The sequence below is a fragment of the Gorilla gorilla genome, chromosome X (genome assembly GCF_029281585.2).
Source record: "Gorilla gorilla gorilla isolate KB3781 chromosome X, NHGRI_mGorGor1-v2.1_pri, whole genome shotgun sequence".
NCBI lineage: Eukaryota > Metazoa > Chordata > Mammalia > Primates > Hominidae > Gorilla > Gorilla gorilla.
The window spans coordinates 167,849,594-167,921,682 of NC_073247.2; the positions used below are offsets into that span (position 1 = coordinate 167,849,594).

Sequence of the window (72,089 nt, forward strand, 5' to 3'; positions counted from 1 at the left end):
TATCCTACCTTCTTCACAAGGTGGTTGTGTGGGGAAGAAAATAATAGCTGTAAAAACACTTTTTAAAACATAAAGTGCTGGTCAGATATCAGGGGATAGCACCATTCCCCTTGTTCTCTTGTCATAATGGGCTGGGCACACATGCCAGTCTCTTTGGGGGGTCCTAGTAGGGAGAATGTCAAATTAAATCCTTCCCAGCTGGTTGCTCAGGAAAAGGTTCTCCTGTTTAGCAGTTAAGCACACACAAAAAAGTCATGCAACGGCCTTCCCTATAGTGGTGAGATCACATTAGCTACTTCAAGTGTCACTAAAGCATTATAACTGCTCTTAAGTGTATGTAGAATGAGATTACTTTAGAAAAACATTTTGAAAAATCATATGTTTTTCCCATATGTTCAGTATTTAATGTTGTTGGACAATGACTGCCTAAAACTTCATATGCAGCAAAAAAAAAAAAAAAAAAAAAAAAAAAAATCTAACAACGAACATTTAAGTTTAGTTCCCATAAGTCTTAGAATTTCATGCCCTCGATTTTTTCCCTATCATACACATTTTTAAAAGACTAATCTAGTGGATAAGGATATGCTATCAAAACCTGAAACTCATGAATCGGAAATCATCTTGCACATTAACTTGTAATCTTATAACAATTTTTGTCTCTGCACACATAAAATGTAAATTCTGCACACATAAAATGTAAAAAATCTCAAACAGTTTAGTGTTTTGTATATTTAAATCATTATGTTCTATAACAAACAATAATTTAGGTATTGTCAGTAAGATGGAATTAGCAACATTTCTATTTCTCCCAAGTAAAAATATAGAATGATATAAAGAACTGGATGCCTTGATGAAAGTACCTGTATTACAGCAAATTATAGCAAAAGACAGAAGTAGAAAGGAAAAACAAAAATTGATATACTGAATATAGAGGTGGGAAATGATTGCAAACTATAATTCTTATTAGTGAAATAAAGCACTAAATGATACAATATGTAAAGGGAAAAAATAAAATTTCAACTAAAAAATATTCTAGTGTTTAACATATTAAATGACAACCAACTTGTAAGCTCTTGGACCCAACAGAGATAAATTAGTTTAAGAAAGGCAAATTTTGCTGGGTTCAGTGGCTCAGGCTTATAATCCCAGCACTTTGAGAGGCCAAGTAGGAGAATCACTTGAGGCCAGGAGTTCAAGACGAGCCTGAGCAACGTAGCGAGAGCCTGTCACTACAAAAAAGTAAAAGTAAAAAAATTAGCCAGGCATGGGTGCAAGCCTGTAGTCCCAGCTACTCAGGAGGCTGAGATGGGAGGATCACTTGAGTCCAGGAGTTCACGACTGCAGAGAGCCATGATAGCCACTGCATTCCAGCCCAGGTGTCAGAGTGAGACTCTGTCTCAATAAAATAAAATAATTAAATAAATATGAAAAAAAGAAAAGGCCAAGTGTGGTGGCTCACGCCTATAATCCCATTACTTTGGGAGGCTGAGGTGGGCAGATCACTTAAGCCCAGGAGTTTAAGATCAGCTTTGGCAACATGGCAAAACCTCATCTTCTACCAAAATAAAAAATTAGCCATCTAGAAGATGAAGGATTCCGTGACACAGCTCAGCTCTCACCTGCAAAAGTTCTATGGTCCAAAGTACTTTTTTTTTCTCCTGAAATAGTCCTAAAGTCTGGGACACCACTGGCTTTCTCCACAGCTGGTGCTCATCTCCATAAGATCTTCAGTCCAGAACCCAGGCAATCAGCAGCTTCACGTGTGGCAGTGCGGGGGAGTAAAGAGAGAAGAAAATGAGACAAGATTTGCACCTGGTGCATGGAAGAGGCGCGTGTAACTTCTGTTTACATTTCATTGGCTAATTCAAGTCAGGTGGTGGAACCTGGCATTAAAGAGGCAACCTAGCGTGTGGTCAAACTAGAGTGAAGGGGTGTGGATGCAAAAATTAACAAATCTTTCCATGACTGTGGAGCAGCTCTATCATGACTGAGAATTCAGCGCCAGTAGCAGCAGGGATCTTCCTGTGTAATGACGGGTCATCAAAGCCAGGTAGACCTTTGTAAGATTTTTTTACACTAATATTCATACTGGATCTTTATATTCTTTAGGAAAATAGCAGAATAACAGAATTTTAAGGTCAACTAGAATGAGTACAATAAATTTGTTTGTGGAATATATTAATATCTAAAAATAACTTTGCCGTATAAAGTAATGCCAATGTAATTTTTTCTTTTCATTACTGCAATTTAAATCAAAACAAATTTGGCACGTTAAGCAGTATAGGAAACAACTTGAATTTAGCAAAGAAACTTGTAGCCAGTTCAAGTAAGCAAAACACTGTATCACAGCAATCTAGCCTAATTTATTCTCATTGGTTCCTCTTATTGTCACATATTGTTCCATTCATTCCATGATAAATTGTACCTCTCTGGGTCAGAAAAAAAGTATTCGAATAGAAATAATTTCAGCAATTTTCTGATGTCACACTCTGTTTTTTCTTCCACATTTTGAATTATTTTATTGGGACGCATACCCCTATGAGCTCAAGTCTTATCACCAAAGCAGGTTGCTAACTAACTGGAGTTTCATATTATGCTGTTGTCATCATCTTCTTAGATGTTGTATCTTTAAGACAGTTTCTATTTGGCTAATGGCATTCTTTATCTCTTGTAGTTTAGGCTTACCTTAAGTGAACCAATATTGAATGTATTATCCTATTTTCACTATTTCCAATAAAGAAATAAAGACATGGTCTCAATCATAGATATATTAGGCTTCTTTTAGCAGAGCTAGTGCAAGTATAAATGTAGAAAGAGAAAAACTACTTGGCGAACAGCTTAGTGAATTTTTGCATTGTTTACTTGAAAATGAATCTTGTTTTTGGTAGCCATTTCTCAGTAAACTTTACTATCACATGTTTTTATGTCCTAATTATTCAATTCAAGTTTCTTTAGTTATAAAATCAGCAAAGAGGTCTGTTTCTATTTATTTTCACATAGCTAAGACTTATAAAATTGTGAATTTAGAAATTGCTAGATGGGAATTAATTTCATCTTATAAACCCAGCATACTCATTTAATAATAAAATCAAGATAAACAATTATAGGATAGATGAAAAAAATAGAAATTGAACTAGAACATTGAACAGAGTGCTAACTACAAGTTCTAACATTTTTGTTTTTGTTTTACATGTTCAAATATTCATGCATGCATAAAGTATTATGTGGAATTTAAATAATTTCTTTAAAATGGAAATATGTTGTATTTAATGGACACTAATTTGTTTTAAAACTACAGAATGAATCCAGGAAAGAGGTGCATGATTTAGTAGTTGCCTAAATTGTACCTTCTACAGATGTTCTGAGTTTATTAAAATTAGTTATTATTAATTACTTGCTTAAATATTAGCATATCAAACTAAAACCAAAGGATCAAAACTCAAAATGTTAGGTAGATAAAAACTCTCATGGTTTTTTGTTACTTCAGGGATTTATAAGAACTTTCAGTCTTTTGCAGTGCTATTGTGAAACCAACAACTGGTTGTTATTTTGAATCTCAAAAAGGAATTCGAATTTGGGGTCCTAACAGGAAATGACATTTACCCAAAGGAATTCAAATAAGGAAATATTTGAAAAAGTAACAGGAGGATATATTCAAAGCAATATCTTTTTCTCTTTTGGAATATGGAACGCAGCTAATGATAGGTGTAGTTGCATTTCCTGACATTAATTTGGTGTTACAGGTGAGGAGCCAGTTAAGAATGGTCTAGTCTGGGTGTTAATTATGCACAGAAATCCACTGGCTTTGTTTTGAAGATAGCTGGGAATTTGGGATAGGATTAGAGGGGTTATAATTGCGAAGGAAAGCCCTTGCTTTGACGTCTCTGACTTAGGTATCTAAATATTGCAAAATAATTAAAATAGGTGTAACTTGAACATTGGCTTTAGGCATAGTATGATTTTAGAGATGAGGAAAAGTTGTCCATATATGAATATCTGCCAACATTTCCCCCATCATCTCAGTGTTAACTTTCTTTTCTGAGAAATGAATTCATTCATTCTTTCTACAACCAGAAGTGAGGATGATTCATCAGTTTTAGGTGGAGTAGAGAGGAAGATTCAGGTGAATTTCTTTTGGACCGGTGAGAAGTTTCTAAAGCAGGGCCTCAAATTGGAACTTGTGTATGTTGCTGTGCAGGGAGGTGTAAGCAAGGTGGGTGGTCAGCCTGGGAAAGTCAGATCTTTTGTTGCATCACAATTTATAGCCCTGACTTTGGGATATGTGTAATAATTTCAGAAATATTTTCAGTCTCTTGGGCACAGTGGCTCTAAATGAAAGCGTGAAGAAGGTAGTTACATCAGCATACTCCCACCTGCTTTAAAATATTTTCTCCTTTCCCCACTTTGGCAAATGGCCTAAAGGTGCTGCTAGTTTCCATGTCCCACCTGGTATCCTGAAACTTTTCACCAGCTCTCTTTGATCTACGTTCCTCAGTGTCTTTTGAAGCCTGCTTTAAATCCTGGTATTCAATACTAATTCATTGACTATGGTATGGTCAATACCATACCAAAGATCTGATAAAATAATACACAATTATATACCAGTAGGTAAAAATGTCTTTCTTTCTAGGATATTTTGCATTTTAATGTAGAGCACTCATGATTAACTTTAAAAGACCTAATGTGGTGGAATCTGAGGAACAAGGGTAGTCCACTTAGAGAGACGGCTGGAAAAGAGTAGGTTCCAGGAACTCCCAAATAGTTGTTTAGTTAGCTTTCATTTAATGTGGGCTCTATATTTGGGAATATAAGAGAAACCAAAATGTAAAAATAAAATATTCCCGTTATGAGGACATTAGGAGATGGGCATTAGGACGGTTAACATGCTTCAAAAATAGAGGCTTAAATATGCTTTGACTTATTTTCACCACCAATGCCAGGAGCATTACATGATGATTGTTTCAAAATTGTGAATTGAAGCAAAGGCAATGCAAATTATATTTAAAGAGCTGGATACAGGTTTTCTCAAATAGATGTCCCAGCTAAAAGTAGGGATTTAGACACTTTACCTAGAACTTTGCAATTTATCTGTAGTTTAAGGTTTACCAGTATTGATATCTATTTTTTCTTTTTTAACATATTTTATTATTTTTATTTTTATAAAATTCAATTTTTATTTTAGATATGGGGGTACATGTTTAGGTTTGTCACATGGGTATATTGCACCCAGGTAGTGAGCATAATACCCAAATCATTTTGTCAACCCATGTCCCCCTCTCTCCCTCCCCTCTCTAGTAATCTGAAGTGTCTGTTGTTCCCATGTTTCTGTCCTTGTGTGCTCCATATTTAGCTCCCACTTGTAAGTGAAAACATGCCATATTTAGGTTTCTGTTTCTGTGATAATTCACTTAGGATTATGACCTCCAGCTCCATTCATGTTGCTGCAAAGGACAGGATTTCATTCTTTTCTATGGCTATGTTGTAGTTCATAGTATATATATACTACATTTTAAAAATTCAGTCCACCATTGATGGGCATCTAGGTTGATTCCATGTCTTTGCTATTGTGATTGGCACAGAGATGAACATGTGAGTGCATGTGCCTTTTGGTATAATAACTTCTTTTCATTTGGGGATATACACAACAATGGGATTACTGGGTCAAATGGTAGCTCACTCTATACAGATATTAACTCAAGATGGACTTAAGATTTAAATGTAAGACCTCAAACTCTTAAACTTTTAGAAGAAAGCCTCTGAAATACCTTTCTCAGAGGCTTTCTTGGCAAAGAATTTTTGGCTAAGTCCCCAGAAGCAATTGCAACAAAACAAAAAATGACAAGTAAGACCTGATTAAACTAAAGAGCTTCTACACAGCAAAAGAAACAAACTATTGATAAACAGACAACCTACAGCATGGGGAAAAATATGTACAAACTCTGCATATAACAAAGGTCTAATATCCAGAATCTATAAGGAACTCAATTCAGCAAGCAAGAAACAAATAATTCCATTAAAAAAATAGGCAAAGGACATGGACACACACTTCTCAAAAGAAGACACAAAAGTGGCCAACAGACATGAAAACATACTCATCATCACTAATCATCAGAGAAATACAAATCAAAACTGCAGTGAGATACTATCTCACACCAGTCAGAATGTCTGTTATTAAAAAGTTAAAAAGAGAAAGAAAAGATGCTGGTAAGGCTGTTGAGGAAAGTTCATGCTTATCCACTGTTGGTGGGTATGTAAATTAGTTCAGCCACTGTGGAAAGCAGTTTGAAGATTTCTCAAATTTGTTTTTCATTCTTTATTAAAATTAAGATAATTTCAAATCAAGTTTTAAGTCAAAATTTAAAATAATTTAAACTTTAAACGTAAAACTTTTCTTCAATTTATTCTACACTTTAAAATTGTCTATCTAGTCCATTCACTTGAGACCATATTGTTAAAGGAATTAACAGTTAAATATTCCAGCAGGGTAGTCAAATGTACAATTAGATGTTTGAGGTTTCTTCCAGAATTTGGATCTTGTATATCTCAGAAGACTATTCAGTAGTCTACTTTGATTCTATTACAGCGATGTTGTCTTCTGTTTCCTGTTCATAAACCTGCTTGGAGGAGAGTTTCCAATTTATGCCAAGACTGCAAATTAGCACAAGCTGCTGCTGCTCTCCAGCAAATCAACCCGAGGGAAACTGGGGGGGAGAAGGAAAACTCCATGCAGACTCATAAAAATGTGAGAAATCTCCACTGTTGCTGGCAAGTGACAATCAGTAAGCACTTGTGGATTGAAATAATTACTGAATGCTTAATGCTTTAATTGATCAAAAACCTGCCATGGCAGAGAAAGAGAGAGATTAACAGTGAGATCCCGGATGGGAAAATGAGAAAGTTACAGTGTTTGCCATCAGACAGGCATGCAAAACGTTTCAAGAAAACAGAGGTCATCCTCAGAGTTAGAACTTAGTTTAGAGCCCCTGTATAACCAAATATTCTGTTGTGAATAGAACATAACGTCTTGAATGGAAAGGTCTCGGTTTGACTTTGCAGAAAGCCAAACTTGTGAACTTGTTACCAAGATGAACATGCTTTCAAGAAGAGTCCATATTTTTTCCCAGTTACCTATTTTGAATAACAGACATGAAGTAATCTTACAGATTCCGAAGGCTTATTATTCCTCTCGGCACATCTATATGATAAGCTTTCCAATTCCCATTTGATAGGTGAGGAAAGTCACTGAAACATTGTCTTGGATGTGGATAGATGGTTTGAAACACTCTCTGTACTATTTTTAAAAAGAATATCACCCACTCGGCTACGTGACAACTTTATTGACACTGTAGCCACATGAAATTTATGTTTTATGGTTCCCCTTTTACCTGTAAATTTACCAATCACAGAGGTTACTTGACCCAGACAGAGCCCTAAATCAATTTCACTAAGTTATTTGAACTTTACCCTGGTGGTGAAATAAATAGCAGTGTATCTACCACTGCTGTGAAGACATCTTGGTACATCAGTGTTTTGTGATAACAACTTTGGAAAAATAAAACACCACACCAATTAGAGATAACCGTATGCTGAAACACAGCTTTAATTTTTTACTATATAAGCAGCCAAAGGTTTTTTTAAAATTATTATTACTAAGTGTGTTTTGATACTATGCTATACTTCTTTTCTAAATGAAGAAATCTATACTATTGATTAAGACTTAGAGCTTCCAACTTTAGTTAATTTTGATATCTACATATGGCATTAATCTCATTTGTTCTACTTGGTGGAACTTTTATAAAATTCTTACTTATTTTAGTTGTGTTCAATGGCCCAAATGTACTTTTTCTAGTCTCTTCCTTGTTTTCTTTCAAATGTTTCTAATATATAACTGTATGCCCACAAAAAGACATGATTTTTGAGATTTATATTTTGTTGTTATCTTGGTATATTAGTTGATAGAAGGGGCTTAATTGTTTCACTGCAAGAGATCAGATTTTGAATTTGAGATTATTATATTTGAAACACAATTGTGCAATAACAAGATGTTCATACAAAGCCTTGGTCACATATCAAGTATTTTATCTCAAGAGCAAGATAATTGGTATTTAGAGCATCTACCCTAGCAGGGAAAGTCAAAGTTAGGATCTCATTGATAGGGAATATATCACAATTGTTTTCCATTCATCGTATGCTGGCTGGGTTTTTCAAGAATTTGGCTGGATTAGATAGGGTTTTGCAATCAGGAAAAAAAATGTCCTGGCACTGTAACCTGTGAGGACCCAGAAATGTCAGGGAAAAATAATGTAGTTTTTATAGTTTTTGCAAGTGAATCTTGGATTTCCAAATTGTTAAGTCCAAAGATAATGCTCTATGGAGACTGGCTTCCCTGGATTCTTTGAACCCGCTGCACGCTGATTTAATGAACTGTAAATACACTTTAAAATATACATGCATTTTAACAGTAAAGAAAAAGTCAACAGCTAATATAGTGCCTCATGTCTTCAATTTTTTTTTTTTTTTTTTTTGAGACGGAGTCTCGCTCTGTCGCCCAGGCTGGAGTGCAGTGGAGCGATCTTGGCTCGCTGCAAGCTCCGCCTCCTGGGTTCACGCCATTCTTCTGCCTCATCCTCCCGAGTAGCTGGGACTACAGGCGCCCGCCACGACGCCCGGCTAATTTTTGTATTTTTAGTACAGACAGGGTTTCACCATGTTAGCCAGGATGGTCTCGATCTCCTGACCTCGTGATCCGCCTGCCTCGGCCTCCGAAAGTGCTGGGATTACAGGCGTGAGCCACCGCGCCCGGCCTCATGTCTTCAATTTTATATCACAAACATTTAAAATGCATATGTGTATTTTATAGATTTAACCATAGTATGTATAGAGTTTGATATGCTGGTCAATTCAATTAACCTGTAATTAACATCATAATACTGTTTTTATTTTAAATGAACATTGCACCGATATTGTCTACTCTTTCTTGTATCTTTGTCACCCAAGAAAAATGTAAACTTCTCAAGCAAGAGCTTTGCTTTAATTTTCTTTCATGGTACTTAAAATCCTTTGCACAATTTATGTTTTCCACATCAATGCTGATGGAAAAATAAAATAGCAATAAGAATGCAGCAGATCTGTATTGCATGAACTCTTTGGAGCACAGTGTAGTAAATGTGGAAGGACAGGGAAAAGAGTTCAGCCTGACATTTTGGACTTTGCAATCCAAGAATAAAAAGACATAGAAATCATATTACAAAGAAGAAAGGAAAATGCTAAATGAAAGTCCAATTACATGATGTATACATGTAGAAGAAGGGCTCCCTAAAATAAAAAAAATCAAGCTGAATGTCAGCTGAATTTTTGGCAAAAATAGAGAAGAATAAAATTTCCAGAGGGGGATAAGAAAGAATGAGCTATCCAGATTGGAGGAGGAAAACATTTCTCTTTATTTTTTTTTCCAGGTTACTTTTGTTGTTATTTCTGGAACAAAATAAAAAGCTATTAATCAGTAAGAATCCGGGAGTTCATAGCATTGTCGTGTGTAGACAACAGTGTCTCTAGGTAGGAATATAGTTAAATTCTACAAGAGAAAAGGAATTAGGATTTTGAAACACACTGTGCATAAAAAGACTGTAAAAACATGTTATTACTCTGTAATTAATATTATTTATTTCCCATAATTTAAAAAAATCCAGTGAATTAGAATGCCTGAAAAGTAATTAAGTATGAAAAATTTGTTTTTTGTTGACACAGTAAAAACTAAATGGAAAATTTTTCTTAACATTCTGTCTTGCTATACTTTTTATTACTTTCAAAATACATTAACTCTGCATTTAATTTGCATTTTACTTTGTCCTTTAGAGACTTCCATAAATTTTAAGTTTTTCTTCTAATATGCTCTCCATGTTTATTGTTTAGGAATAATTTATACATGAGTTGCATAATGTATAATTCTGGTGCATATACATACATATTTTTATAAATATTGTTAGACTTATATGTGTATATGAAAAATTAAAAGTTTTATATCAGCTTTATGGCATTATAATGAAACACATTAATAATAAATATTCTAGGAACAAATTGTTGGAATAAGAAAGTATTTATTGAACAAAGAAATTTAGTAGGAAGGGAAGCAGAAAATACTATTTATTTGTTCACACTAATAAGGAAATGCCATAAGGTAAAATATATAACAAATTACAAAAGTACATATTTGAATAATTTATACACAATATATCTTAAACATTGAATAAAGGACTCAGTGGAAAATTCTTAGATCATTTACAATATTGTTCCTGAAACTTTAAAAATATTTATGTATGTCTATAAATTTGAGACTCTTTGTGCCTATAATTTTTCTTTATTTAGTCATCTATTGGTACTTTCTTTGGCCTGAAACAATTTCTTCAAATTGATCAGGTTCATACTATATCTAACTTTAGCAGTAGATGAATTGTAAATCTTTCTAATTCTGCATTTTGTGGGATTTGATGGTATAGAATGTGCTGTCATTTTCCAGTAAACAAATGTACAAAAATTTGTGTAAATACTTTCATATTTACAAAATCTAAAAATGGATATATTCATTAGTCATATGATCTCTTTCCCTCATTTATTTATATCTATATTAATTATACTGGCTGTAAGCTACCACCCATCTAAAAACAACTTTTTGAGAGAAAAAGACTTTCTAGTTTATTTGCATAGAGGTGTTTGTAGTATTCTCTGATGGTAGTTTGTATTTCTGTGGGATCGGTGGTGATATCCCCTTTATCATTTTTTATTGTGTCTATTTGATTCTTCTCTCTTTTTTTCTTTATTAGTCTTGCTAGCGGTCTATCAATTTTGTTGATCCTTTCAAAAAACCAGCTTCTGGATTCATTGATTTTTTGAAGGGTTTTTTGTGTCTCTATTTCCTTCAGTTCTGCTCTGATTTTAGTTATTTCTTGCCTTCTGCTAGCTTTTGAATGTGTTTGCTCTTGCTTTTCTAGTTCTTTTAATTGTGATGTTAGGGTGTCAATTTTGGATCTTTCCTGCTTTCTCTTGTGGGCATTTAGTGCTATAAATTTCCCTCTACACACTGCTTTGAATGCATCCCAGAGATTCTGGTATGTTGTGTCTTTGTTCTCGTTGGTTTCAAAGAACATCTTTATTTCTGCCTTCATTTCGTTATGTACCCAGTAGTCATTCAGGAGCAGGTTGTTCAGTTTCCATGTAGTTGAGCGGCTTTAGTGAGATTTTTAATCCTGAGTTCTAGTTTGATTGCACTGTGGTCTGAGAGATAGTTTGTTATAATTTCTGTTCTTTTACATTTGCTGAGGAGAGCTTTACTTCCAACTATGTGGTCAATTTTGGAATAGGTGTGGTGTGGTGATGAAAAAAATGTATATTCTGTTGATTTGGGGTGGAGAGTTCTGTAGATGTCTATTAGGTCCGCTTGGTGCAGAGCTGAGTTCAATTCCTGGGTATCCTTGTTGACTTTCTGTCTCGTTGATCTGTCTAATGTTGACAGTGGGGTGTTAAAGTCTCCCATTATTAATGTGTGGGAGTCTAAGTCTCTTTGTAGGTCACTCAGGACTTGCTTTATGAATCTGGGTGCTCCTGTATTGGGTGCATATATATTTAGGATAGTTAGCTCCTCTTGTTGAATTGATCCCTTTACCATTATGTAATGGCCTTCTTTGTCTCTTTTGATCTTTGTTGGTTTAAAGTCTGTTTTATCAGAGACTAGGATTGCAACCCCTGCCTTTTTTTGTTTTCCATTTGCTTGGTAGATCTTCCTCCATCCTTTTATTTTGAGCCTATGTGTGTCTCTGCACGTGAGATGGGTCCTACAAATATAAAAATCTTATCAATTGTAGAAACATCAATATGGGCAAGGTCTGCAGACATATGAGTATATATTTATCTACAGGGAGAGGTATGCCTGTCTTCCATAGCTAGCCTTTATTCATTCATTTAACAGAAATACTGAGTCCCTACTGTATGTATGGAAGAGACTAGGTTTCAACAATAGGAAAATAAGTTAGAAGTGGTCTATACTTGAGAATTTGCAGTCTCTTACCTGAGATACACAAATAATTTCAATAAAGTGTTGTATTATAATAGAGATGTGGCTATAATACTAAAAAGGAGCACTCATAATGTTCACTATTAATACTACTACAAGATTGCTTTGTGGAGTAGAATCCCCGTTGTTCTACTGGCATGGCTTGAGCCATTCAAATATTGAAGGGAATTCTGGGGTTTCTTTGATTTCAGCAAAGGGATACAATGCGTTGTTTTCATCATTGCATGGCCATTGCCAGAGAGTTTTACAGAGTGTTACTGTTGAGCATCCCCAGGCCAGACCTTGCTCTTATTCAGAAACTAAGCTTATGTCGGCCAGGCATGGTGGCTGACGCCTATAATCCTAGCACTTTGGGAGGCCGAGGTGGGTGGATCACCAGGTCAGGGGTTCGAGACCAGCCTGACTAAAATGATGAAACCCCGTCTCTACTAAAAATACAAAAAAATTAGCTGGGCGTGGTGGCGGGCTCCTGTAATCCCAGCTACTCAGGAGGCTAAGGCAGGAGAATTGCTTGAACCCGGGAGGTGGAGGTTGCAGTGAGCCGAGATCGCGCAACGGCACTCCAGCCTGGGTGACAGAGCAAGACTCTGTCTCAAAAAACAAAAACAAAAACAAAACAAAACAAAACAAAAACTAAGCTTATGTCATCTTATAATAGAAACGTAATGGACGAGAAGGTCCCAAACAAGGCAAACAGAGCCTTCATTAGATGCTTCTGGCTGTCAGGAATTGGAGCTTGGAGTCTGAGTTTTCTCTCACCACACCCCGTCTGCCATCTCTGCCCTCCATCTATGCCATTTCATGCAGTTGCCTCCTGCCCTAGAGGGATGAACATGTTAGATGGAGAAGTTTCTTCTGCAGGAACATTGTTCAAGAACAGATCATCAGGCACGTTTCCTTGACTTCAGATTTATGAAACTTAATCTATTCATTTTCAATCCTCTCTGGAGGCCAGGGACAGATGTATCTCTCTCCTACTTTAATATCTATTTATTATTTTGTATCTATCTGCCTATTTATCATCTATATAGCTATACACATATACATATATGTATATACATGTATGCGTGTGTATATGATTTCATAATCTTTGTTCCCTACTACTTTATTCTAGCATGTAAAATCCCTCACTTCATATTTCTTTTTGTAAATGATGTTTCAATTTTACATTAGAGAACAGCAAAATGTAACGTGCTTGTTAATAAATTGTTCCTTTGTGCTTCCCATGCCCCATGTACTCTTTCCTATTTTGCTTTAATGTCAATTGCAATATTCCCTACTGAGAATGAAATTGATGTAAAATATAAGATTCATGATTTAATTTTCATAACCCAATTGCTGAATTGGAAGACACTTGGCATTTATAATGTGCCAATTTTAAGAATGGCTAAGACATGTTTTTGTGTCACATTGATTATTCTTAATAAAAATGTATATATTTACTTAACCCCTTATTTTTGCAGAACATATTGATGCTCTGAAAGATAACCCCAGAAGAGTATGAGGAGACATACACAGTCTACACAGGCCTGTAAGGTAATTTTTAGAATTTGTGCTGGTTCAGTGCCTATGGGAAGCCAGAAATCGTAATCAGTGCATAGCAGAAAGGACATTCAGCTGGTCACAGGGAGTTACTAAGCAGATAAAGACAACGTTGCTGAAGACAGCCTTGTGACAATAGTAACAGGATCAGGCCCAGTAATTAGGCAGTTTGTGGCAGTTGATAGGAAAAGACAAAGAATTATCCGTGGTTAACCCACACACGCAGGCACTTTGGTTGCTGAAGAATCACAGATGGCACAAAAAAATTGTGGATCAGATGGGTCCCAAATTATGAGCACTGAAAATACAAGCTGATGTATTTTTCTAAAAGAAGGCCATTTTATACAATTCTTACACAAAATCACAAAGTTGTTTAGAAAAAAATCAAAAAGAACAAACGTAAATGGAAGGATATGCAATGTCATAGTAAAGGGAGAAATAGAACAGAAAAGAGTGATCAGAAGGAACTCTCCACAATTGACCTATACAAATACAAACAAAGTGATTCAGAAATTGTTCCTGTCCTCAAGGGGTTCATAGGTTAATGCAGGACGCATGTGCATGCGCACATACACACACACATATACACACACACAGATGTGTAAATATCTATAAAATAAGACAAGATGTTATAAATACTACAATAAAGTTTAAAAACATGTCTGGGTACTGAGAATTTAGTAATTCTTTTTATGTGTGAGGGTGGGAGATTTTTAAAAGGCCAAATAAAACATGTGATGTTTATGCTACCTCTTGATAATTGAGAAGAGTTTGGAGAAGTAATGTGGACACAAAGTAGGAAATGAAGAATTAGAAATTAGTGCCCAAGGTCAGAAGGGACAAGATAGGAGAATGATTCAATGTAGAGATTGTAGGCAATGCACAAGATTGTATGTTCCTTTATGTGTGTGTATGTGTGTGTGTGTCCTGCCACTAGCTTTCCTAGGGTCAGGTATGATGATAGAGCCGCAAATGGGAATGAGTGTGAACATTGATTGTTAGAAAGCATAGCTGCTAAAAATCAGAAAAGTGTGATGGTAAGAGCTGGGCAGGTCATTTAAGCTTTGCTAATTCTCAAATCAACACAAACACTTTGCAAGAGATACACACTAGTTAGGTGATCAGGGAGTACTTGTAAAAGGTCAGAAGCTTCCAATGTACTTCCAGTACTTGTCTAAATCATTCTATATAAAATAGAATATCTGATCATCAAAATATTGCAAGGAATATTATTATTTATCCTTATCTATTAGGAAAAGAAAGCTAAAAGGCAGAAATTCTCGTTATTTTCCAGGTGACTCTTTAATTTATCTAATTATGAGAAACTACACGAATCTTCAAAAAATAGCTTCTGTCTTCAGATTTACAATAAATGAACCGAAGTATTATTGACAGAATACTATAATAATTAAGATTGGTCGAAAATGGTTGAGATTAGCCAAACTCTCAGTTAAAGCAAATGAGCTAAGACTTACAGAAAAAGTAATCTGCCTTAAATGCCATTTTCTCTTTGCTTGGCCCTAAATGGCTGAATAAAAATGCTGAAGCTTCAGTCTCTTTAATACAGAAATAGACTTCAGTATCTGATGCTATCATCAGGAACTATGTATCTTGTGTGAGTGATTTTTTTTTGCTGTGAGAAGCAAGGTGTATTCATTGCCTATTTCTGTGGAACAAATAATCCCTGAACTTAGCAACTTAAAATAATAAACAGTTATTGTTTCATGATTTCTTTGGGTCAGGGATCTGTGTGTGGCTTAGTTGTGTGTTTGTGGTTCAGTGTCTCTCACAAGGCCGAAATCAAGGTTGTGGCCAGGGCCACAGTCCTTTCAAGGCTCACCTGGGAGAAGAAGGATCTGCTTTGAAGGTTATTCACCTGATCATTGTCAGGCCTCAGAGGACCCATTTCCAGGCTCACTCACATGCTTACTGTCAAACACCAGGATTTTGCTGGTTATTAACTGGAGATCTCTCTGAGTTCATTTCCTGCTGTGTGGCCTTTCCATAGGGCAGGTGAAAATATGGTAACTGGCTTCCCTCCGTAGGGCAGGTGAAAATATGGTAACTGGCTTCCCTCCAAGCAAGCAATTAAGAGAAGAAGAGAGATCATCTAAGAGAGAAGCAAAAGTCTAACCTCAGAAGTGCCATCCAATCATTTACGCTGAATCCTGCTCCTTAGACGCAAGTCACTAGGTGTAGCCCACACTCAAAGGGAGGAGGTGTGACAAAGAGGGGAATACTAGGAAGTGGGTGGGGATCACTGAGGGTCGTAATGGAAGTTATCTACTACAATCTGGCTTCACGTTTTAGTGTTTTGAAAAACCATTCACACACTCCAAAATCCCCGTTAGTGGTTTTGTAGCTCACTGCATAATCCTCCGATTTGTTCTCAAGTTTTTAGTTGTCTGTATTTATTATTATAAGCTGCAGCACTTTTATATTTAGGAAAATAAGGAAATTGAAAACACAAAGGTGTTGCAGAATATGGGAAATCTATACTTAACAAATGCATGGAAGATGATACAAAATCCCATCCACATTCCATTTCTCTTGTGAAATTTGTCACAGTGGAGGGAAAATAATGCTATGCTCAAAAGCCTATAGGTAACAGCAAACGGTCCAAGTCAAAACAGTTCTGATCTATTCTTCAGAGGGTGTCTAAACTGGAAATATAGTTGACATTTTGTATTAAATGCAATTGAATTGGTTCATGGTTTTCCTCTTTACATGAATTTACTAATACTGTTGTATTACAAACGCTATATTTTATAAGATCCATAGTTTACTTTGTTTTTATCTATCTTTGGAGAGTAATCAAGAGACATAGAAGCAGATAATCAGAAATGTGAGGAAGGGTCTTTAGGGATTACAAATATATTTGTTTCTATAAGTGGAAAGATCTTACTGAAAGGCAATAATTACTAATGGAAAGAGCTCAGTAGCTGGTTTTTAATATTTCAAAATCGCTAATGGAAAACGAACATTTAGCCATGATAAAACTGTATAGACTAAATGATTAGTTTATTTGCTTTTTTCTGTAGTTATATCACTGAAATATGAAAATTGTCACGTATCTGAAGTTCTCATTAGCATATATTTGCACAAGTGTGTATATATGTGAATATATATGTATGTATGTGTATATATATTTGTGTGTGTGTATATATATACACACACAAACATACACACACAAACACACACCTCAATAGTGGTGGTCAAATAAATTATTGTTGAGTAAATTCGGTTGGATGAGCAACACACCAATATTAGTTTTTTTAAAAATGTTGAAAACAACTACTCAACCCCTGTATTTACAAATGAGAAAAATTTGACACAGAAATAAAACTGACTTCTTGCAACACATATAGCCAGTTAGTGGCAAATTTGATATTACAACCAAAACTTCTGATTCTTTTTTTTATTTCTTCTAAAAAAAAAAGCAACAAGAACAACAGAAAACGGGATACATGTGCGGAACATGCAGGTTAGTTACATAGGTATATGTGTGCCATGGTGGTTTGCTGCACCTATTGACTCATCCTCTGAGTTCCCTGCCCTCGCCCCGTACCCCTCAACAGACCCTGGTGTGTGTTGTTCCTCTCTCTGTGTCCACGTTTTCTCATTGTTAAGCTCCCACTTATGAGTGAGAACATGAGGTATTTAGTTTTCTGTTCCTGTGTTAGTTTGTGAGGATGATGGTTTCCTGTTTCGTGCATGTCCCAGCAGAGGACATTATCTCATTCCCTTTTATGGTTGCATAGTATTGAATGGTGTATATGTACCATATTTTCTTTGTCCAGTCTATCATTGATGGGCATTTGGGTTGGTTCCATGTCTTTGCTGTTGTAAATAGTGCTGCAATAAACATATGTGTGCATGTGTCTTTATAGTAGAATGATTTATATTCCTTTGGGTATACGCCCAGTAATGGGATTGCTGGGTAAAGTGGTATTTCTGGTTCTAGATCCATGAGGAATTGCCATACGGTCTTCCACAGTGGTTGAACTAATTTACATTCCCATCAACAGGGTAAAAGCGTTCCTATTTCTTCACAGCCTCGTCAGCATCTATTGTTTCCTGACTTTACTAATTGCCATTCTAACTGGTGTGAGATGATATCTCATTGTGGCAAAACTCCTGATTTTTAACCCTCTTTTATTTTGGCTATAAACCAAGACTCTGACTTCATCTAGGTAAGGGCCAACTTTCTGAACAGGAAGAAAGAAAATAATATTTTTTAATTAGGACAAGCATGAAGACAAGAATCTAGCCTCCCTGGACAGCAGATGTCTTTCTTCTTTCTGCTCCAGGGCCTTGTCCCAAGAACCTACGTAGCTATGATGGACAAGATTAAGTAACAAACCACACAAGGGCTGAAAGCTGCTGGAGAAGTGCTCTGGTCACCTGTCCTTAGGCAGTAATTCTGGAAGGCATTTTGTATGCTTTCATTAGTTCTAGCTAAACTGAAGCCCTCTGGAGGTTCATTGTGACAGTGTTGATAATGTGCTTTTGTTTTAAATCACCATTCCTGTGGTTTGACATACATAGAAATATTCACCGATTTTATGTATATGTTTAGATGATTTGTGACATATATATCGTCAGTTAAATATCATCAGAATCAAAGATGTGGGAAATTACCATCACCCCTTAGTTTCTGCACGTCCCATTAGTCAATGTCCTACTCCCATCTCTTGCAATAATTGATGACCTTTCTTCACTATAGTTTTACTTTTTCTAGAATTTTGTATAAGTGGAATTATACAATGCAATGTCTCATGTGTCAGGCTTCTTTCACAAAAAGATATTGATATTGTGTGTATCAATATTCCCTTCCTTTTCATTGCTAAGCAGTATTACATTGTATGGATGTGTCATTTTTTTTGCTTATTCATGTGTGATAGACCAGTTGTGGTATGCCCACACCACTTTCTAGTTCTATGAACATTCACATGCATTAGGGAGCATATGTGTGTTCATTTTCCTTGGGTAAATGTCTAAAAGTGGTATTGGTAAATCATTTGACAAGTATATGTTTAACTATCCAAGGAATTAACAAAATAGTTTCCAAAGTGACTGTGCCATTTTGCATTCCCACCAGAAGTCATCCTTATCAATGTTTGCCTTGACCAGTCTTTTTAATTTTAATCATTCTGTAGCATGTGTAGTGGTATCTCACTGAGGTTTCAACTTGTATTTCAACTAATGAAGTTGAGCAGGGTTTTGTGTGATTTTTTTTTTTTTGCCATTTATATATCTTTCTTGGTTATCTCTGCTTCTTTCTGTCTCCAGTTCTTTCTTAAATTATTTGTCATGTTAATGAGTTAGAAAGAAGTCTTTATTCTGGATTAGAGCTTTTTAACAGATTATTACATATATTTTCTCTGATATATCTTTTGCTTTTTCATGTTTAGAATCTTTCAAAAGCAGGAGCTTTAAATTTTGATGGAGTGTAATTTATAATTTTTTTCTTTTATGATTAATGCTTTTTAACTTTCTAACTTAATACTTTTTTTGCCTAATAAATCTTTGCCTAAGCTGAGGACAATTCTCTTCTCCTGTGTTTTCTTATGGAAGATTTATAGTTTTAGGTTTTCTGAACAGGTCTATGATCTCTTTCAAGTTAATTTTTTGCATATCACTGCTTCCATCCTGTTCCTTTGTTCTATATGTATAGCCTTATGTCAATACTGTGCTGGCTGATATCATTGCACATATTTTGTTGCATATTTTAAGTATTTCATGTTTTTTCATGTGATTATGTTGTAATTTTAATTTAAATTGCCATTTGTTTATTATCACTATATAGAATTACAATCGATTTTTGTATATTGCTGTTATGCCCTGTTGCTCTGCTAAACTAACTTAATAGCTTCAATTGGTTTCTTTAAGCAGATTATTTAACGTATTCTACTAAGAAGATAGCATATTCATTCTATACAGACACTTTTACATCTTCCTTTTTAATTTTTATGCCTATTATTGCTTTCCCTTCTTTACTGCACAGCCTAAGACCTCAAGTAGTCTATGATCATGAAATGCAATGGTTGTAATACATAATGCATTATCCTGAAGCAGCTGGCCCCACAGAGCTCTGACACAGCCTTCTAAAAGCACAGTTAAAATGCCAGTTTAGAGGCAACACTCTGAAAGAATGGGTGTTATCCTTCTGGGTGCATTACATGCATTAAATTAAATATTTATATGGTTCATTGTCCTCAATAAAAAAGGATGTCAAGGAATGAAAAGTGATATACAATCAGTCTCTAAGACTGAGATGGTTTGTGTTATGCATTCCCACAACTCCGATTACCATTGAACTGAAGGTCGTGGTTCCCAGTGTGGCACACTCTTGCCAGAGTCAAATAAAGAATTCCACTGGGCCACAAGTTATGGCAACTGCCAGGGCTCTTTGGACTTTTTGTGACCAGGAACCAGCAGATGAGAAGAGGAGTCACCATAAATCAGAGGAACCAGCAGGTGAGAAGAGGAGTCACCATAAATCAGAGGCAATTGACTCTGGTAGACAAGAAGATGTAACACTGCTTCCAAGCAGTGAGCGCAGGGGGCTGTAGATGTGCTGAACCCAGGTGATGTACTAGGTGGCTCTGGGTACTAAATACATATAGCAATACTGGCCTGATAAGAGTGTGATTTCCAGGGCTCAGATACTGCAGAGAAAATGGTTTGGTTCACACCAGATAAGCCAGTAAGACCTGCCAAGGTGACAGCGAGGATAAGACTTTAAAATGGATAATGGAGGAGAAATAGAAGGAGTAGCAGTGTGGCCCTGAGCATAAATTTTCAAACAGGCCGGCAGTTAGTTCCACCAACTTTCCCCTTCTACATTTCCCCTCAGAGAGAGAGGGAGAGGCACTTGCACCACACAGGAGTATTGCTAGAACCTGCAGAAAGAAGGTTTGTGGGGTGGAGTGGGAAGTGGGGGCTCTAATCTCTTTCTGAGAAGGTGCAACTGACTGCAGGCCCCTGCTGCTGTCTCACATTTTCCCTGAGGCTATGTGGGTCACTGCTGTGTCTACCCGTGATGGAGCACACCAGCTGTGCTAATGCAGGCCTGTTCCCATGAGATGGGGGACTCCTTAGTGGATTACTTTGGTTTCAGGACTCCCCATCAACTCTTCTGAGTCTTTTCCATATGGTGCTGCAGTGGTCTGACATTCTTCCTACCCAATTCACTTTCCTTCCCCTTTCCTTTCCTTCACAGGTGTCAGACCAGCATTGTGGTCTAAAGATCGCCCTGCTTTCTTTGGCTCTATTTTTTTTCACAGTTGTTTCCCCAATAAATCTCTTGCATGTCTAATCTCATTTTAGCATTTGCTTTTTGGAAGGCCCAAACTATCATATAAGTCAATATAAAATGAGCGATTATTTTAGACTTTGAGTTAGCATTCTCACAAAGGAAGATACACAAATGGCCAAAAAAAAAGCATGTGAGTTATCAGAAAATGTAAATTAAAGTCATAGTTACATGTCATCTAACACCCACTAGGACTAAAATTAGAAATATTGACAACAGTAAATGTGTGAAAAGTTACAAATAGAACTCTCGATGATTGCTGGTGATTGTATAAAAGATTACTAAAACTCTGGAAGCGCTTTAGCAATTTCGTACACAGTCAATTATACACATACTTTTTGAGGTAAGAACTGCACTTCTATTAATATAAATGCATTAAATGAAAGTTTATGTCTAAAGATGGATTTCTACAAGAATATTCACGGAAGCTTTATTTGTAATAGCCAAAATTTGGTAGCAGCCCAAATGTCCATCAAAAGAATGCATAAAAATATTTTGTATATTTTAACAATAGAATAACACTAATCAATAAGAGGAAATGTAATACTGAATCAGAAAACAACATTCGTCTGTCTCAAAATCACTGAACCAGATACAAAACTTACTATATGATTTTCTTTATACACAATTCTAAAAAAATACAATTAGTCTATAGCAACAGAGAAGAGATTGGTAGTCATCCGAGATCACACCACTGTACTCCAGCCTGGGGAACAAGAGCAAAACTCCTTCTTAAAAAAAAAAAAGGTCTCCAAAACCTAGTTCATTTTGTAATGTAAAACGTCCCCTTAGGGTGTTAAATGTATGTATTGTTTTATACCATTTAAAAAAATCAAGGTCCACCTGGGCATTGATCTGTAGCTGATTACAACCCTGGTGAAACAATAATCCCAAAGCGTTTGAAAGGATTAGGAGTGTTTTGTAAGCATGTTTGGGGTAGAACATGCCTTTATAACTTTTAATCCTCGTTGAGGTACAGTGTGAGTACAGGAGCTGTGTGTGGAATATCCTCGTGTTAGAATCATTCTGCTAATATAGTGGAGAACAAACCCTCCCCCTTCATCTCCCCTCTTCCATTGTCCTGAGGTTCTAGTGTTGAAATAAGAGCAGTGAGAGCAAGCAAGAGTAAGGAAAGAAAGAACTAATATTCACTGGGTGCCCACTAAATGTTTTGTCTATTTTTTTCTCACCGTCCATAGCCCTATGAAGGATGTGTAATGACTCATGTTTTTACAGTGAAGGAACAGGGAAGAAAGCAAGCTGGGGAAACTGAGCAAGATTATCTGGCTAGTAAGAAATTGGAGTTGAAGGCCAGGCGCGGTGGCTTACACCTGTAATCCCAGCGCTTTGGGAGGCCAAGGCGGGCAGATCACCTGAGGTCAGGAGTTCGAGACCAGCCTGGCCAACATGGTGAAACCCGTCTCTACTAAAAATACAGAAATTAGCTGGGTGTGGTGGTAGGCGCCTGTAATCCCAGCTACTTGGGAGGCTGAGGCAGCAGAATCGCTTGAACCCGGGAGGCGGAGGTTGCAGTGAGCCAAGATTGCACCACTGCACTCCAGCCTGGGGGACAAGAGCGAGACTTCGCCTCAAAAAAAAAAAAAAATTTGGAGTTGAAGCCAGGTCTCTCTGACCCATGAGCCCAAACCTTCTAGGTCCACATCAGCATTTCTCAACTGCTCTCCCCAAGGGGACATTTGGCAATGTCTGGAGACATTTTTGACTGTCACATCATAGGGGTGGGGGTGGAGATGCTACTGGCATCTAGTGGATAGAGGCCAAGGATGCTGCTAACCATCCACCAGTGTGTAGGATAGCCCCCATAGACAACAAAGACTGACCCAGCCCCAAATGTCAATAGCACCGAGGCCCAGAGAGCCCAGTCTGTGTTAGGAACAGGAAGAGGACAGGCTTCCCCTGCAAGTGCAACTTGTGTTCCCTGGAGTGGCCTGTCTCATTTCCTGAGAATCTCTATAAAACCTAGTTTGAAAATATTTCATATACAAAAAAGTAATTATATTTGAAGTAATTAAACATCAACCAAGGACATGACTGTGACCTTTGTGAGAGAGAAAGAGGAAGAGGGTGGGGGGAGAGAGAGAGAGGGGAGAGAAGAGAGGGGAGAGGGGAGATCTTAAGGCTTGCAGCAAGTGAAATGATACCATTTGAGTCTGATTTCAAATAGAAAGAGTATTGGATTTGTGATTAGATATTTGCCAAAGATCAACTACCCAGTGTTTAAATGGGTATTACATAAAAGGACAATAACAAATTTGATCAATACTAAGTTCTAAATCTGTACTCTGTATGGTAAAGTTATACAGGAGAGCAAGAGAGAGCTATTGTAATAGCGACCATTAACACAACATTTTTGTGAATGTGACACCAAATCTCTACAAACAAGTGATTACATTCTTACCTTGTTTTGCAATTTCTACCTTTTATGATAATAAATCACTTCTAAGGGTTTCTCATACAAATTTTGAGGAAAAATTCAGATCTCCTGACTTGGGGCTATTGGTTTTTCTGTCCTGTTTTTAAAATACATATTTTAAACTTCCCCTTTTGGAGCCAGAGAGCCAGTTATTGGTCCTTGCAGCATGTCAGATCATTAAGCAATTTCTCAGGTTCAATAAAACAAGATATACTGTGTCCTGCCTGCCATTAAAAAAAAAACCAAAAACCCATGAATGACACTTGGAGTGTTCCAGATTGACTACTGGCTGAGCGTGTGTGTGAACAACAGCCGCACCTTCCATCTCTCTCGGGATTAGTTGCTCAGACATGAGAACTTTCACTGAAGAGCCACGGCTGGCTCCTACAGACACTGTCTCCTTACTGGCAACCTTCAGACACAGCCTTTGGGACCAAGGACATGGTTGATGTTACCTGTGCTGAAGAACAGGAGATATGGTTGCTACTGGTCTACAGTCAAGTCTGCATATGACGGGCTGGGGTGCCCATGTGTGGACGTGTGCAGCTCCGGTCCCTATCTAGGGACACAAATCGTGATCAAACTTAAATTTTTGTCAGGAGTAGCTGAAAAGCACTATACATTTCTCAAGTGTGATGACAGAAAGCAAAAGAGATTGTGCTGAGGGTCAAACGCTTTATACAAAGGAAGTGAAACAGGTTGCACTTCTGATTGATGGATTTTTAACCCAGGCAATCCTCTGAGCATTTTGGGTTCCTTCCTCGAACTTACAGAGGCGTAGCTAATTCAGAACAGCTTCTGTGGATGGCCTTCTACCTGCATAGCCCTTGAGCCCTCCCCTGGTTCCCAGCCTCTCAGGCTCACAGTGGAGGTGTGCTGCTGAGGAAACAAGGTCAAGTTGGCAACCAGCACTCATTTCGAAAGGCATCCTCCAGTCCTACAGGAGATGGTCCTTCAGGGCCCTTTGAAGGGCCTGATCTTCGGTGTAAAATGAGCATCTCCACTTAGACTTTCTCATTCAAAGATGTTGATCCTCACCAGAACTGAGGTGCTCACCTCTGCCTGTGCACCTTGCACAGGGCGGTCCTGCTGGCCTTTGGTGGTCCATCACGGTGGCTGGTTTTGTGCTTAGTTATGAGGGTCTTCACAAACATCTTTTACCCCATAACATCCCATAAGCGCAAACTCAGTAAACATTGAAAGTGCCTGTAGGAAAAGCCTCACAAATGCTATAGAAACGGGGAGGTTACGTCAAAGTGGGGACATGATGGCAAATGTTGCAGAACCTCACTGCAGCAGTGCATTTGGTGGTATGAATTATTCCAATATACAGAGAGCAAATTAGTACTGTCCTACCCTAGTGCTCTATACCCACCAGCCTGCAAAATAGCTGACCTGAGAGAGGTGGAGGGACATTTAGGGAGCATCAATTGAGATGGCTGTTGGCTTGGAGAGTGTCACAGAGGCTGGTAGCTGTGTGGACTTGCAGGCAGCCCCAAATGCTCACCTATGTGCAGAGTCAGCATGTCCTCCCTCCCCTGGTAATGTGGTCACCTGCATCTCTGTGGCCAGGGCTCTCGTTCATCATTCAGTCTGATGGCTTGAGTGCCTCTATGTTTGCTACATGCTGAGACCATATTCTAGTGCCGTATTCTGGAGGTACTGGGTGTACCTACAGATTTAAGAATGCAAATCTGGAGGTACACCCAGTGGATTCAAAGTAGTCTCATAGAACAAAGAGACTTATATAGTGACCTTTGCTGCATCCACAGTATACACCGCAGAGGTCTCTGAACTGAAAATGAATGTGGAAGCAAGGGAACAGGTGATGTTCAGCTCTCAGATCTCACATGGCATTTATTTGGCTTGAGGTGCCCCTCTCCCCCCGTCCCCTGGCTGTGGGCTCATGGATTGGCAGAGCCCGGTTATGGCTTCCGTTTTACTTGCAAATATCCAGAGGAATGTACGATCTACCAGAAAATTGTGCTCAGGCATCCCTTTGTCACATTAAAAGCATTATGGACACACGACATTTTATTAAGTATTTTGTTCTGGTATCACTTTATTAAGTAAATTATCAAAATCCTTATTTAGCCATGGACTGTCATTAAAGCATGTTCTGGAAACCTTGGCCAAGGTTAGGAGCCTGTAAAGTTTGATTCATTGCAAGAGAAAAGTGATTAGCAGTTGGAGAGTGACATTGATGGGCCCCATTAAAAGGTCATTGGATGTGGTGGTGGCAAGCGAAGGTTGGAGTTGGAGGTCAGCAGGATGCCCTGATTTAGAACCAAGCTTACCTTTGCATAACCTATAGTGACACTCTCTTCATCTCTCCAGGCCTTAGCCATGTCTCCCTGAGGTTCATACTGTTTGGAATTTCACAGGCTCATTTATCAAAAAAAAAAAAAAAAAAAAGGCTTTTAATTTGGGAGACGGCTTGATTTTTCTTTTATTAATGATGCACATTCAAAATAAACAAATGCCATCTCCTATTGGAAAGGGTATAATCTCCAAGTGTAAAATTGAACAAATTTAGCTTAATGGGAAACTCACAATGTTGACCTTTTTCTCAGTGCATTATGACTGGTGATAACCTTGGCGCAGACACATGCCAGTTCTTTTGAAAACCATAGGTCCAGCTCACATCTGCAAAGATGGAAGGTGGCGGGAAAGAGAAATATTGGGGGCAAGGAAAAGGCCCTAGAGAGAGTCAGGCGTTGAAGCAGTGGCTCAGGTAAAAACTTAGTGTCCAGAAATGTACAATTAGCAGATTAACTTTTTTTTTTTTGATAGAGATAGGATTACTTGTAATTTTTTTCCTAAGAAAAAGTCATGGAGTGTCAGATTTTTCAGAGCACTTTAAATCCTTTTTACCCTCTCCTGATGTCTACAAATGAGAAATAGCTCATCAAGTTACCCAGGCTGGTGAATGAGAGCCTGCCAGCTCTTTCTAGCAGTTTTGGGGGACTCTTGTCTCTCCCAGGGTAGTAAAAAGCATACTAGGCTTTGAGACAGAAGGTTTTTCCTCCTCAAATTTTGTAGTAAGTGTAATTTTGGCTTCCATGTAATTCTGGACATTAGAATATTATTGTTTCACATATGCATTAAAATTCTATATTATGAGTATCAGACTGCTCCTCTTTTTTTTTTTTTTTTGAGACAGGGTCTTGCTCTGTTGCCCAGGCTGGAGTGCAGTGGCACAGTCACAGCTCACTGCATGCTCAACTTCCCAGGCTCAAGCAGTCCTCCTACCTCAGCCTCCCAAGCAGCAGGGACCACAGGTGTGCACCACCATGCCCAGCTAATTTTTTATTTTTTGTAAAAATGCATCTCACTGTGTTGCGCAGGCTGGTCACAAACTCCTAGGCTCAAGCAATCCTCCCACCTCGCTTCCCAAAGTGCTGGGATTACAGGCATGAGTCATTGCACCTGGCCCTGCTCCTCTTATATCTAAATAAAGTGCTGTTAAAGAAGATGAAATGACCCATACATCTTGCTCTCCAAAAAGAAATGTGCACTCTGCTCTGGCTGCTCATCCCACTGAAGCTGACCATCGAGCACACCATTGTACCTCCTTGGATCTTGGTTTTTCATCATTAATCCAGGGGCTTGGATGACATGATCATAAATAACCCAATTCAGGCAGTGCATGGGGTCTCATTCCTGTAATCCCAGCACTTTGGGAGGCAGGAGGGATCGCTTGAGGCCAGCAGTTCGAGACCAGCCTGGGCAATATAGGGAAATACTCTGTCTCTACAAAAAATACTAAAAAGAAAGGACCCAGCACAGCGCCACAGTCTATGTTTCTCTAACCCTGTCCATTTCTTTTAGCTGAGTGTTCTAGACATTGAGAAAACTGCTGTCTTGGTAGCCTCTGAATCCTCTTTGAAATTAAGCAGCTTATTCTTTCCTTTGTCTCTTTACTTCATTTTCTTTAGTTCTGTCAGTTCTTTTAATCTAGAATTGATAATTTGGCCCTTTATAAGGTCTAATCTAGGGTTTTTTTTTGGCTTAATGATTTTTTGCTTTTAAATGATTTGCTGGCCATATGGAGATTTAAGAAATTGTTAAGGGGTTATGAACATAACTGTTTTTTTTTTATTTTTAGTGATGGGGTGTTGCTATGTTGCCCAGGCTAGACTTGAACTCCTGGGCTCAAGTGATTCTCCCACCTTAGCCTCCTGAGTAGCTGCGACTATAGGCATGCTACTGCACCTGGCTCATGAGCATACCTTTTTGTAAAGTTTTAAAAAGTACTCATTCATCTTTTAAAAGAATTATTTTGATTTTTTTAACCCAAGTTATTACAGGGAAATGTAAAAGAGTAGGATGTTTGCCCTCCTAAATAAGTTTGAGATCCTAGAGAAAACCCTGACATAGATGCAAATTCCAGGTTGCAAATTCTATTTTCAAATCAGTTGGTTAGTAATTCTTTGCTTCCAGTGACATTGAAGGAGGTACCCACTAAGTTGTTTGGTGGTAGACCATTAAAAATAATAATTCCTGGTGATGCTAGACTACGGTCTGGTTTTTGGTATATAATTTGCAAGGAGTTCAGAGAATTGAGTGACCTTGATAACAAAATTATTTCCATTCTGGCCGGGCGCAGTGGCTCACACCTGTAATCCCAGCACTTTGGGAGGCCGAGGCAGGTGGATCACGAGGTCAGGAGTTTGAGACTAGCCTGGCCTATATGGTGAAACCCCGTCTCTACTAAAGATACAAAAAACTTTTAGCTGGGTGTGGTGGCCCATGCCTGTAATCTCAGCTACTCTGGAGGCTGAGACAGGAGAATTGCTTGAACCCGGGAGACGGAGGTTGCAGTGAGCCAAGATCGTGCCTCTGCACTCCAGCCTGGGTGACAGAGTGAGACTCCATCTCAAAAAGAAAAAAAAAATTGTTTCCATTTAATCTACTTTTTTTTTTTTTTTTGGTGAGACAGAGTCTCACTCTGTCGCCCAGACTGAGTGCAGTGACGCCATCTCAGCTCACTGCAACCTCCGCTTCCCGGGTTCAAGCGATTCTCCTGTCTCAGCCTCCAGAGTAGCTGGGATTACAGGCATGGGCCACCACACCCAGCTAAATGTTTTTTTGTATTTTTAGTAGAGATGGGGTTTCACCATGTTGGCCAGGCTGATCTTGAGCTCCTGACCTCAAGTGATCCACCCGCCTCGACCTCCCAATGTGCTGGGATTACAGGCATGAGCCACCACACCCAGCCTCCATTCCATCTACTTCTATTTAAGTGAACAAATTTTCTTGGCACTTACGTCTCTAAAATGAAAAATAGAGAGTTGATACCAAACCATCTCTTCCTGGTATTAAGTGATAATCATACACACATGAAGTGTTTGAGGGAAAAGCCCAATAAAATTCTGTTTTGTCATGCTTAAAAATTATTTATCAAAATGTGTTCTGATCATTTGTATACTAATAATAATGTAATGAGAACTCAATCCAAAAGAAAAATAATTTTTACACTTAGAGTCTTAAGATTTCAGGAAAGAAAAAATCTTAAACTTCAATTTCTATACATGTTTTTACAATAGAAAGATGATAAAATAGTTAACAACAGACTTGAAAATGGATTAGGATAAAATTCAGCAGTAGGGGTTGGAAATATGAATTTAAGGAGGAAAAGGAATGATGTAAAATTTCCAACTGTTAAAATCTTATGATATTTTAAAATGGATGATGGTGGTGGTTAAATTGCTGCAGTATTCAAATATATATTGGATATATTTAAGAAATCTATGTAAGTTATATTTTAAAATCTCAATGTTTAGAATATAACAGAAATTACATCCTTTGTGAGTAAAACTTACATAAAAGTTTAGATTTCAACTTGATATGTGTGAGGAGGATATACAAGGGTTTCCAAAATTATTTTAGCAAGTACACTGGCTTCATAAATATATCACTTTATACTTACACAAACATTTCTATGGATTAATTTCTAGAAGTGACACTGATATATCTGAAGGTGTACACATTTACATTTTGTAATAGGTATTGCCAAATGGCATACAGAAAGGTTGTGCCAATTTATGTTCCTGTGGATAATAGTGTAACTACTGTTTCCAATAGAGAATTACATTATTTATCAGATCACTTTGCATAGCAAATTTGGGCCTGTAGTGAGCAATTTTTAAAGGAATGCAAATGTGGAGAGCTACTTTTCCCCACTTAGAATTGCTTGTCATCAATCCAAGTGAATCACTACCTCTCCTCGAAGCAAGACTACAGTAAGACGTGTCCCCCCTTTCTCTGATCTAAATTGGGTCCCCATGCTATCATTGCTAATTTCACCTTTTATCGTTCTTTCATAGTAACTAAGAGAATTTGTAATTATCCATGCAAAAGGCTGTCTCCCTCAGTGGGTTCTTAGCTCCATGTGGGCAGGGAATGTGGCTATTTTCCACCCCTGTATCCCCCTTTGCCTAGCCCAGTGCCTAGCTCATAGTGTATGCTCAGAAAAATAGCCACTGAATGAATGGGCTGAGCGTTTAAGTGAGGGGAAATATCAAGATGCAGGATCATAATACACAATCTTCATTGCCACTAGCCACATGTGACTATTAAAATTTAATTAAATAGCTATACTTACCCATAATCTATGCACTCTGTAGCCACGTGGGGCTAGTGGCTACGATTTGAATAGTATAGATTATAGAAGATCATCACAGCAAGTTCTACTGGACAGTGCTGATATAGGATGATTGTACATTCATTCTCAAAACTATCCCTATGCTTGGCACAAAGTAAATACTTAAGAAATGTTTGATTGAATTAATGAGCAAATAAACACTGTATCTCCCTCTCTTATTCTTGAGCTACACGTTTTGATGTAGAAGTTGCTTGTACCAAATTGCCAAACGTTCTCTTAACTTGCCTAACACATTACATTTCTTGCCACAGAGTGGCTTGAAGAAGCCAGCCCCTTTTCCTGCCCATTTGAAAACACATTTGAATAAAATAGAAAAAAAACAAGCAACGTTCTGCAGTGGAAAGAATCCCTTGGATGTGAATCTGTGTGTGGACCCTATTACTTGTTGGTAGTGACCTTGGGCATGTTTTCTAACCTCTGGCCCTCCATCTCTTTCTTTGCGGATTATAGTAATGCCCACACAGCATGGGGTTTTGTGTACATGAAATGAGGGTGTGTGCATGCGAAGCATCTAGTAATGGCATGGCTGGCACATGGAGTTCAAAACAGTAGCTCAAAACTTGTTTATAGCAAGGAATGGTGGCTCATGTCTGTAATCCTAGCACTTTGGGAAGCTGAGGCAGGAGGATTGCTTGAGGCCAGAAGTATGAGATCAGCCTGGGCAACATAGCAAGATCTCATCTCTACCAAAAAATAAGACAAAACAAAAAATAACTGGGTGTGGTAGCTAGCTAATTGGGAGGCTGAGGCAGGAGGGTTGCTTGAGCCCAGGAGCTTGAAGCTATAATACCATGAGCTATGATCACACCACTGCATGCACTCCAGCCTGGGTGACAGAACAAGACCCTGTCTCTAAAAAAAAGAAAAACCAAAACCCCCAAAAACTGATTTATTCTCAGCAGCTTGCATCCTGCAAACTTCACACCTGGATTATAAATGAAAACACAACAGCTGATCTCCTATATCCTTACACATTTTGGAGGGCTTATTTTCTGCAGAATCTAATCATTGCTAATCATTTCAGTTAGTGAGTCAGCTAACACAGGTGCTCATTTGACCCCCCCCAATATTGGGCCCATCTTGATAGTCTGCACAGATTTTCCACACTAGTCAAATGACTGAGGCATGGAGCGAGACTTCCTCCTCCCATTCAGACTACCTCATGGTGTTTCTGCAATGCGGAGAAAGTACCTGCGGCCCTGTGGGTTTAGAGTTTTCTCGTCTTAGACCTTGGAAAAAAAAAAAAGGTAGGGGAGGGGGGATTTCTAGCCTTGCTCTTAGATTCTTGTTTCCAAATCCCACAGCTCCGTTAATGGTGTATGAAAACAGAATTCTATCTGCATGATTTGAAAGGGTTTTCACATAGTCTCTCATTTACGAAAGAATAACCTTACGAAGCTGATGGCTCAGATAATTCTCTCATTTTTTTCCTGCTGGAAAATCTGAAGCCTAGAAAGGTTGTTTGTTAATGTATTTAATAATCATTTTTTGAACACTCGCTGCAAGCCAGGAGTGATCTTAAGTCCAGGGAAACAGAGAGAAAAGCCATAGCTTCTTCCCTGGCTGGTGGGGGAGGCAGAGAAGTCAACAGGAAATGTCAGTACAGGGCACTAAATGCCGAGATCACGATGATGGGTGAGTAGGGATGCACCCAACCCAGGTCTTAGGGTGCAGTCTGGCTTCTTGGAAGAGGCCTCAGTTGTGGCACTGAAGGAATTAGTCAGGAGAGGAAGCCCTGAAGGGACATACTCAGATGGGGACTGTACACCTCTCTGGTGGCAGCATCTGAATGGTAAGGGGCTTGAAGTGAGAAATCTATTAACAGTGGTTCCAGGCAAGAAATTCAGCGGCCTTAATAATCTGAGACAGGGTGTGGAGGAGAAGAGATGGCTTCCAGAGATATTGGGAGGTAGCGACATTGCCAGGTTTTAGCTGTAAGCAAACTTATATCCTAAAGCTCTGTTTAAAGTGCACAGCAACATGCTATAATGAATGCAGAGAACCATTTAGGAGCTCCCAAAGAACTCTGCTGGTGACAGCTAGCCTGACTTAGCCTTTTGACTGTTTCTCCTCTGTGCTTTCAGTGGATGTGCTTTACGTCACCTGCAGTCACTGGTACCATTGCTCCTATCCATGGAAAATGAGGCTACATTTTCTAATTGAACCAAATAGAGTGTGACTGAAGTTCATGGAAAATGAGCAACTTCATGTGCCATGAAGAGTCAAAGGCCCTTTCCAAGCCAACTCCATCGTGCCCAACATGAATTATCCCCGTATGTCTGCAGAGAGTTTGTTGTCCAAGTATCACAAAAGCAAAGGGCCTCTCGTCCTTATGAAACTAACTTCTTAAAAATACCCCAGCATTTGCCAGTTCAATAGTTTTGGACTGACTTATGGGCATTAAAACCTTTTTCTCTTAAGAGGAAAAATTCCCAGCCAGGCCGAGAAAGCTCATATCAAGTTTCAGCTTGATTCATTTCAAAACGACCATGAAAATTGGGACATTTTCTCCACACCACAATGGGTTAGTCATGGAAATTCTGCCTTAATCGCAGCTACTATGGCCACAGCCATGAAGCATGTGCTCTGTGCCTCTGAAAAGTGATGTGACAGTATTGGAGAATTTCTCCCCTTCACTGTCGGAAAGCAGAAATGCATTACAGTTCATGGTCTATGGAAAAATGCCAGGGTAACCTGAGGTTCCCTTTTCAGCAAGCAATCTGAAATTTGATACTTTTTTTTTCTGTATGGCAGTTTGGTTTGGTAGCTGTTTCCAAAAAGTGCTCTTTCCAAACTAAAACTATACAAAGTTAAACTTAGCAGAAATGTGCATTAAGCTGGGTGTAGTGGTTCACGCCTGTAATCCCAGCACTTTGGGAGGCCGAGGTGGGTGGATCACCTGAGGTCAGGAGTTTGAGACCAGCCCGGCCAACATGGTGAAACCCCGTCTCTACTAAAAATACAAAAATTAGCCAGGTGTGGTGGCGCGTGCCTGTAATCCAAGCTCCTCGGGAGGCTGAGGCAGGAGAATTGCTTGAACCCAGGAGGCAGAGGTTGCAGTGAGCCGCGATTGTATCACTGCACTGCAGACTGAGGGACAGAGCAAGACTCTGTCTCAAAAATATATATATATATTATATTATATTAATATATGATATATTAATATAATATATGATATATTAATATAATATATGATATATTAATATAATATATGATATATTAATACCATATATGATATATTAATACCACATATATGATATATTAATATCATATAAGATATATTAATACCATATATATGATATATTAATACCCTATATATGATATATTAATACCCCATATATGATGATATATTAATACCCCATATATGATGATATATTTATACCCCATATATGATGATATATTTATACCCCATATATGATGATATATTTATACCCCATATATGATGATATATTTATACCCCATATATGATGATATATTTATACCCCATATATGATGATATATTTATACCCCATATATGATGATATATTTATACCCTATATATGATGATATATTTATACCCCATATATGATGATATATTTATACCCCATATATGATGATATATTTATACCCCATATATGATGATATATTTATACCCCATATATGATGATATATTTATACCCTATATATGATGATATATTTATACCCTATATATGATGATATATTTATACCCTATATATGATGATATATTTATACCCTATATATGATGATATATTTATACCCTATATATGATGACATATTTATACCCTATATATGATGACATATTTATACCCTATATATGATATATTTATACCCTATATATGATATATTTATACCCTATATATGATATATTTATACCCTATATATGATATATTAATATAATATATATTATATAATATGTGATATATTAATATAATATATAATATAATATATGATATATTAATATATATTATATAATATATGATATATTAATATATATTATATAATATATGATATATTAATATATATTATATAATATATGATATATTAATATATATTATATAATATATGATATATTAATATATATTATATAATATATGATATATTAATATATATTATATAATATATGATATATTAATATATATTATATAATATATGATATATTAATATATATTATATAATATATGATATATTAATATATATTATATAATATATGATATATTAATATAATATATATTATATAATATATTAATATATCATATGATATATTAATATATTATGTAATATATTAATATAATATATTATATATTATATATTATATAATATATATTAATATATTATATAATATATTATATAATATATATTAATATATTATATAATATATTATATAATATATTATAATATATTAATATAATATAATATATTATATATTATATATTATATAATATATTATATAATATATTAATATAATATATAATATATTAATATAATATATATAATATTAATATAATATATATAATATATGAATATAATATATTATAATATATTAAATATATTATATATTAAAATATATGTTTAAAAAACATATTATAATATATTATATTTTAATATAATATATAATATATTTTAATATAATATATAATATATTTTAATATAATATATAATATATTTTAATATAATATATTATATATTATATATTATATATGTAATATATTATATTTTAATATTATATATATAATATATATTATATATATTATATAATATATAATGTATAATATATTAATATACTAGATAATATATTTTAATATAATATATAATATTATATTTTAATATAATATATATTATATTTTAATGTAATATATATTATATCTTAATGTAATATATATTATATTTTGATATATATTATATTTTAATATTAAGCTGAGTAGGGATTCTGAGTAGCAGAGTTCTTTGGGAGCTCCTAAATGGTTCTCTGCATTCATTATAGCATGTTGCTGTGCACTTTAAACAGAGCTTTAGGATATAAGTTTGCTTACAGCTAAAACCTGGCAATGTCGCTACCTCCCAATATCTCTGGAAGCCATCTCTTCTCCTCCACACCCTGTCTCAGATTATTAAGGCCGCTGAATTTCTTGCCTGGAACCACTGTTAATAGATTTCTCACTTCAAGCCCCTTACCATTCAGATGCTGCCACCAGAGAGGTGTACAGTCCCCATCTGAGTATGTCCCTTCAGGGCTTCCTCTCCTGACTAATTCCTTCAGTGCCACAACTGAGGCCTCTTCCAAGAAGCCAGACTGCACCCTAAGACCTGGGTTGGGTGCATCCCTACTCACTTAATATTAAATATTAAATTAGATATTATATTTAAATATTAAATATAATATTTAATATATTATATTTTAATATATAATATATATAATATATATATGCATTAAGAGGTTAAGAGTGGCTTCCCCTGAGGTATTCGGACCTTCCTCTTACTCATGAGTGACAGAAATAGAGCAGTCTTCTCTGCCATATGTCCTGGAGACTCTTGGTAAGTGTGGCCAGGCTTCACTGTGCATAGGTCTTCTTAGTGCAAACCTCAACCAGTAAAACAGAATGGGCCATTCCGCCTTCTCTGCATCCATAGCAGAGAATGCTTCTTCAGCCTTGAAGCTACTCACATCCCGCTAGGAGCCACTTCTATAAGCTACATTCCTGGTTTTTTTCTTGAGATAGTTTGTTCATTTGTTCGCTTGTTCCTTTATTGACAGAGGAACCAGCATGTTTTCCCTAGGAACATTCTAGACTTTGAGAGCACAAGTATGAGTTCCTGCCCTCCTGGGGCTCACAGCCTAAGTGCGGGAGACAGACATCACACTTCTGGGTTGTTTTAAAAGTATAACTCATTACAGACTGCCACCTCACACATTCTGAAATCCTAAACTGCCCGGTGGACTTAATTCAGTGGGCCCAGGAGGGTCGGGGGATGGCAAAGATGGAATCCTCCCTGGAGTCCTGGCAGAAGTTTCCCGGTGTGAACTTGTCCACCCTTGCACACAAGTGGACTTACCAAGTCCATCCTAAGAGGGGCCCAAAGCTGTCCCATCCCCTCCCCTGGCTCCCTGCATTCCTCTCCCACCCCACTGTTATGCTGGGTCACATCTCGGGCCTCTTCCTGGCTCCAGCTGCAGTGTGTCTGACCTGCCACCAATCATTCGAGCCTTTGGCCACCATTTTCGTCAAGTGCTCCAGCACCTCTGTGGCCCTCCAAATCGGGCCAGCGCTCCTCAGCCCAGCATGGGAGGACCCACTGTTAGAGAGCCCAGGCAGGCTCTCTATTCACTGGGCCCTGGAACACCCTTCAGTCACTTGGTGGCCTCTCCACTCCTCCGCTTGGCCAAATCCTCACTCCCTTCCCTCCCCTCAGCCCCCAGCCTCTTCTAGAGCAGTGCTTCTCAGCTTTTGCCGCATGTTCACATCCCCTGGGGAGATTGACATCTGCTTGTGCCCAGGATGCACCCTAGATGGGGTGAGTCAGTTCCTGGGATGCAGTGGTGTTTTGTTTTTTTAAATTGTCCAGGTGATTCCTCTGTGCAGCTGAGTTGGAGAAGCAGTGTTAATTAGCCTTTCGTTGTTCTTTAGTCACTTCATCCTGTTCAGTTTTTGCTCCTGAGCTTGTTTTAGTTTCCTGGACAGAGCCATGATATAGCTTTGTCCAGCTCTGCCCCTGGTAGCTACCAGCCAAGGCCGTTGGCAGCTGCCTGTTTGCTGGAAACTTTAACAGCCCCCTCTTCCATCTCCTTCACTGGCTGCCAGTCAGCATCTGCTTCTTGCGTTTTTGTCCTCTCTCCTCTCCCCGAGCCTTCCTCTGCCCCTCGTTATGCCTCTGTCCTCCCCAACCAGCACCCCGCCAGGCCCCCAACAAACCTCCCTGTCCTGGGCCTTATTTCCTTCTTCCAGAACAGTTGGAGATCTGCACGGATAAGCTGCTAAACTCATTATGTGTAGAGAACATGCAAGGATATTTGTGCGGCGCTCTTCCAAAACCGTAAACCATAGGAGGGGGAAATGATTTGGAAACTAGCTATCCAACAAATGGGGTTGATTAATTGCAGTGCAACAACAATTAAAACATTTACAAAGAATTTTTAGAGACAGGGCATATCCGGTTAAGGGAAATAAGCAGAATGCAATATTACATATAATATGAGCTATACTATCTACAGGAAAAGAAGCCTGGAGGAGAATATACCAAAATACTAACAGTGCTTGTCTTGAAGTGGTAAGATTATAGCTGACTTTCTTTCGTTGTTACAATTTCGTGTTTTGTTTTTTAAAAATTATACGCTCATCATGTATTACATTTATCATCAGGGGAAAGTGATTTAAAAAGATGAATTGGGGGGGTTGTTCATGTCAGATGGTGGCTTTTTGCATCCATCCAAGTGTGTAATGGGGAATTTTCATTTTAGACAACATGGACTCAGTAGAGGAGAGTCCCAGGGTAGAGTCTGGAGGAGAACCTTTTAAGAAAATAAGTTTCTCCAGCCTGGGCAACATGTCAAAACCCCGTTTCTACAAAAATTAGCCAGGTATGGTGTTGCGTGCCTGTAGGGAGGCTGAGATGGAACAATCACCTGAGTCCAGGAGGTTGAGGCTACAGTGAGCCAAGATTGTGCCACTGCCCTCCAGCCTGGGAGACAGAGCAAGACCCTGTCAAAAAAAAAAAAAAAAAAAAAGAGGGAGGGAGGGGAAGAAAAGAAAGAAAGAAAAAATAATAATAAGTTTCTCTTAAAGGGAAGGCCCCTGAGAGGGGTCAGCTTAGTGAGCCAGGACTGGAGAAGCACATTCTAGCAGGGGGAATCTTTGCCCTCCCCTGGCCAGGGCCCTCCTGGCACCCTGCTGAGCCCAGCTAGAGAGATGGGTGTTTATGAGCCTCATTCAGGTACTGGATGCTGATGGGCTCCCTCTTGGCTTCAGAGCACCACTGATGTTTTCCTTTGTGCCATCTCTGCGGATGGTTAACCTTTCATTATACCTGCCTTGCCCTGATAAGAGGAGTTATCATCAGGTGCTAGGATAATGTCACTTAATATAATCCCAGGTGTAATTTAATGGCTTCTCCTGACCAGTGACTTGTGCTTGATTTTGCATCTTCTACTAAAGAAAATAGTTTGCAGATAACACCTGCCTGTTCATTAATAGAATAAAGCTGTCATACAGCCAGATCACTTATTATAACCATCAGCAAAAGAATTATCCCCAAAATAAAGTGAGGGGAAATGCACATCATTTTTTTTAACTTCTCTGTCCTGGACCAGTATAGCCGCAGTTATGGCAGTTAGGATGTTTTTAGCTTCAAATAAAGAATATCTGATTAAAACTGGCTGAAATAACAGGCGTTTGTTAATTTCACATGGCAAGAAGTCTGGGCACTAGATCATCCCAGGGTTGCAACCCATCGGGGTTGTCAGTTAACATTTTCCATTTTTCTGCCTTGCCATCCTGTGACTAGATGGCCACATGGTCACCAGATGGCTGCCACAGCTCCAGACATCCTGTCCTTACACAGTAGCATCCCAAGCAGGAAAGAAGAGGAACAGCAGCACAAAAGGCCTTCTCACTTGCCTCTCTCTGGACAGAGAGAAAAATCTGTTTCCCACAGGCTCTCAGTATACTGCCCTATATTGCTCAGTAACTCAAATTGGACTACATAGCTGCCTCTAGACCAGTCACAAGTGCAGAGGAGCAGGACTGCCATCTCTTCTTGTCTTTTGGAATCAATGACCGGCATCCACTCGCTTGTGGCTGTTGTACCTTGTAATAACTGCCTTTTGTGTCGAGACTGCCAGAGTGTTCTGTCTACTAAAATGGACTTGGATTTGTGGAAAAAAGAGGATTCTTCCTCTAATCCTCTTTCTGTAGCTTTTTAAAGATTTATGGATATAGCTGTAGAAGGGAAAAAGAAAAATCCTGTTTCTCTCTCTTCCATGCAATAGCTTGTTAAACTAAGAAGGACATGATTATTCCATTCAGTTTGAATCCTGTTTATTGAATGACCAAAGGACGTAAACAGCCTTTGTAAAAGATGAAGTGTAATCCAGACAGAAAGTATTATTATTGAGGAAGAGAGGTGCTTATGACATATCATAAGAGTCTTTGCTCCTATTTTGGCTCTTAAAACTGTTTTACTTTTGTTTTAGACTTAGAAGGTTTTGACTCCGTGGTATCATCTACTGAGAAACTCAGTCATCCGACCACAAGCAGACCAAAAGCTACAGGGAGGCGGCCTCCGTCCCAGTCCCTCACATCTGTAAGTGTCTCCTCAAACTGTATGTCCCCTTACTTCTCTACAGCGGAAAAGCAGGACAGATTAGAAACTCTAGCTAAGCCGATTTGTGGACACCCTGGGAGAGGGAGGCCATGAGATACACTGCCAACCAAAAGTGATTTCAGTCTTCTTGACTTGAGCGGCATTTCTTTCTATCTGTTCTTTGTGTTTCTGCCAGCAAGGTAGGTGCTCCGTATCCCCACTTTCCTTTTCTTTCCTTCCAGACTGATTCTTATTTGAACCTGAAATGAAATGGGTAAGAAAAAAAATCACGTTTTATGGGTGGGGAGAGGAGAATGAGGCTGGCTTGGTGTGTAAACAAAACAAAACTTTACTAAATAAAGATCTGCTCCTATATAGCGCCAGGCAGCAGCCGAACCTTTCTCTCTCAAATCCCCGTTGCCTGTACCCCTCCACAGAATACCACACAGACCTTCAGGAGATTGTTTTCAAACATATGAGGCACCTGGTGATGAAGGAGAGACTGATTGGAACACTCAGGATAACCCATAGAAGATTTTTGTTTGGGTCGTTTTGAATGACTTTTTATTGCAAACCTATTACACGTTTATTGTACCAAATTTGAACTACAAAATGTGTAAAGAAGAAAGTGATCTGTAATCCTGCTCCCCAGTGCAAAGAACCGTTAACTTTTTGTTATACAGCCTTAGCTTTTTTAAAAAAAAATTATTTGTATATATAAAATTATTTCTTCACAGATAGGATTACGTAGTACGCATCGTTGTGAAACTTGCTTTTCTCCTCTTCTGTTGTGTGCCTTTCTCCCCAGTCATGACACATTCTTCCCTGACATCACATTTCATGGCTGCCCATTTTTCTAACCTATGAGTATGTGAGCGTTTAGCCAATGTATTGTTATTGGGCATTTATGTTGTTTCCAGTTCCTCATTATAAACAACACTCAAATGAATGCCACTGCAGAAAAATCTTGATGCTGCTCTAAAATTATTGACTTGGGTAAAAATTTTCTGGAAGTGGGTCAAAGGGAAATGTATGCTTTGCTTTTGCCACAGGTTGTTCTGTCCCCTCCAAGCTCACCTTCCACAAGTTGTGTTTGTGTATAAGTTCGATCTCTCTCTCTCTCTCTCTCTCTCTATTTATTTCCATATAGCACATTGCCTTGTTCCAGTGAGTCTAAGTCCTTATAACCTCTACCCAGATAAACCAAGGAATTAACCTTTTGCAGGTTTCCCAGGACACTTCCTATTTTCATGTCATCACTGATCCCACCTAAGGTGTCATCATTTAGAAGAAAAAGAATGTCACTTCCTTGGAACCTCTTCTCTCATATCTAGAGTATGGAAGTATGGTTTGAGTCATCCTATTTTTCCTCTTAGTATGAAAAACCTAACTGCATTGACAACTTTTTGGGTGAAACACTTTTAAAAGTAGCTGACTTTTTTATTGTTATACAGACTTCTCTGTCAACACCACCTTCTTTCCCTTCTCCCTCTCACCTCTTCACACCCCACCCCAACACCCCTCTTATACCCACGACCTGTTTAGTTGGTTCTTAGTATCTCTATATTTTGTTTTTCAATCCTACCTCCTCCATCTTCTCTGTAAATCCTTGATCATTTTTGTCTTCCTTCCAAATTCTTCCCAACTTTTCAAGGTCTAGAGAGCCTTGTGACTTCCAGAATTACAGAAAGGTTTAAATTACCATCTCTTGTCCCACCTTTGGTCCATACATCCCATGCCTGAGAGTTCGTATGTATTTGGGGGATGTGGTGAGGACATATCATCTTCACTGCCTTCGGACTACACAGTTGTTCATTCATTCAACAACTCTTTATAGACATCTATCCCCTATGGGCTCGGCACTGTGCCAGGTACCAAAGATACAACTGGAATGAAAAGCACATGGTCACTGCCTGCAGGAAGCTTACGGCACAATGACTCGAAGTTTGGCATTTTATATGAAGTGATTTCATTTGCAGACTTAAAACAAAAGGATATATTTGTGCTTTAAAGTATAAATATTATATTCTCTTCATTCCCATTCATCCCTACTTGGATGTGTACATTGAATTCCTATTTACTCTTCTTCAGTTAGCACCTGTGGATTTTTCATAGGCAAGTGGAGGCTTAGTGGATATGGGCGTATTCCTCAAAGGTCACTGGGGGAAATGATGGAGGAAATGCACCAGTCATGATTCCCCAGCCTGGGGCCTCTGACCCTAGCTGAAGTTCTTTATGTTTATAGGACTCAAAGAGCAAGCTTTGATTGGCAGCTCATGAACCCTAGGTTGTAATGGAGGGAACTGGCTTTTTGAATAAAATCTCAAAATGAGAGGATTCAGGCATGGTATGGTGGCTAAGCAGTTAAGCCTAGATTAATAAGAAGGCTTGGTGGTGGGGGAAACGTTATTCTAGGTAATTGGATTTTCAGATTAAATGAAGGTTAACAAATAAAACCTGTTAAATTGAAAAATTTGCTTAAAAATTCCCTAAAATGCATTAGGTTTCTGCCTTAAGTAAACAGAAGAAAACATACTATATTTTTGGGTGTAATTTTTCTATAATGACGCCAAGTGGTGACTTTAAATGGGACTGTTTTTCTACCACCAGGGTAGAAAGCATAGAGATGAAGCTGAAGATGAGCTTGCTGAAAGAGATCTGTGGAAGATTCTTCATTATAAAGGATTCCTTGCTATAGGAACTCTTATTTTAATTTGCTTTGTTCCAAAATAGGGAAATTCTAGCCCAGTGATCATCTGTGACCAAGTGAATTCCAGTGAATTGGTCCAGAATTTTTTTTTTTTTTCCAGACAGGGTCCCCACTCTTTTGTCCAGGCTGGAGTGCAGTGGTGCAATGTCAATGGCTCACTGCACCCTCGACCTCCGGGGCTCAAGTGATCCTTCCACCTCAGCCTCCCGAGTAGCTGGGACTCCAGGTGCACACCACCATGCCTGGCTAATTTTTGTATTTTTCGTAGAGATGGAGTTTCGCCATGTTGCCCAGGCTGGTCCCAAATTCCTGGGCTCAAGAGATCCTCCCGCCTCATAATCCCCGTGTTGGGATTACGGTCATGAGCCACTGCATCTGGCCTCATCTGGCTTTTTTATCTTTGTAGTGATCTTCACAGTGAGGCAGAAAGAACAGGGGTGTCGTCCTATATTTTACCAAAAGATGCTGCCATTCTGTAAATATACTATAGCAATACAGACTCCAAAATGAATGTTGACTGTCAGCAATAATGAGGGCAGAGATTTAGCAGCAGGTACGAAAGGAGATATGAGCTTGTTGCACTAGCGAGCAGGGCTGTGCTCTCAAGCTGAGGAAACACTGGTCACTGGACCACAAGCCTGGTGAGCCCTTATCCCTGGAAATGGTTTTCTCTCAGACACATCCTTTAGGGCACTTCCGTATGCAGCAGATTTAGTGATCATGGAAAAGGTCAAGGAAAAGGAAGAGGAGGGAATGGAGGAGAGGCAGATTAGAGCAGCCTCTTGTTGACCTGTGTGTTCTTCCCTGGTAGACTGTCAGCCCTGTGAGGGCAGGCATCCTGTGCGGCATGTCACTAAGTCTGCAGTACAAGCTCACTGCTTGGCACATGGTAGCAAATGTTTAGAGGAAGGAGCAGGAAAGGATGGACGATGGATGCTTGCAAGGATGAAGTGATTGATGGACATCAGTGGCAAGATCCCTGGTTTAGGAAACCTTGCTTCTTAGTCGCAGTTCTGCCACTAATCAGCTATGTGACTTGAGCGCGTGGATAACAGCACACTTTTTTGCCTCACAGGGTTATCGTGAGAAGACAAAATAGCAGTGTCAAGTGCTTTGGAAAGCATACAGCATTATATTAACGAAAGTGGTGTCAGCTAAGGTGTAATTCTGACAAAAGCATTTTCTTTTGGCTTTATCAGTCATCCCTTTCAAGCCCTGATATCTTCGACTCCCCATGTCCCGAAGAGGATAAGGAGGAACACATTTCACTTGCGCACAGAGGAGTGGATGCGTCAAAGAAAACTTCCAAGACTGTTACCATATCCCAAGTGAGTCACCAGCCATGGCGAGGGTGTCCCTGTCATTTCATGCATGTGCTAATGATGGGTTATAAACCAAACAAAGATACACAAACAGTGCAGGTGTTTGTCATTCTTCAGTGACAGCGATTCTGTTACTCATCAAAATCCCCAAGGCATGTTGCAGTCTCCGAAACTAGGCAGAATCCCTGAGATACAAGTTCAGTTGTTTATTTCCCATGTTGTTCTCTTGTGGTTTGATCTCCTCTTCATACCATCACACACACATTCACAAATACCTTCACACACTACCACCATCACCACAACCAGAACAATTTAAAAAGCCTTGAGGCATCTAGAGAGAAGACATTAAATATATTAAATGCTGTGCCCTCTGCCCACAGATCTTGTCTTTTATGTTCAAAGCTGGTCACAAATTATAGTTGGAAGATCATAAATATAAATAACTAATGTGGTCTCTTAAAGAAAATTGATTTGGAGTCACATTCTATGATAAATTTATAGTCTAAAAACACTTTAATTTTATTCCATGCCCAGAGAATAGTACAGATACTTTATTAGTTTATGAGAAACAAGGAAGACATTTAACTTTTAGCTACTGCATGTAACTTTTGAGGAGCATCTTGTGCAAATTTTCTTCCTGTGAATACGAACCAAGATTTTAAAATTCCATTTTCTCCCACTAAGAAAACCAAGTCAATTGGAATTATTTTCTCTGAATATTAGCAACTTCTTTCTGTCTAAAAGCAGAAAACTATAGTCACTTGAAGCAGGAATAGCACGAAGAAATCAAAGGTTACCGTGGAATTTTCCTTCTCCATAGATTTAAGAATTTACATGTATAGATTTTCTGAAAAATCTGATACAGTAAGCAAAACGTGATCCTATACAACAGATCAGTTGTAATTATTCAAAAACCGAAGCATTCTTTCTTTATAAAAGGATTCCATCTGCAGAAATTGCATTTAGACCCGTTTTTTCTGGTGACCGTAGGTATAGTTTCATTTGACATCCCTGGGGTGTCTCTACAGTGACATCTACTGGTGGACAGTGGGTTTTCGTGGTTCTGATTTACACAGTTGTATCCCATTAGCCTATTTCACTTCCCCGGAGTTGTCATGTTGTGCTCTTCAGTGCTTCTAGAAATTCCACTTGAACTAATTTGATCAAGGAGGGCGGTGGCCTATACTCTGTGAGGGCTTTAAGTAGCCGAAATGGGCCGGGAGAGCGTGTCATATAGGAAATGCCAAGAGAAGCATTGATTCAAGAAGTGTCTGGAAGTCAGTCAGTGCAAAGGCATTGGTGGGTCACAGGAGTATGGGAGGTCCGCAAGGATGCAGGATGGGCAACAGGAAAAGGCATAAGCCCAGGAATAGGTGACAAGCAAAGGAGAGGACAGGAGAGTGCAAATCTTCAGACTGAGGCAGCCACAGTCGCAGTGCTGGACTTGAGGGATCCAGTTGATAGGGAATTGATCCCCTGTTCTGCCAGTTATTACCTATGAGTCTTGGGGAACTACTCAGCCACTTCTCTAAGCCTCAGTTTTCTGCTTGGTAAAATGCTTGTGCCAACCGATCGTTGCTCAAATTGTCTAGCCGGTGTCCGGCATGTGATCATTGCTCCAGAAACGTCAGTTCCTCTTCCCTCTTACTCTGACTCCTACTAATGATAATGCACAGGCTGGCGGAGCGCTATTCCTGGCAGCAGAGAGCACTTTTCCTCAATGGTAACTTGGCAGAAAAAAGGCGAGCAGAGAGGCTGGGAATGATGGCCCATCTGCTTTTGGCTTTCTCTGCCCAGTCTCTCCCTCTAGCACAGCCTGAATCCAGACTCTGCCTCCTCGCCATGCCAGCCAAGCCCCTTTTGGCTCCTGCGCTGGGGTAGCCTGCTGGGTACCTGCTGCTGGAGGGAGTCTCACGGCCGCGTTGCCAAGCTTCACCACCAGCCTCTACTTCTGCCCTGCTGCTCATCGCCCCCGCCTCCCAACATCCTGTCCCACTCTTTTCCCTCCTCGCCACCTGCCTCCCAGCTCCCTTGTTGGTGCCTTCTCCCCCAGGGGCCTACTGGGCACCCCTCTTCTCTCTCGCCCATGACTGTCCTTCTTCCTCGGCCCTCCTGGCCTCCTCAGGACACTTCTCCATCAGGCCTCCCCCGCCAGTCTCCTCCATCTTCAGCCTGGCCCTTCGCTGGCTCTTTCTCTCAGCGTATCGTGCAGCTTAGGGTCTCCCCAGTCCTGGAAAGTGAACAGAGCCCTTCCCTGATCCCACCTCCCCCTGAAGCTTCCGCATGAGCATGCTCCCTCTCTCCCATCTTCCTGCCTTAACCAAGTTTCTGGAAAGAGAGTCCTAAACTTGCAGGCCACACCTTCACCTCCCATCCAGGTGCTCATCTGCCAGGAGCAGCTTTCTGTCTCCCTGGCTCCACCAAGTGGACTCCACCCAGTTTTCCTCTCAGCACCCTTCACCCACGCATGCAACCACTTCGTTCCTTCTGGACTCTCCTCCAGGCCTGTCTTCTGCTTCATCCCCTCTTCCTCCCCTCTTTCCCAGTCACTGAGGGCTCCTAAAATCCAATGTGTCAAAAACGGAAATCATTATCTGATTCTTCAATCTGCTGTTTCTCCCATGAAAGGTACAATCTCGATGCCTGGTGTGTGCACCACACCCGTGGTCCCTGATCTGTCCTTCCTCCTCCACCCTCTGCTTCCTGTCCAGGACCACATCTCCCTGCTCACAAGGCGTCTGTTTCATGAGGGCAGGGTCTCCATCCTCCTGGCCCACTCCTGCCCCCAGCACTGGGAACAATGCCTGGTGCTCTATGTCGGCTGTGCTTGCCTTTGCCACATCACTCAAAGTTGTCTTGTGTCTATCCTCCTAGCCACTGCCTGGGTCCAACCCTGACCGCTTCTAGCTTACGTTGTGTAAGACTCTCCCAGCAGTTCTCTCCAGCTCCACATCTGCCAACCCTTCAGCCTTTCTGCAGCCAGCATGGTCCTCAGCACCGTGTGCCCTCCTCTCACCCTTTCACCTAGCCGCTTGTACTTCCCAGCCTTAGCTCTGCCCCCAAGGCCCTCTCTTGCCCCCTTTGACGGTCTAGCAGTACTTCCCACCAATGCATTTTTCTCTGCGGTCTCTAGACCTTTGCCTGGCGTGTTCCCTCCCGCTGCAGCTTCTTTCTCTAAGCGCCCCTCCTTTCCTCTGGCTACTTCTTGGTCCTCCTCCAAGACGGGACTGTCAGCACCTGCTTGCGATGCCTGCCCGTCTGGATGGCTGGCCCCTTTTCTGTGTTTCTGGAGCTCTGTATGCTCACCTCCCTCTATGCAGTCGTCCCCCCATCTCAGTGCGTTGGTCTGTCTGTCTGTCTGCGCCCCACTGGGTTCTGAGCTCCCTGGAGACCAGGAGAATGCCTATTAAGGCATGTCTTGTTCACTTCAGAGTTTGTGGTGCCTGGCAAGTAGTTGGGCATCTCAATGTGTATATTGAACCAGTCGGAAACTCTCTGTCCAGAAAGAAGGTCACATTTAAAATACATAGAAGGCAGCATGTGAGTAAGGGGGAAATGCCTGTACCAAGCAGGCCCTTGGTGGCTTGTGGATGAAGGAACAAGTGAATGGAGTGTGTGGAGAGAGGCGGGGACAGTGGTGTTAACGGAGAGTTTGACTAACCAGGACAAAGACGCAGCACACAAATCCCCGGCCCTGAACCCTCCCTGCCTTCCCTCGTCACAGGTGTCTGACAACAAAGCATCCCTGCCGCCCAAGCCAGGGACCATGGCAGCAGGTGGCGGTGGGCCAGCCCCTCTGTCCTCAGCGGCGCCCTCCCCCCTGTCATCCTCTTTGGGAACAGCTGGACACAGAGCCAACTCCCCGTCTCTGTTCGGCACGGAAGGAAAACCAAAGATGGAGCCTGCGGCCAGCAGCCAGGCGGCCGTGGAGGAGCTAAGGACACAGGTCCGCGAGCTGAGGAGCATCATCGAGACCATGAAGGACCAGCAGAAGTGAGTGCCTGGGGACTCTTGGGGGCCGTCACCCAGGTTGCTCTCTGCCAGGCCAGCACCTAGTTCTGAAAGCATGGATCCCAGCCTGCCTTGGAGGGCGGGCCTGGTCTCCCCGGTGATGGTGGCAGCAATGGTGGGAGTGCGTGTAGACCCCGAGAGTCTTAATTTATACCTAAATTTTGCTGCATGTTTTTGCTGGACTTACTGTGTGCAGGAAGGGCACGGGCTGGCCATGGGGCATAGAGGGATGAGTCCATTGCAGGGACTGATGCTCTCAGCAGGCTGCTAAGAAGAAAAGCATTTAAATCCCCCATAAAATACAGTATGTACATGAACCACTTCTTAAATAAGCTCAACAGCTAGCTTTTCCTCTTGCAACAGAAAAATGGCAATTTCTTCACTTAGCTGCCAGATGAAGCAGTTGGCCTGCATTGAGGTACAAGTAATGTATGAAGAAGATGTAGGGAATCTTGAAGCCCAAGATTTTACACTCAGTAAGATGTTCTCACCATGAGACTGCAGTGGGCGGGGCGGGGCAGTGGGGGTCTTTCTTCCTGCATGGCTGTACACACACTCTCGCCACATCTCTAATCCTCAAGGAGCACTTTGTTGAGGAGAAAGACCTGGACACAAAAATAAGTATCATACATCATTATCATCCAGGATGTGGTTTGCAATGACAAAGCCCATAGGAGGATTAGAAGTAGAGAATGGGCATGGTGGCTCATGCCTGTAATCTCAGCACTTTGGGAGGCCAAGGCAGGTGAATCACCTGAGGTCAGGAGTTTGAGACTAGCCTGGCCAACATGGCGAAACCCTGTCTCTACTAAAAATACAAAAAAATTAGTTGGCCGTGGTGGCTTGCACCTGTAATCCCAGCCACTTGGGAGGCTGAGGCAGGAGAATTGCTTGAACCCAGGAGGAGGAGGTTGCAGTGAGCCAAGATTGCGCCACTGCACTCCAGCATGGGTGACAGAGCGAGACTCCGTCTAAAAAAAAAAAAAAGTAGGGAGGCACTGCTCTGAGTAAACTGAGGCTCGAGGAGTTTAGGGATCAGTTAGCTGTTTCTTGAGAGAATCAAGGGAGGTACCTCAAAGAGTTATTTCCCGGGTAGGATTTTGAACGATGATTTAGGATTGCCAAGAGCACACTACTCCAGCAGCGAAAACATCATGTTGATTCCTGGCCACACGGGGCAGCCTAGTGAGGTCAACACATCCCCAGATGACTGGCCTCCTTGGATTGGAGGTGCCTGAGGTGGTGACAGGAGATGCAGCCAGAGACTTACAGCGATGAAGCCCTCTGCCAGTCTGAGGTCAGCAGAAGCCCTGTCACCTGCCTCCCTCTACGTGGCTTGAGGGCCCTAATGTGTTTTGTGGTCACTTTGGGGGGATAACTGGGTTAAGCAAACTTAAGTTCTTTTCTGAAGGGCTCTTCAGAGCCTTCGCTTTGCATTGGGAGGATGGAGAGGATAGCATATGCAAGGTGTCCCACACCTGCTTAATCACAGAACCTTTTTTTTCCAGAGCATCCTAGGATGAGGGTTCCATGGAATTCGCTTTGAGTAATGTGGCTCTAAGCGGGTTCTGTTCCACTCAGGCTGGGAGGGAATTGAAGCCTCTTGGACTTACCCCAGCCTGGAAGAGATCCATCAGATTAATATACAGGACTGACAGATGGTACTTGAGAAGGAATCCTGGGGCCAGCCAGGCTACCTCTAACCCCTTAAAGTCCCCAGCTCCTATCTGGCTCTGGAGGTTACTCATTTGGGTACCCAAAGGCCCCATCCACGTCCAGGTGACCTGTGTCCCTTTCCTAGACAGGACATCCCAGAGGCCCCAGGATACCCCAGAGCATTGGTTATTGCCTTCTGAACAGGACCATCATGGCATCAGACTGGCTTGAATTCAGGGCTTTAGCCGTTTGGACCCTCTGAGAGGTGCCTGCAACATCTGAAATGCCCTGTGCTTCCGGGCTGCCACACCATGTTTCTCCCCCACTGTGAAGCCTGCAAATAGTTGGTGGGAATTGTCTTTCCCCGGCCAACATCTCTTGAGTCAACACCCCACAGTGGCCTCTCTTCCAAAGCCTGCCTTTTGCTGCCTACGTCAGTCTGGCCTTCGTGCCCAGGGTCAGTGGGTCCCTACTAGTCTCTTGTATTAGTTCTTCATGTCAGTTTCCTGTTAGCCTTCAACTCAAGTCCACACCAGCTCTCCTTATCCCCAAATAAGCTGGTTCTCACCTCCCTGCTTTTCTCTGGCTTTTCTCTGTCAATTCCCCTGTGTTTCTTCCTCCTCATAGACTTACGCTCATTTTCATTTCACTAGTTCAAGACTTAGTGACTTTCTTTGGACTGCTTTCCCCAATTAACTCCCCACAGCTGGACTGCTTGAGGCTTTGCCTGCCAGTCTCCTGGGGTTGGAGCATTTGCTTGGAGTCTCACCTTCTTCCTTCCTAATCCCTAAGTAGTACCCACTGAGATATGGGTGCATGATGTGTGCTTAAATAAATACAGTAATGAATCACAACTGGTTCATATTCGTTGTGATATAAACCCAGTATGTTGACAGCAGAGCTGGGACACTGCCCCAGAGAATAGGGACCATCATCGTGCTCATCCGAAGTGAGAAAATGCAATATAACTTCCACCTTATTTTACTGTGGTGTCTCAGGCATCTTTGTTTCTTGATTTTCCAATCCAGTCTGTAAAAATATGCATGTAAAATGGAGGGTTGGATACCTGAAAATGGAGGACAGCTCTCTGCCCAGTGTTTGGATGGTTGCAGTGTCCTAAGTATAGAGCCCTAACTTTGTGGGATGGTTAGTGCTGTGCACTTCATTATTTTTCATGTTGGAAAGGGCATTAGGCCGTGGATCCTAAGTCATGCCAGTTTCTCTAAGACATGATTGCCATACCGTTACTCCAATTATTTTACCCCCAAGTTTTTGGGACTTACTGTGTAGGATTTTGTGAGAATCCATGAAAACATACCAGTAAGCTTTCAGCAATTAAAAACCCTATTGAAAATAAAGGAAATAGGCCAGGTGTGGTGGCTTATGCCTGTAATCCTAGCACTTTGGGAGGCTGAGGTGGGCTGATCACCTGAGGTGAGGGGTTCGGGACCAGCCTGGCCAACATGATGAAACCCCGTCTCTACTAAAAATACAAAAATTAGCCAGGCATGGTGGTGTGTGCCTGTAATCCCAGCTCCTCGGGAGGCTGAGGCAGGAGAATCGCTTGAACCCAGGAGGCAGAGGTTGCCGTGAGCCGAGATCACCCCACTGAACTCCAGCCTGGGCAACAGAGTGAGACTCCATCTCAAAAAATAATAATAATGAAAATAAATAAATAAATAAATAAAATAAAGGAAATATATATGGAGTGGTAAAAACATCTGCAATAAAAATTACAAGAAGAGCCAGGCTTAGTGGTTCATGTCTGTAATCCTAGCACTTTGGGAGGCCAAGGCAGGAGGATTGCTAGAGCCCAGGAGTTCAAGACCAGCCTGGGCAACATAGACCCCCATCTCTACAAAAATAATTTTAAAAGTTGGCCTGGCATGGTAGTGTGCGCTTATAGTCCTAGCTACTCAGGAGGCTGAGGCAGGAGGATCGCTTGAGTTTGGGAGGTTGAGGCTGCAGTGACCTGTGATCGTGCCACTGCACTTCAGCCTGAACAATAGAGCAAGCCCCTGTCTCAAAAAAAAAATTATAATAAGTACATTTAAAGCCCAGTGATTTTGTAATAAAGGAATGGTTATGGGGAAGATGACAGAATATGAACCTGTCATATTCTGACAGGTTACGTGAAGTCTAGTAATTGGGCAAGTCAGGCCACCACGCTGGGCCTCAGTTTCCCCATCTTATCCTTTTGAGAGAAGTTTGGACTAAGGGATTTCAAAGATCACTTCCGCACCCACCAGTTGCTGGCTACATATTTTAGGGGCCCCAGAATAATGGTGAGCCTTACTGTCTGAAACAAATTTTAAGCAGTAACAATGCAAAGAAAATAATGATGTTTTGTCCACAGTTTCTTTGTAAAAAAGGATCAGATGGATTTTGTAGTGATAATAAGAGATTTCTGATCTCTGATGAAGGAAGTCTGGGATTTTGGTTAATTTCATTGCCATTTGCTTTTCAGACGAGAGATTAAACAGTTATTGTCTGAGTTGGATGAAGAGAAGAAAATCCGGCTTCGGTTGCAGGTGCGTCCCTTTGGGTTCTGCTGCCCGTGAGTCCTAGGCTCAGTGGGGCAGGACATTGTCAGGGCTTTTATTTCAAAAATAAATGATTGTCACCTATCTGCAGATCTGGATACATTTCCTGTGACCATCTTCTTAGAATCGTATGGGCTTACTACATATCGTTTCCCCAGGAAGTCTTGGGGAAGGGAAACACTAGGAAATGTGCCCCAAATTGGGTTTCTCATTTGGAATTTATCTTTTTTTTTTTTTTCTTTTTGAGACGGAGTCTCACTCTGTGACCCAGGCTGGAGTGCAATGGCGCCATTTTGGCTCCCTGCAACCTCCGCCTCCCGGGTTCAAGCAATTCTCCTGCCTCAGACTCCCGATTAGCTGGGACTACAGGCATGTGCCACCACACCTGGCTATTTTTTTGTATTTTTAGTAGAGACGGGGTTTCACTGTGTTAGCCAGGATGGTCTCGATCTCCTGACCTCAGGTGATCCGCCTGCCTCAGCCTCCCAAAGTGCTGGGATTACAGGTGTGAGCCACCGCACCCAGCCTGGAATTTATCTTAAACATCTCTGTGAAAAGCCCCTCTCCCACCTCCATTTCCAAGAGGCCTCATTATATGTGGTCACTATGGCTCCAGGGGCCACAGCTGTCCACGTTCGGGGGCATTTGCTCTTGATTTCTCAGTGATGGCCATTTCTGTCCTGCCAGGGTGTTAGAGCTCTGTCCCCTGTAGCCTCTGATTCAACACTGCTGTTACCAAATGGCAGAGAATGAGTGGGAGTTCTGATTGACCGAAGGTAGACTTTTAGCTTTCATCCAGTTGGCACCCTTGCGGTGATGGGGACCCATGCTGCTTAACAAAGGATAGGTAGCTGCTTGCCATCATTTTGGGGGTGCTGACAGACACCCCCTTGAGCCAACCACAGCTGCCTTCCAACACTGCCAGATGGCCCAGCCTGTTAGGACCGCCTGCTCTACCCTCTGGCTAAGAAACTGGAATTATTGCTGCTTTTGACAAACTTTGCAGCCTGGCAGCCTGAGAATCAAAATGTGCACCATTTCCTAATGCCTCGTGTCTGTGTGCCTGTTCTGTGTTGATGTCACTTCTGGCATTGCTGTTGATTGTCTATTCAGATGTCATGTCACCTTTAAAATTGTCAGATTGATTGTTTTCTTTCAGTCCACCAGGTTGATAATCTTTCAGCTTCTATAAAACCAGCCAATTCATTATGACTTTGTTCCATTCTTATTTTTCTCTTTCTAGATGGAAGTGAACGACATAAAGAAAGCTCTACAATCAAAATGAATACTTGATCAATGAAATGTCACATTATTCATCCTGAGTCCGAGACTCAAATTTTCTGCCCCAGCCAAAATAATCTTGTGCCAAAAGATTAAAGGTTTGCCTCAAAATGTCCCTGTTTGAAAGATTAGCACAAAAGTCTTGATAGCACAACACAAATTCCATCCAAGAGGAGAATCTTCCCCAGGGTTTAGTCCTGGGGCTGGCACTCGTTGTGACTTACACAGAGCAAAATTGTGCTAAAGGCTTTTCTACTCTGAGATCTCAATGCGAAATGAAAACTCAGGCAGCTTAGTCCATAGTGGTACTATTTTGATGATATTTTCCATTAATAAAATGTAATTTCAGATTATTCGTTTACAAGCTTTATAATTTTATGATTTTTTAATCGTGTTTTGTCACAGACTTCCCTAGTGTTTGTACTACACGTAGTCAGAAGCGAGTGTCCTTTTCTTTTGCTTCAGGCTAAGAGCTGCCTCGCTCTTTGTCCCCCCATTAGGATTCTATTACATATGCAATTGTAGGTTCAACCTGTCCCTTTCCCTGCCAGCAAACCCCACCACCCTAAGAGAAATTTTAGCTTATATATGATGGTATATTTACAAAAAGAGAAAGAGAAAGTCTGGTATTTGCAATGATCTGTGCCTTCTTTTTACCACCCTCTTGATTGGAGCTTTTGTGATGCAGCTACCATGATTCAAAAAAATTAAAAATTAAAAAAAAAAATCTGCCACTTATCCAAGTCCACTAGAGGCCACTGTCTTCAAAGCTTCTCTCACCCTAGCCAAAGGTCCTAAGAGGAGACAGCTGTGAAGTTGGGCGTGCTCTGTGGTACCAGCTGTGACTTTTCTATTTCTCCTAGTTTTAGGTTGTTCATGAAACTAGAAATGTCATCCTGCTTGATTTTTCATCAGCCAAGTTAAACTCCTGCTTTCTGTCCTTTGCACCTTTTGCGTGAACAGAATATGCATTATTAAAGCAAAAATAAATAAAAGTAAAATGCAAATGAAAACAAGGGAGGGAAAGTTGTATTATTTCCTGCACTGGGTTACCCGTGTGTGTTATCGTTTAAACTGTATTCACATAATGTCATTTGCCTTGCTCACTTGTAACCCCTTCCTCAGGTCCAAGAGAATGGGAGGAGGGTCATGTTGAAGTGTAGCTATTGGAACTTTCTTGCATTTATGGAGTTGCTTTTTCTTTCCCAAGGAAACTGATGTTTGCCTGTCCGCTTTATCTTTGTAGTATATGAACAGTTCAGCCTTAGACTATGTAACTGTTTTCTCATCCTTAGCTGAAAATGAGGGGCCTACTGTATTGCGAGACTGTTCAGGGGTAGGGGTGGAGGGGGTGGTCCCTTAATGGCCCCTGAAGATGTTGGATGTGTTTCTCAAAAGCTGCTTTGTCTATTTCCTGAGTTTAATAGTGAAACTACTAAACATTAATAGATTTGCACAGCCACAAAGAATGAGAGTTGATAATACTGAAGAAGTGATGCAAAAACAAGAAATCACATTATTGATCATTGATAGTATTACAAATAAATGTCTCTTCCTTTCTCTTCCTCCCTCCCTCCTCCTGCCTTCCTCTTAACCTATGTGCTCATCCTTGCTACTTGAGGCTGTTATTTCCCTCCGAGTATTTAAGGAGCCCAAACACCTTGGTCTTCCTGGGTGGGGGCATAATTAAGGGAAGGGAGTGTATAAGGAAGGAAACCTCATACCCTCCATTCCCATCCCTGGATATATTGCCTTTTCAGCAGCCTCGGGTTCAGTGTGCTTGGGGTCAGGAGTGACAGGTTCCCAAGAGTAGCATAAAATATCCATGTACCCCTTGACAGTTATAAGCATTTCTGCGTTAAACTTGAAGATTCCAGAGATTCCCCACGACCTAATGATCTAAGAATGCAGATTGGATTCTTTGATGTTCAAATTTCTCATCTACTTATGAAAATCCCTAATTATATAGTTTTATATAATGTGTATACAGAGTAGGATTGTTGATGAAATTGAGCGGTTGGAACACCCTCATGGAGCACTGGCAACATGGAATGTAGAGAGCTGATGTCTTCCCCCTCATAGAGGCCATTGGCTTCCTTTGTATAAGGAGAGGGAGAAGTGATTCTGGAAGGAGAAGTTGGTATGTCTAGCTTCATTGCTGCCCCTCAGGCTACCCAGCAAGAGGATTCTGCGTCAAGGAACTGGAGGAGCCGCTACCCAAACTGCCACCATCTTTACTCTTTACAAAATGGACACATCAAGAATGTTGAAAAGCTTGGAAGTATCACTTTTGAAAAAAAAAAAATTATTTTGCATTCAGCATGGACTCGACCAGGCATCTACGGAGATTATTTTTTTGCTTCATTTTATAAAGTTGTATTTAGAAAAGTCTTAAGTATTGTGCTTTGTAAAGAAGATGATTAAAATGAAATTTTGTGAGAATACTTTTGTTCAAAGTTGTCATGGTCCAAGAGGAATGATTTTTTTTTTTTTGGAATACCATTTTTCTCCACTTTATACAATTAGATTTCTCTTATAGAAATATCTTTAGAAGACATGGAATATAGTGCCTCTCCCCCATCTTTCCCAAGTGAACAGAAATAATCTGTGAAATCTGTGCCTGTGAATTCTATTTTTTAAATTGTTCAGTTTTATACTCATATCTAATCAGAAAATGCCAGTTAGGTATAAATTCTTTTTTAGTGTAAAAAATTTTAAGTCATCATTATTCAAATAACTGTGTAAAGCCACTTTTTTTTTTTTTTTTTTTTTTTTTTTTTTTTTTTTGGAGACAGACTCTCACTCTGTCACCCAGGCTGGAGTGTGATGTTGCGATCTCTGCTCACTGCAACCTCCGCCTCCTGGGCTCGAGTGATTCTCCTGCCTCAGCCTCCCCAGTAGCTGGGATTACAGGTGCCTGCCACCGCGCCTAACTAATTTTTGTATTTTTAGGAGAGACGAGGTTTCGCCATGTTGGCCAGGCTGGTCTCGAACTCCTGACCTCAGGTGATCTGCCCACCTCGGCCTCCCAAAGTGCTGGGATTACAGGCATGAGCCACCGCACCTGGCCAAGCCACTTTTATTCACACACAGTCCTCTAGGTGGCACACTCAAGTACATAATTTGTTTTCTTCCATAAGGACATCCTGTATGTATCCTCACACGTGTCTTTGCTTATTAGTGGCAGGGTTTTCTTTCCTTTCATAACCCGCTCCTTGATGGGAAAACTGCAGGATGTATAATTTATTGCTCAAATTCGCCACGGTCTGTATAAAAATAATCCCCAGGTCCCACAAAGGCCTTTGTATTGTAACTCGAGGTCATCCTGGTCTCCTTTTTGTGGTATGAGATTAGGTTTTAGTCCTCTAGTTATTTTAGCACAAATTAACATCGAGATGTTTTGGCACCAAGGGGGCTTGGTGAAAGCTTCCCTCTTTGATTTTGTACAAACGAGAACCATAACAAAGCACGCATGCGTGGGTGACCGGCATTCAGAGTGACTGATTGTGGCATCCGACAGAGGGAAGCCTTGGCACTTAGGACCCAGGGAAGAAGATGCTGTGCCCAAAATTAGCACGAGTGAAGGCGCACAACGGCCAAGCCAGAAATAAATATCAGTGGTGTAAGGACAGGCAGGGACCAGGTCTCTTAAGGGGATGAACTTTTCCTGTCACTCCTAGTCCTATTCCTAGGGTCACCAAGGCTTGGTTCCCAACATGTGGAGCAGAGGCGGCCTGTGCAACTGACAAGAATCCATGAAGTCAGTACAGGTTCCCACATGGTGGTTTTACTTTATGCCCTTTTTCTTTTTTGAAGTGGAGTCTCACTCTGTCACCCAGGCTGGAGTACAGTGGTGCAATCTTGGCTCACTTCAATCTCCGCCTCCCGGGTTCAAGTGATTCTCCCACCTCAGCCTCCTGAGTAGCTGGGACTACAGGCGCCCACCACCATGCCCAGCTAATTTTTGTATTTTTAGTAGAGATGGGGTTTCACCATGTTGGCCAGGCTGGTCTCGAACTCCTGACCTCAGGTAATCCGCCCACCTCGGCCTCCCAAAGTGCTGGGATTACAGGCATGAGCCACCGCACCCGGCCTATTTCATGTCTTCTGAATTGATTCCAAATTGAAGTGGCTGTGGGGGCAGCCCCTTCCCACATATGACGGGATGCTCATTGTGTTTGTGAATTTGGAATTCACAATAAAATGGGCTCTTCCTTTTTTCTTGTTGGAGCAATAGGTGATAACTTATTTCAACCAAACAACAGAACAAGGTGATGTAGTAGGTTGTAGCTAGAATTTTCTGAGGGAAAAGAAAACAAAAACAAAAATAAACTGAATTCCTGGCAAACCAGCTTCATGGAGCTGTTCTCTTTAAGTGACAACAAGTTTAATTAAATTATGCAGATAACTATGTAACAATGTCATTTTAGTCTTGAATGCTCCCTGTTCCCACCCACCCCATAGAATATTACCAGTTCTCCAGAAAGCTAATATTTGTTTGCAAGCTTTGAGCTCTTTGATGGGGAGGTGCCCTGGAAATGCAAATTTTCGTTATAGCTTCTATTAAAAAAAAAAAAAAAAAAAAGGCCAGGCGCGGTGGCTCATGCCTGTAATCCCAGCACTTTGGGAGGCCGAGGCGGGCGGATCACCTGAGGTCAGCAGTTCAAGTCCAGCCTGACCAACATGGTGAAACCCAGTCTCTACTAAAAATACAAAAATTAGCTGGGTGTGGTGGCGGGCGCCTGTAATCGTAGCTACTCAGGAGGCTGAGACAGGAGAATTGCTTGAACTCAGGAGGCAGAGGTTGCAGTGAGCCAAGATCACGCCATTGCACTCCAGCCTGAGCAACAAGAGCGAAGCTCCATCTCAGAAAAAAAAAAAAAAAAAAAGGGCCAGGCATGGTGGCTGACGCCTGTAATCCCAGCAATTTGGGAGACTGAGGTGGGCGGATCATGAGGTCAAAGAGATCGAGACCATCCTGACCAACATGGTGAAACTCTATGTCTCTACTAAAAATACAAAAAAAAAAAAAAAATTAGCTGGGCGTGGTGGCACGCCTGTAGTCCCAGCTACTCGGGAGGCTGAGGCAGGAGAATCACTTAAACTTGGGAGGGGGAGGTTGCAGTGAGCCAAGATCACGCCACTGCACTGCAGCCTGGTGACAGAGTGATACTCTGTCTCAAAAAAATAAATAAAAACAAAAGTTTTAAGGGATTTACAAACCAAATTTTAAACTAACCCAGCTGGTAAAAGCCATCCTGAAACCAAACGAAAAAACATGAAGAAATCAATAACATTTCCAAGGTTATTTCCCCCAAAGAAAAACAGAGATGTCTGTCCAGGCGAGGTGACTCATGCCTATAATCTCAGCACTTTGGGAGGCCAAGGTGGGTGGATTGCCTGAGCTCAGGAGTTCCAGATCAGCCTGGCCAACATGGTAAAACCCTGTCTCTACTAAAATACAAAAAATTAGCCGGATGTGGTGGTGCACGCCTATAATCCCAGCTATGTGGGAGGCTGAAGCATGAGAATTGCTTGAATCTGGGAGGTGGAGGTTGCGGTGAGCCGAGATTGCGCCAATGCACCTCAGCCAGGGTGACTGGAGGGAAACCCTGTCTCAAAAAAAAAAAAAAAGAAAAGAAAACAGCGATGTCTTAGGAGACATACAGCAGATTCTTTTCAAGCTTCATGAATATTTCTTAGAGTCAATCTGAGAAAACCAAGAATTTGGCTGGGGCTGAAGCTCTGCCCTTGAATGCCGAAGGGAAATAGATGAATAGGGAGTAAACGGATGCCTGTATGAAATGCCTGCTCATTTCCCTGCTGTCGTCCCAAGGCAGCTCTCAGAAAATGTTCTTTGTTCTCAATCAGGGCAGTCTTCTTGGAGGAAGTGAATCTGGAAGGAGGAGAAGGACATGAATTGAAAGAGGAATTATCAGAGGAAGCTTCAGGCCTGAAGGTAGAACTAATCTGCTTTGATAGGGACGCATGTGGGTGGTGCTGAGAATCTGGGAGGGGTGATGAGGAAGACAAAACGGTACAGCTGAGGGTGACAACTTTCAGGGTAATTGAGGACACTTCACATGCTGAGGATGGGCCTGTCGATGAAAGTGTCACCAATGAATCTTCCATGTCTTAAAAATGTTTAGGCCAGGCGCGGTGGCTCACGCCTGTAATCCCAGCACTTTGGGAGGCTGAGGCGGGCGGATCACCTGAGGTCAGGAGTTCGAGACCAGCCTGGCCAACATGGTGAAACCCTGTCTCTACTAAAAACACAAAAATTAGCCAGGCTTGGTGGTGGGTGCCTGTAATCCCAGCTACTTGGGAGGCTGAGGCAGGAGAATCGCTTGAACGTGGGAGGCAGAGGTTGCGGTGAGCTGAGATGGTGCCACTGCACTCCAGCCTGGGCAACAGAGTGAGACTCTCTCTCAAAAAAAAAAAAAGTTTAGGCCGGGCACGGTGGCTCACACCTGTAATCCTAGAATTTTGGGAGGCCAAGGGAGGTGGATTGCTTGAGCTCAGGAGTTCAGTACCAGTCTGGGCAACATACAGAGACCCCATCTCTACAAAAACAAACAAACAAAAATACAAAAATTTGCCAGGCTTGGTGGTGTGTGCCTGAAGTCCTAGCTACTCAGGAGGCTGAAGCGGGAGGATCACTTAAGCCCAGGAGGTTGAGGCTTCAGTGAGCTGTGTTTGCACCACTGCACTCCAGCGTAGGTGAGAGAGTTGAGACTGTGTCCCCACCGCCGCCAAAAAAAAAAAAAATGTTTAGAGCACCAGAGTGGTGACTGTAGGCTCAAATGTAGAACAAAGTCACCTTGAGAATTTTTAGATAACTTTTTTTTCTGAATATGAAGCGAATATTTATGCCCAAAGTAGAAAATACAAAATATAAAGAGAAGGCAGACATTCTCAGAAACAGCCTTTAATTTTGGTCTCTGATAAGAAGGTCATTCTGTATTTATAGTTTTATAGCCTGCTGTTTATACTTAATATCATTTTTTGTCTTTTTTTTGTGAAAACAATTTGTAATGGCTGCATAGTATTCCATCTGTAAATATTCCAGAAAGCATTTGACCAATCTCTTATCTAACATATATAGGGTGCTTATGGTGATGTGCCAGATGCCATGAGAGGCGCTGAATGCGACAGAGTCCCTGCCCTGAAGGAGCTCGGTGTCAAATGGGCAGAAGTAGGCAGGTAAACAGGCAAGTCTTCCTCAATACAAAACACAACCACATAGAAAAGCCCCCAGAGCTTTGGCGTGACAGAGGAGACACGCCCACTGGAGCCTTGAGGGGAGGGAAGGTCAGGGAAAGAAGCACGTTTCTCACGAACTTAATTTTTTTCTTTTTAAAATAAAGTTGTCATGGACATCTTTACGCATCAATCTATGTCCACATTTCTTTTTTCTTTTTTCTTTTATTTTTATTTATTTATTTATTTTTTGAGATGGGGTCTCACTCTGTCACCCAGGCTGGAGTGCATGCAGTGGTGCCATCTCGGCTCACTGCAACCTCCATCCCCTGAGCTCAAGGGATCCTCCCTCCTCAGCGTCCTAAGTAGCTGAGACCACAGATGCACGCCACCACGCCTGGCTACATTTGTGTGTGTGTGTGTGTGTGTGTGTGTGTGTGTATTTTTGGTAGAGACAGGGTTTCACCGTGTTGCCCAGGCTGCTCTTGAACTCCTGAGCTTAAGCAATCCACCCACCTTGGCCTCCCAAAGTGCTGGGATTACAGGTGTGGGCCACCATGCCTGGCCTATGTCCACATTTCTGACCTATCCTTAAGATAATTCCAAAATGTGGAACGTGAGTATAAGTTGCCTGATATTTTTAGCAAAAATCATTTTTGGCCAATTATAAACTTAGTTAATTATTAACATTAGCATATACAAGTGACTAACCACCCATCTTTCCTTAAAGTTGCATTTGCCTAAATCCTGATGGGGGTCAGGTCTGGATCTCTTTTTTCCTGATTGGTCACTGCTCCAATGTCACCTCATCAGAGAGGCCCTCCCTACCCCTCTAAATAAAAGAGCAACTTTAGCCTTGACCCACCCCCAGAGTCCCCATATCAATACCTCCTTCATTTATTTTCCCTTGCTTGCTTTGTTTCTGTTTTCAATCTCCCCTCACTTAGAATGAAACCACTCTGAGGATAGTGACTTTTCTGTCACTGCTCTATCCCCAGCACCTAAAACATTGACAGATATATATTAATAGTAATCACTTGATATGTAGTTGACTGAATAGATGAATTGGTAATTGTGACTGATGTCAAATACAATTTATTCTATACATTTGAGCAGCCCGGTTTGACCTTTACTAAAACTTTAGTACAAAACTGGGGCAGTAGGGAAGCTCCACAGCAAAAGAAACAGATACAAAGAAAGCCTTCAGAGCACTTTACTTCTATATGAGTCTCAGCCAACACCCGGACCGTAAGGAGAGTGCTTCTTGCATTACGATGGTTCTCAAAACCAAGTTCATGTCATCTGAACACCATTTTCTCTAAGACGTCCAGTCACTACTTAGAAACCTGTGGCTACCTCTGTTTTAGAAAGTAAAGTTGTTTTTTTTTTTCCTATACTCATTCTGGAGGAAAAAAAAGAAACGAATTCTGGGCTGAAAATGGTGGCTCAAGCCTGTAATCACAGCACTTTGGGAGGCCGAGGCAGGTGGATCACTTGAGGCTAGGAGTTCGAGACCAGCCTGGCCAATGTGGTGAAACCCCATCTTTCCTAAAAATAGAAAAATTAGCTGGGCATGGTGGCACATGCCTGTAATCCCAGCTCTTTGAGAGGCTGAGGCGAGTGGATTGCTTGAGGACAGAAGTTTGAGACCAGCCTGGCCAACAAGTCCTGTCTCTACTAAAAAATACAAAAATTAGCCCAGCATGGTGGCACACACCTGTAATTCCAGCTACTCAGGAGGCTGAGGCATGAGAATCACCTGAACTTGGGAGGTGGCTGTTGCAGTGAGCTGAGATCATGCTACCGCACTCCAGCCTGGGTGACTTGCAGGCTGCACTCCAGCCTGGGTGACGGCAAGACTCTGTCTCAAAAAAAAAAAAAAAGGGAATTCTTTGCTGACTCTTGATTCTTCTCTGAGGTCAGCTGAGAACCTAATTGCTCCCTCTCAGGGCAAACCATCTGCTCTCAAAGTGATGAGTAAGTGGGAAAGGTAGATAAGCGCTGAGCTTCTAGGAAGAGCCATACAGCAGTGGTTCTTAGAATGTGATCCCCAAAAGAACAGCATTAGTATCACCACTGGGGAACTTGGTAGAAATGAAAATTCTTGCGCCCTGTCCCAGACTGACTGAATCAGAAATTCTGGAAAGCAACCCAACAATCTGTGTTTTAACAAGTCCTCTCAGTAATTCTGATGCATGCATAAGTTTGAAGACCACCATCATGGGGGGATCAACTCATTCCCAGTGAGTTGTGTGTAGAGTAGCTGACAGCAATCTTTTCCAGAAATCTCTAATTGTCCTTGGCTGAAGCAAAACAAGGTGCACTACTCAGAAATAATGCCGTAGTCTATTTGGTTGAAACATGTGAAACTAACATTTTTTTAGATCAAATATGGTTGAATAGATAGGACTTCCAGTTTCAGCTCAGAGATATGGAAGAGCTGCATGAAATCCCTTCCTGTGCTAACAACAAGAAAAAATCTGGACAGACTGGAAATTAATAGAGAACTAAGTTCAAAGAGCAAATGGCCATTTGAAAATCTGGGCCAGGTGTGGTGGCTCACACCTGTAATCCCAGCAGTTTGGGAGGCCGAGGCGGGAGGATTGCTTCAGCCCATGAGTTCAAGACCAGCCTAGGCAACATGTCAAGGCCCCGTCTCTACAAAAAGGACAAAAAATAGCCAGGTGTAGTGTCGCCTGCCTGTGGTCCCAGCTACTTGAGAGACTGATGCAGGAGGATCACTTGAGCCTTGAGGCTGCAGTGAGCCGTGATCACACCACTGCATTTCAGCCTGGGTGACAGAGCAAGACCCTGTCTCAAAAAAAAAAAAAAAAAAAAAAGGCTAGGCACTTCCTGCAAGACACAGGATCTGAGCATTTGGTTACCAAGGGCAGAAACCACCAGATGCCATAGAACTAGGTAGAAAGGTCAGGCTAGAAAATTTGACCAATTTCTGGAAGCCAACTGTGGGCTAGCTTGAGAGTGTGCAGCTCCTAAGAAAGACTGTCATCCTTCTGCAGGCTTTTCCTCCAGGAACCCCACCTGGTTCTCACAGGGAAGATCAGGGGAAATCCAGAGAAAACTCATGGTGCTGGCTCAGGAACCACTGAGAAATCTACTCAGACCCTTCTCCCTTAAGGAACAAAAGGCTATTCTGCATGGGGAAAGACATGGTCCGAGGGCCCTGGTGAATTACCATTGCAACTAGGGGAGGGAACTGCACTCAACTCTAGCTCTTCATCTCAACTAAAAACAATTCAACCTTCAGAGAAAAGGGCTTCAAGTCTGTAGACTGAAAACACTTGTAGATACCCACTGCAGCTGGGAGAAGGGAATGGGAGGGAGCTCTGTCCCTGGAGGAGAAACAGAAACAACTGTGAAAGTTACACCCGAGACACAAGCCCACTGTGCACTCCAAAGACTGAAGTTTAGAATATTAGAGAATCCATCCCCCAACAGCATGCTAACAAGCCTCCAGGAATAACAACAGCAGGGAAGACTGCAAGAGACAGACGTTGGGGAGCAGCACAAAGGGAAGCCCCAAAGCCAAGAGAGGTGGGGGACAAAAAAAGATCACTAGAGGAATCTGAAGTTTGTAATGTTCATAGGAAAACAAATCTCAACACAGCCCAACTCCTGGCTGGATCAACATAAAGTCCCACACTAAAGGTTTATTATCTTAGTATCTGCTGCCCTATATACAATGTCCACCTTTCGACAAAAAATTACAAGGCATGCCAAAAGAAAAAAAGCATTCTGAAGAGACAAGTGATCAGACTCAGACTTAGATATGGCATTGCTATTAAAGTATCAGAGAATTTTATTTTATTTTATTTATTTTAGATGAAGTCTTGCTGTGTCACCCAGGCTGCAGTGCAATGATGTGATCTCGGCTCACTGCAATCTCTGCCTCCCAGGTTCGAGCAATTCTCCTGCCTCAGCCTCCCGAGTAGCTGGGACTAAAGGTGCATGCCATCATGCCTGGCTAATTTTTTGTTTGTATTTTTAGTACAGACAGGGTTTCACCTTTTTGGCCAGGCTAGTCTCGAACTGCTGACTGCAGGTGATTTGCCTGCCTCAGCCTCCCAAAGTGTTGGGATTACAGGCAGGAATTTTAAATAATTATGATCACTATGGTTTTAGTTTTAGTTTTTTTTTGTTTTTGTTTTTGTTTTTTTGATATAGTCTCACTCTGTAGCCCACACTGGAGTGCAGTGGTGTGATCACGGGTCACTGCAGCATCAACCTCCTGGACTCAAGTGATCCTCCTGCCTCAGCTTCCCAAGTAGCTGGGACTACAGGCATGCATCACCACAGCCAGCTGATTTTTTGTATTTTTTTGTAGAGATGGGGTTTTGCCATGCTGCCCAGGCTGGTCTCGAACTCCTGAGCTCAAGTGATCCGCCTGCCTCAGCCTCCCAAAGTGCTGTGATTACAGGTGTGAGTCACCGTGACCAGCCCGATTACTATGTTAAAGTCTCTCACAACCTAAGTAGACATCATGCAAAATCGGATAGGTAATTTCAGCAGAGATGGGAACTGTAAGAATCAAATGGCTAGAAATAAAAAAACACAGTAACTGAAATGAAGACTATCATTGATGGGCTCATCAGTAGACTTGAATATTTACATTTACTTGGCTAGATAGCAAAACTGAAAAAGATAAAAAGAGAGAAGGCAGCCATTAAAAGTATAGTAAATAAGAACAACTTTATGACATCTTGGGCATCTTTATGACATCAACATCTTAGAACAAATGGACCAATTCCTTGAAAACCACAAATTATCAAAACTTAACCAAGATAGAATGGACAATCTGAATAGTTATATAACCATTAGAAAAAATTGAACTTGTAATTAACACACCCTGAAAAAGAAATCTCCAAGTCTCAATGACTTCACTGGAGAATTCTACCAAACATTTGAAGAAGTGACACCAGTTTTACCCAGTCTATTCCAGAAGAGAGAAGACAACAGAATAGTTCCCAAGCTATTTTATGAGGCTAGTATTACCCCGATATACAAACAAGGCAAAGGCAATACAAAAAAAATGAAAACAAAACTACAGATCAATATTTCTCATGAACCTAGATGCAAATATCTTCAATAAAATATTGGCATATCACATTCAGCAATGTGTAACAAAAATGACATGCCACAACTAAGTGGGATTTATTCCAAGAATGCAAGGTTGGCTCAACATTTGAAAGTCAGTGTAATCCACCATATCAACAGGCTAAAGAGAAAAAATCATATGGTCCTATCAATTGATACATAAAAAGCATTTGCAAAAAAATGCAATACCCATGCACAATAAAGACTCTCAGCAAATTAGGAACAGAGGGAACAGCACCTACAAAAAACTTACAGCTAACATCATCCTTAGGGTGAAAGACCTGAATGTTTTTCCCCTAAGATCAGGCAAGGATGCCCACTCTCACTGCTCTTTTTCAACATAGTGCTGCAAGTTCTAGCCACAGTAATAAGGCAACAAAAAAAGAAAAAAAGAGAGAGAGAGAGAAAACTCTCCCTTGCAGATTACATGATTGTCTACATAGTAAATTTCAAGAAAACAAAAATCTCTTGAACTAATAAGTGAGCTCAGCAAGGTTGTGTAATACAAATTCACACAAAAAGTTGCATTTCCACATACTAACAATGAACATGTGAAGCCTGAAATTAAACATCATACCATCTACAATCACGCTAAAGAAAATTTAATTCTTGGGTATAAATTTGACAAAATGTGTACAGGATCTGTATGCTGAAAATTAAAAAATTCTAATGAAAGAAATCAAATAACATCTAAATGGAGAGTCATACAATGCTCATAATTTGGAAGATTCAACATAATAAAGATGTTTATTCTCTCTGAACTGATCTATTGGGTTTGATATACTTCCTATCAAAATCCTAGAAACTTTTTTTGTAGACATAGGCAAGCCTATTCTGAAATGCGTATGGAAAAACATAGGCCCAAACTCAACCAAGATAGAATAGACAATCTGAATAGTTATATAACCATTAGAAAAAATTGAACTTGTAACTAAAACACCCTGAAAAGCAAATCTCCAAGTCTCAATGACCTCACTGGAGAATTCTACCAAACATTGGAAGAAGTGACACCAATTTTACACAATCTTTTCCAGAAGATAGAAGATAACAGAATAGTTTCCAAGCTATTTTATGAGGCTAGTATTACCCTGATATCCAAACAAGGCAAAGGCAGTACCAAAAAAATTAAAACAAAATTACAGATCGATATTTCTCATGAACCTAGATGCAAGTATAGCTAAAACAATCCTGGAAAAAAAGTAAAGGAGGAATCCTTCTACCCAGTATTAAGAGCTACTATATAGCTTCACTAATGAAGAGAGTGTGGTAATGGTGGTGGGATAGACAGGTCAATGCAATATAGAACCCAGAAATAGACTCATACACATGCACAACTGATTTTTGACAAAGAGGCAATTCAGTGAAGGAAGGACAAGCTTTTCATCAAATGGTGCTGAAGCACTTGAACATCCACAGGCAAAAAAGTAAACCTCAACCTATATCTCACATCTTATACAAAAATTACCCCAAAATGGATCATGGACTTGCATGTAAAAGTGAAACTATAACATTTTTTAGAACAAAACATAGGCAAAAATCTTAAGGCCCTAGTGCTACACAAAAAGTTTTTAAATTTGGAACCAAAAGCGCAATCCATAAATGGAAAAAAATTGATAAATTGAACCTCATCAAGATTAAAAACTTTTGTTCTGTCTGTGACAGTTCTTGTTAAGAGGATGAGAAGACAAGCTACAGACTGGGAGAAAATATTTGCAAACCACATATCCACCAAAGGATTGGTATCTAGAGTATACAAAGAACACACAAACTAAAGATTTAAAATAAAAATCCAACTAGAAAATGGCTGGGTGCAGTGGCTCACGCCTGCAATCTCAACACTTTGGGAGGTTGAGGCTGGCAGATCACTTGAGGTCAGGAGTTCAAGACCAGCCTGGCAACATGGCGAAACCCGGTCTCTACTAAAAATACAAAAATTAGCAGGGTGTGGTGGTGGGTGCCCGTAGTCCCAGCTACACAGTGGCTGAGGCACGAGAATCACTTGAACCTGGGAGGTGGAGGTTGCAGTGAACTGAGACTGTACTCCAGCCTGGGTGACAGAGTGAGACTCTGTAAAAAAAAAAAAAAAAAAAAGAGTGGGGGCAGGCATGGTGGCTCACGCCTGTAATCCCAGCACTTTGGGAGGCCACGTGGGCAGGTCACTTGAGGCCAGGAGTTTGAGACCAGCCTGGCCTACATGGTGAAACCCCATGTCTACTAAAAATACAAAAATTAGCCAGGTGTGGTGGCACGCGCCTGTAGTCCCAGCTACTCAGGAGGCTGAGGCAGGAGAATTGCTTGAACCTGGGAGGTGGAGGTTGCAGTGAGCTGAGATTGCACCACTGCACTCCAGCCTAGGTGACAGAGTGAGACTCCATTTCAAAGAAACAACAACAACAACAAAAACTGGTACATGAAAGTTTATAGCAGCTTTATTTATAATAGGCAAAAACTGGAAACAACCAAGATGTCCTTCAAATGGTGAATGGTTAAAGAAAGTGTGGTATATCCATGCCATGGAATAGTACTCAGCAATAAATGGAATGGACTATGGATACATGCAACAACTTGGATGAATCCCAAGGAATGATGCTGAATGAAAAAAGAATTTCAAAATGTTACATATTGTGTGATTCCATTTACATAACTTTTTGTTTGTTTGAGATGGAGTCTTGCTCTGTTGCCCAGGCTGGAGTGCAGTGGCACGATCTCGGCTCACTGCAACCTCCGCCTCCCGGGTTCAAGCAATTCTTCTGCCTCAGCCCCCCGAGTAGCTGGGACTACAGGTGTCTGCCACCACACCCAGCTAATTTTTGTATTTTTAGTAGAGACAGGGTTTCACCATGTTGGCCAGGCTGGTCTTGAACTCCTGACCTAGTGATTCGCCCACCTCGGCCTCCCAAAGTGCTGGGATTACAGGCATGAGCCAATGCCCCCGGCCCTTTTTTTCATTTCTATAATTTTGTCACTTCAAAAATGTTATGTGGCTGGGCGCCTGTAATCCCAGCACTTTGGGAGGTCAAGGCGGGCGGATCACTTGAGATCAGGAGTTTGAGACCAGCCTGGCCAACATGGTGAAACTCCATCTCTACTAAAAATACAAAAATTAGCCAGATGTGGTAGCAGGCGCCCGTAATTCTAGCTACTCGGGAGGCTGAGGCAGGAGAATTGCTAGAACCCGGGAGGTGGAGCTTGCAGTGAGCCGAGATCGCGCCAGAACACTCCAGCCTGGGCGACAGAGCAAGACTCCCTCGCAGGGGGCAAGTGGGGAAGAAGAGATGAGTGCTTGCCAGCAGTTAGGGATGGGGGTTGAGAAGGGTGATGGGTGTGGCTATCAAAGGGTGACAGAACCAATCCTTGTGTGTATATATACACACACACACACACACACACACACATATATATATATTTTTTTGAGACACAGTCTGACTCCATCACCCAGGCTGGAGTGCAGTGGCATGATCTCAGCTCACTGCAACCTCTGTCTTCCGGGTTCAAGCAATTCTCATGCCTCAGCCCCTTGAGTAGCTGGGACTACAGGCACGTGCCACCACGCCTGGCTAATTTTTGTACTTTTAGTAGAGATGGGGTTTCACCATGTTGGCCAGGCTGGTCTTGAACTCCTGACCTCAGGTGATGCGCCCATCTCAGCCTCCCAAAGTGCTAGGATTACAGGTGTGAGCCACTGTGCCCGGCCCTGTTTTGTATTTTGATTGTATCAAGGTCAATGTCTCGGTTATGGTAGTATACAACAAGATGTTAACATTGGGGCAAACTGGATCAACGGTACACTAGATGTCTCTGTTTTATTTCTTATAATTGCACGTGAATCTACAATTATCTCAAAAGAAAACATTTTAATTAAAAAAGTTTTTTACATACACAAAACAACAATAGAGACAAATATGGAATCCTCTAGGAGAGGGTCATCAGGGTGGAGAGTAGTCTGGAAATGATGCCATGGAGAAATGATCGAAGGGCCTGGGAGGTGGGATATCACCTGCAAAAGAGAAGACTTAAGGAGAATTCTTGGACAGTTGCCATGTGGAAGAATAATTAAATTGGAACCAGTGGGTGTGGCCAGGCACAGTAGCTCACAACTGTAATCCCAGCACTATGGGAGGCGGAGGTGGGAGGATTGCTTGAGCCCAAGAGTTTGAGACCAGCCTGGCCAACATGGCAAGAACCCATCTCTACAGAAACAATTAGCCATGTATGGTGGCATACACCTGTGATCCCAGGTACTTGGGAGGCTGAGGCGGGAGGATTGCTTGAGCCCAGACCAGAAGGTCAAGGCTGCCGTAAGCCATGATCACACCACTGCACTCCAGCCTGGGCAACAGAGCAAGGCCCTGTCTGAAAAAAAAAAAAATAGTGGGTAGCACTCACAAAGGGATTTCCTCTAAATATATGGAAGAGGTCAGGCATGGTGGCTCATGTCTGTAATCCCAACACTTCGAGAGGCCAAGGCAGGAGGATTGCTTGAGCCCAGGAGTTGGAGACCAGTCTGTGCAACATAGTGAGACATCATCTCTACAAAAAAAATAAAAAAATGAGGTAGGAGGATTGTTTGAGCAAGGAGGTTGAGGCTGCAATGAGCTGTGATCGCGCCACTGCACTCCTGCCTGGGTGACAAAGCAAGACCCTGCCTCAAAAAAAAAAAATTAAATATATGGAAGAACTTTCCATGATACCTCTACATTCGGACAAAGTTGTTTCCAGGGCATGTACTTAGTAAGGGGCAAGGCGAAGGTAAGAACAAGACAGTTGTTCAATTAAACAGAATTAATCCAGCATTTTGCAATTTTCTTCTCAGTGGGGCTGGGGGGAGGTAGGAAGGACGTTGGGGGAAGGGGCCAGGGCATGCTTCAGGTGTGCAAATTGCTACACACAATGAGAAGGTGGGCTGTGTGTCCCAACTTCAGGGAAGGTGCTCGTTAGCTGGGTAAATGCTGCGCTCTCAGCATTTACTCAGCAGGGTTTGTATTTAGAGGAAGCTCTTATTCAAGCCAGAATTCACAGCTCCCGTGGGTCTCACTCCATCAGCAGGGCCCCAGTGAGAGCTGAGAGGAATTCGGGAAGATTGTGATGGGGACAACAGCAAGATGCTGGCAAGGGATTTTAAGTGGGCATCTTTGTCCTTCTGAAGGCTGTGGCAGTCCCTGGAATAATTCCAGATGAACAGGCATATTAGGAAAATTACTATTATTATGCATTACAAGGTTACAAAGAATACATGTGTCCTTTTATAGCATCATACAAAAAATGTCTTAGAACAAGGTGTGGAGAGTTTTTCTGAGCTCTCCTGCTTCCCAGCCTGGTCTGTGTGTTCTCACAGATTTCCTCAGAACCCATTTTCCATTCGTTGACCACAGACGAGGATGCACATGGAAGCTGCTTGTGATTTCTGCCAGGGCTGGAACAAGGGCAGGATTTCTTCACGGATTTATACAGATAGTTTCTGCTTTCTTTGGGGGTGGGAGGTGGACTGTATTAGTACTGAAGCATGCAAAGAAGCTGAAATGTTTTATAAGTCCTATCCTGCACGTGTCAAAATGGCTTGTGATGTGCTGCCTAGGACACCCTCAAGAAAGTAAAAAGACAGCGCACAGAATGGAAGAAGATATTTGCAAATCACATATCTGATAAGGAACTTCTATCCACAATATGTAGAGGATTCTTACAACTCAATAATAAAAAGACAAATACTCAATTAAAAAATGGGCAAAGGATTTGAATAGACATCACTCAGAAGTTGTTATACAAATGGCCAATAATTAACACATGACAAGATGCCCAGTGTCATTATCCATCAGGGAAATAGAAATCAAAACCATCATGAAGTACAATTTCACACCTGCTAGGATGGTCATAATCCAAAAACAATAACAAGTGTTGGTGAAGATGCAGGGAAATTGGAACACTGCTGGTTGGTGAGAATGGAAAACGGTGCAGCCACTTTGGAAAACCGTGGAAATTTCTCCAAAGGTTAAACACAGAGGTAAGCCTGGTGTGGTGGCTCACACTTGTAATCCCAGTGCTTTAGGAGGCCGAGGTAGGAGCCAGGAGTTCGAGACCAGCTTGAACAAGATAGTGAGACCCCATCTCTATAAAAAAGTTTTCTAAAAAAAATTGTAGAGTTAGCATGTGACCCAGAAATCCTGCTCCTAGGTATATGCTCAAAAACCTATGTCCACACATTGCATGATTCCATTTGTATGAAATGTCCAGAATAGGCAAATCTACAGAGATGGTAGACTTATGGTTACCTAGAGCTGGGGATGTTGGGAAGGAGGGAGAGTGGTTTCTAATGGGTACTGATTGATTTTTGCACTGGGGCGTGGGGTGATGAAAATTTTATATAACTCATTATGGCCATAGCTGCACAACGCTGTGGATATACTAAAAACTTTCATTGAATCGTACACTCTAAATGGGTGAATTGTATGGTATGTGAATGACAGCTCAATAAAGCTGTTATTAAAAAAGAGAAAACCTTTGGGTATAAGCCCAGTAATGGGATTGCTGGGTGGAATGTTATTTCTGTTATAAGGTCTTTGAGGAATTGCCACACTGTCTTCCACAATGGTTGAACTAATTTCCACTCCCACTAACAGTGTATAAATGTTTCTTTTCCTCCACAGCCTCGCCACCATCTGTTATTTTTTGACTTTTTAATAATAGCCATTCTGACTGGTGTGAGATGGTACCTAGCTGTGGTTTTGATTTGCATTTCTCTAATGATCAGTGATGTTGAGGCTTTTCTTTCATATGATTGTTGGCCACATGTATGTCTTCTTTTGAAGAGTGTCTGTTCATGTCCTTTGCCCACTTTTTAATGGGGCTGTTTGTTGTTTTCTTGTAAATTTAAGTTATTTATAGATGCTGGATATTAGACCTTTGTCAGATGCATAGTTTGCAAAAATTTTCTC

At 40.8% G+C, this 72,089-nt stretch overlaps 1 protein-coding gene across 1 annotated transcript; it reads left to right on the forward strand.

Moving 5' to 3' along the window:
* Nucleotides 1-1,983: 1,983 nt before the first annotated feature.
* On the forward strand, nucleotides 1,984-53,861 carry LOC129532896 (SH3 domain-containing kinase-binding protein 1-like). Its single transcript, XM_063702934.1, has 8 exons — nucleotides 1,984-2,060; nucleotides 13,586-13,603; nucleotides 17,050-17,093; nucleotides 39,213-39,322; nucleotides 43,232-43,360; nucleotides 47,079-47,347; nucleotides 51,489-51,552; nucleotides 52,808-53,861. The coding sequence occupies exons 1-8, from the start codon at nucleotides 1,984-1,986 to the stop codon at nucleotides 52,847-52,849; spliced, it is 753 nt and encodes a 250-aa protein (XP_063559004.1). The 3' UTR covers nucleotides 52,850-53,861.
* The last annotated feature ends 18,228 nt before the right edge of the window (nucleotides 53,862-72,089 follow it).

Bases quoted from the DNA above. Each gene is read 5' to 3' on its own strand.
- LOC129532896 (XM_063702934.1), top strand. From the start codon at position 1,984: ATGACTGAGAATTCAGCGCCAGTAGCAGCAGGGATCTTCCTGTGTAAT. The intron at 47,348-51,488 runs GTGAGTGCCTGG...TTTGCTTTTCAG, and splicing joins ACCATGAAGGACCAGCAGAA to ACGAGAGATTAAACAGTTAT. The intron at 51,553-52,807 runs GTGCGTCCCTTT...TTCTCTTTCTAG, and splicing joins AAATCCGGCTTCGGTTGCAG to ATGGAAGTGAACGACATAAA.